Source organism: Euphorbia lathyris, chromosome 10 (genome assembly GCF_963576675.1).
Source record: "Euphorbia lathyris chromosome 10, ddEupLath1.1, whole genome shotgun sequence".
In the NCBI taxonomy this organism is placed as follows: Eukaryota; Viridiplantae; Streptophyta; class Magnoliopsida; order Malpighiales; family Euphorbiaceae; genus Euphorbia; species Euphorbia lathyris.
This window is the reverse complement of record NC_088919.1, coordinates 24,871,489-24,943,577: the sequence shown is the minus strand read 5'-3', so window position 1 is coordinate 24,943,577 and position 72,089 is coordinate 24,871,489. Positions and strand designations below refer to the sequence as shown.

The 72,089-nt window shown below is 36.7% G+C and overlaps 2 protein-coding genes across 3 annotated transcripts; one reads left to right on the top strand and one right to left on the bottom strand.

Moving 5' to 3' along the window:
- The first annotated feature begins 11,593 nt into the window (after positions 1-11,593).
- Positions 11,594-47,419, top strand: LOC136209446 (THO complex subunit 2). 2 transcript variants are annotated; one of them, XM_066000909.1, is made up of 32 exons: positions 11,594-11,946; positions 12,062-12,187; positions 12,290-12,331; positions 13,844-13,903; positions 14,054-14,116; positions 14,820-14,900; positions 15,758-15,829; positions 15,916-15,963; positions 16,070-16,138; positions 16,241-16,374; positions 16,894-16,969; positions 18,407-18,600; positions 19,428-19,508; positions 19,894-20,092; positions 20,247-20,483; positions 20,575-20,655; positions 20,776-20,895; positions 20,987-21,046; positions 22,026-22,153; positions 26,875-26,971; positions 27,065-27,193; positions 28,294-28,397; positions 29,143-29,323; positions 34,531-34,700; positions 34,862-35,468; positions 35,650-35,754; positions 41,766-41,921; positions 42,015-42,095; positions 42,165-42,599; positions 44,079-45,188; positions 46,374-46,690; positions 47,125-47,419. In XM_066000909.1, the coding sequence occupies exons 1-32, from the start codon at positions 11,812-11,814 to the stop codon at positions 47,192-47,194; spliced, it is 5,568 nt and encodes a 1,855-aa protein (XP_065856981.1). In that variant the 5' UTR covers positions 11,594-11,811; the 3' UTR covers positions 47,195-47,419. The 2 variants fall into 2 exon arrangements, with proteins under 2 accessions (XP_065856981.1, XP_065856982.1); XM_066000910.1 differs by lacking the exons at positions 11,594-11,946; positions 12,062-12,187 and having other exon boundaries at positions 14,010-14,116.
- Positions 47,420-66,718: 19,299 nt separating this feature from the next.
- Positions 66,719-67,975, bottom strand: LOC136208054 (putative clathrin assembly protein At2g25430). The gene has a single exon (XM_065998892.1). It carries the CDS (start codon positions 67,973-67,975, stop codon positions 66,719-66,721), a length of 1,257 nt encoding a protein of 418 aa, XP_065854964.1.
- Between the last annotated feature and the right edge of the window lie 4,114 nt (positions 67,976-72,089).

The following is a 72,089-nucleotide window of genomic DNA, read 5'->3' as shown; positions in this document are numbered from 1 at the left end:
GGTTATTTTACACAAGCAAAAGATAAAAGATTACATAATGAAAGGTCTTATTTATAGATACATTTGACCCAAAACCTAATTCGAAGTGTTGTCTAATGCAGGTAGGATCCGAGAGCAAAAAAAGGTGTCATGGGGTCGGGAATTAGCTTAAAAGCTGATTCCCACAGGCCAACTCGCCGAACGACTCCCGGGGGTCCCCGAGACACGAATTTCTACCATATTTATCCTCGTTCAACCTGCACACACACATCAAACTCCAAAAATCATTAGTCCATATGCTAAATTGACCCACCAGTTTCCAGATTTGAGTAAAAACTCATTTTGATGTGACGTTTGGTGGATCAATTAACTGAAATAAATAAGGTGAGGTTCAAGCGTGTGCTATTTTGGCGATATTTTGCCTAGAAACACTTAGAAATGTCTAATAACTAGAAAAAGTAATAAAACAAGTGCGAAAAATAAACAACAAATACATATGCATAAAAGTACGAGAAACACTCGCTTATTTGTGAAAAACTAATTAAAACTACCGTAAAACCGTACCTAAAGTAAAGAGTTTTGACCCATATCAATAGTCGGCACAAGGCATATTGGCTTATTCAGAACTGCAAAGAGCTCATATCTCAAGATTGGGAGATACAGATTGAGTATGTGTATCGCAAGGGCAACCAAACAGCTGATTGGATGACAAACTATGCAGGACGACTTTCTTTGGATTTTCACGAGTGTGTGGAGCCTCCTGCAGGCTTCCAAGAAATAATTTTTGCCGATTTATGTGGCTTGGTCAACTCTAGGATGATCCGAGTTTAGTTTATGTTACTTTAGTGTTTCTTGTTTCTTTGTCTTTCGGGTTTTAATCCGTCCCTCTTATAAAAAATATATATATAACAATTAACTAGTAATAATATTTTTACATGACCTTGTTATATATAATTTACAAGTGTAAATTTCAGGCATGGAGTGAGACAGATAGGAAATCGATGGGCAGATGAAGTAGAATACATAACACAGTGTCCGATTTTTCGGAATTTTAGAAATTCCAGAAAATGAAAAAAAAATAAAAAAAAGAAAAGAAATGTTTTTTTTAGCTTCAAAGTCTTTTTTTTTTTGTAAAAAAAATACGCATTGCCATATTAGCAATCCAAGAGTGTTAGATTATTTGTATTGATTTTGTTAATAGCGTAAATCGTATAGTTTATTTTGGGACAAGAAAAACCACATGTACTCTTTAAAAAAAAGCCACATATACTGATGTGCGAAAACGTGAAATCACGTAATTGTTTTTTAAAATTACCTCTAAAATTTATATTCAATGTCTCAAACTTTTACATATTTAAAAATCTGAATGGAATACTTTATAATTTTAGAAACTTTTAAATTTTTTTAAAATCCTGATGATCCGTGAAACCAAACCGGGCCGAATCATAAACACGGGCCCAACCTATACTTAGGCCCATGGTTCAAGATCAAACGGGCTCCGAATAAAGGAAGCGGGTAAAACGAGTAACCGCCCCGAAATCCTAAACGGAGCATCAAACCTCCCACTCAAAACAAACGAGACCACGTTTGTAGCCACGTAAGGGACGTGGCCTGGAAAGAGTAACCGCCCCCGGCGGTTACCTAGGAACACTTATAAAAAGGACATAGAAGCAAATGGGGAGGTACGTTCACATCTTTTCCCCACAATACCAGTATCAATTTACCAACCTTCCCATAAAACTGACTTGATCATCGGAGAGTTTTCCCGGAGATCCTGTCTCCGGTTCTGTTTTGCAGGTAACCGCGGCGAAGATCATCAAATCGAATCTAGCAAGTTATCATTGGTGCGGTGAACGTGGACCTTTTTTTACCAACATTTGGTTAAAGGTACCCTAAGAACATGTCAGAACCATCACGAACGGCCGGAGTTACAACCAGATCAGCTAGTACGAACTCAAGAGGTCCACGACAGCCTGCGAGTACACAGCCTGTGGTACCCAGCTCGTCGAATCCTTCAGGGCAGTTGAGTCCCTTATTGGAGGTCCAAGTGAAAACTGAGATGGAGATGTCTAATAGCGATTTTGTACAAATGGCAGGACAGGTCTTGGCTTCGAATATGAGCCAAGCGGCTGGGGATCGAATGATTAGTTTGTTAACTGCAATCGCTAAACACAATACCGCCGTAACGGCTGCCCCTCAAGAACCTGTTGTCATCTCCACACAACAACCAACTATTCCTGCCATATCTACGCTTCCACAGCCATCTCGAGAGCCAAATCGGATGAGTCAGAGTAGGCGCATGACACCACATAGCCATCCAGACCACTACTCACACCAAGATCCTATTATGACGATCCATCCGACCTGGCAGTCATCCCAACCAATGCTAGGAATGCAAGGAATTCTTCCGCTACGACAAACGGAACCCTTTGACCACGGACATTCAGGGTTGATGACGTCTGGAGGGAATATGTCTGGGCGGGAGCATACTTGGAACTTTGATCCTATAACTGGACAGCGGTTAGCCCCACGGCGAGAACAAGTGACGACACAGTATGGCGGGTGGACGTCACCCAGAATTCATCAGCAACAGATGGAAGAAGTTCGGTGGGAACCCAATACTGAATTGGAAGATCAACTGCGAAGCATGATGGAGCGGATGGGATACACACCTAGGGCAAGAGCAGCGGTGCAGAGTGATTCGCCTTTTGCCTCATCATTGCGAGAATTTATTCCAGATCACAGAATAAAAGCACCGGCGATACCTAAATATTATGGGGATCCAAATTCTGACCCTGAGGCGCATGTCAGAAACTATAGAGAGTTGATGGATGTTGCAGGAGCAAGCGAAAGCATAATTTGTCGATTGTTCTCGACCACTTTGGGAGGAGCAGCATCCGATTGGTTTCGGTCCCTACCAACTGAATCTATTCACAACTGGAATCAATACAGTCGTGATTTTTGTGCAAAGTTCGTGGGCTGTAAAGCAGCGGATGTGACAGATAGGCAGCTGAAGGAGATCAAACAGAGAAACTATAATTCCCTAAGGGAATTTGTAGTCGCATTCAATGATATTCTGGTGCGGTTACAGAACCCAGATATCGTGAGCATTCGCAACATCATGGCGGATGGAACCACAGATTGGAGCATGCGGGAGGAAATCATCCGCAATAAACCACGCATAGTGGCTGAACTCATGAAGATAGCAAAAGAATTTATGGAAGTGGACGATGTTAACAGGGAGCATAGAGCTCAAACCCGGCGAGAAAGAGATGCGACTAGATCCACCTCGGACAATCGCCGCCATCAAGGCCAAGCATATTCTAAGGGTAATCTGGTTCGAAAAAGCGATCGTTCCTTTAAAGGGGGGGGGGATATCAAACACCATTGAACACGACTCGTCATGAGGTGTTACTTTGGATTGAGAAAAACCCTCTGAAAAAGGATGTGCAGTTTCCTGAGGCGAAAGGTCGAACCAATTTGGGGCGATATCCTAACAAATATTGCAGGTTCCACAGATTGAACGACCATGACACGAACGATTGCTATGAATTGAAGAAGGAGATTGAAAAGCTGATTGAGAGGGGCAAACTGAGTCAATTCATTAGAAAAGAAACGATTGATGAGAAAGCAACGCTCCCGCATGAGGTAGAAGCAAGGCCAGAAAAAAAGCAGAAAAAAGGGGTGATTAACGTGATAGCAGGCGGGATCTATGAGCCTCCAACAAAAAGGGCTCGCCGTGAACAGCGAAAAAGCAACACGCGTAGGGGGGATGCCCTCAATTACTCATTTGCGCGAATCACGGAGCCGCATGCGGATGCTTTGGTGATTACGATGGCCATTGAAGGATGGGACGTTAAGCGGGTCCTTATTGATACAGGCAGTTCTTGCAATGTCATTACTCGAACTGCATTCAACAAGTTGGGAATTAACGACGAGCGAGTGGAACATACGTTCATGGATGTAACTGGTTTTGGAGGTCAATCATCTCAAACAAGTGGACATGTGGTGTTGGAGACAGAAATGGGCGACAAGAATCTAAAATGGCGAGGTGATCTAGAATTTGCAATTGTTGATCTCCCATTGGCCTACAACATAATTCTGGGGCGTCCGTTCCTGTCGGAAACGGAGTCGCTCATCTCAATGAAGCATTTGACATTGCATTTGCCAACACACCAAGGGCGAGTCATTGTTGAAGGGGATCAACTTATATCTCAACAAGCTTATACATTGTCACTTGAACCGAAGCCAGATGGAGAGGATAAAGTTGATGAGAAGTTGCCGGCTGAAGCGTTAGGAGAAACAGAACTATTCGCCATCTCAAATGATAAGAACGTACGGATAGCGATAGGACTTCCAGAGGAAACGAAGAAAGCCATTACCGAGGTGTTGATCCAATGCGAGTCGGCATTCGCCACTCCGAATGAAGTGCTGAAGGGGATAAGTCCAGATATAGCAACCCATCGTTTGAATGTGGACAAAGGTGCAACCCCAGTGCGACAGAAAAAGAGAGGACATGCTCCAGAACGGCAGAAGGCGATTGAAAAAGCAGTGGCGGATTTGCTAGAATCAGATGCAATTCGAGAAGTCACCTATCCGGAGTGGCTAGCCAATGTGGTGCTAGTCAAAAAGCCAAATGGAACGTACAGAATGTGCGTCGACTTCAAAGATCTGAATAAGGCTTGTCCGAAGGATATGTATCCGCTACCTAACATTGATATATTGGTAGATGGGACTGCGGGATTTGAAGCTTTATCGTTCACCGACGTGAAATCCAGTTACCACCAGATACCAATGGAGAAGGCGGATGAGATCAAGACGTCGTTCATAACTCATCAGGCGACTTATTGCTTCAAGGTGATGCCCTTTGGATTGAAAAATGCGGGAGCAACATATCAACGGATGATGAACAAGATATTTTCAGACAAATCAAGCGAGAACTTCTCGATTTATGTAGATGACATGATCATTAAAAGCAAGAAGATGCAAGACCACCCGCAGGATATTAAAGAAATCCTGGAAGTACTGATCAAATATGGCCTCAAATTGAACCCAGAGAAATGCACTTTTGGAGCAAGAGCAGGAAAGTTCCTGGGTTTCATTATTAGCGGCAAAGGAGTTGAGGCGAATCCTGAGAAGGTTAAAGCAGTGATGGAGATGAAGACACCGAGGAACATAAGAGAAGTACAGAGACTGAACGGGCGGTTGGTGGCATTAGGGCGATTCATATCATGCTCAGCTAGGAGATGTCTACCTTTCTACAATGCCATCAAAAAATCTAAGTCCTTTGAATGGACGCCGGATTGTCAAGAAGCATTTGAGGGGATAAAGCGATTACTATGCTATCCGCCCTTAATGAGCAGGCCAGAGGATGGAGAAGATTTATTTCTTTACGTATCCGTCACCAGTATGGCGATATGCACGGTGATGGTGCGGGAAGAAGAGGGGCAACAATATCCAGTGTACTATGTGAGCAAAGTCTTGAAAGACGCAGAACTTCGGTATTCAAGGTTAGACAAAATGGCCCTCGCGGTGATAACCACGGCGGCTAGGTTAAAGCCATACTTTCAGGCGCATACTATCATTGTGAGAACTGGAATTCCAATGCGAAAGGTACTACAGAAACCTGACGCATCCGGCCGATTAATGGAGTGGTCAATTCGGTTGGGAGAGTTCGATATTCGCTACGAAGGAAGACCAGCTCTAAAAAGTCAAGTACTTGCCGATTCCGTGAATGAGTTCACGTGGGATGAAGATGAATGTCCAAAAGCACAAAAAGAAGAATGGAGTATGTTCACAGATGGGGCATTGTCCACAGATGGAGCTGGACTGGGAGTCGTCATTAAGGGACCGGATGTTATTCGCCTGTACTATGCGGCAAAGTTAACATTCGAAACTACCAATAATACCGCGGAGTATAAAGCAATGATATGCGGATTGAAGTTGCTTAATGAACTTACGCCAGAAAGAGTGGTCATCTACAGCGATTCTAAACTCATGATAAATCAGATCACAAAAAATTATCTGGTGAAACAGGAGGATCTGGTCAAGTACCATCAGGTGGTCGGCAAACTGACGCAGGAGTTAACAAACAAGGGAGTCGTCTGGGAAATGGTGCATGTTCCGAGAGGCCAGAACACAAAGGCTGACGAGTTGGCAAAAGCAGCGGCGAGTAGAGAACCATGGAGTCAAAAAGCATGCAGTTTGGAAATAAGGTCAGCACCAGCATTCAAAGTCGATCAGATTATGGTCATCGAAGAGTTGGAAGATGATGAAGATTGGCGGATGCCCATCCGCCAATATCTGGAACATGGAGATTTGCCGGTTGATAAAAGCTTAGCCAGAAAACTAATTGGGCAGTCAGCGAGATACTCAATTCGAGATGGAACTTTATACCGGAAATCATATACATGTCCATGGTTGAAATGTATTAGCCGCAATGAAGGAGACTATGTACTGCGAGAACTCCATGAAGGAATTTGTGGCGCACATGAAGCATCCGCAGCGTTGGCAAGAAAAGTCAAGTTGATGGGATATTATTGGCCAAAGGTGGTGGAGGATTCCCAAAAGATGGTAGCGGAATGTCACAGCTGTCAAATCCATGCGAATGAAAAGCATGTTCCCGGAGCCGAACAAGTCACTATAATGACGGCGTGGCCATTCGCAATATGGGGGATCGATATAGTGGGCCCATTCCCAGAAACGACAAAGAAAAGGAAGTACTTGATAGTCGCAGTCGACCACTTCAGCAAATGGGTAGAAGCGGAGGCAGTAACCGCTCAAACACCTGAGCGAATGATCGAGTTCTTATGAGAGAACATTATCATGCGGTTTGGAATCCCACAAACGCTTATAACTGATAATGGCACCCAGTTCAACTGTGTAAAATTCAAAGCATATTGCGAAAGCATGGGGATCAAAAATCATTTTTCTTCTGTAAATCATCCCCAATCGAATGGTATGACAAAGGTTACCAACAGGGCCATGATTCAGGGAATCAAGAAGCGGCTAGGCGATAAAAAAACATGTTGGGCGGATGAGATACCTCATATGCTATGGGCATACGGAACTTCTGTAAAGGCAGCAACAGGCGAAACACCTTTCTCGCTGGTTTATGGAGCCGAAGCAGTCCTGCCTGTTGAAATCAAGTCGCCTACAGATCGGATAATTTATTATTGTGACACCCAAAATCCTATCAACATTAGAGATGCATTGGATTCTGTAGAAGAACGAAGAGAAAAAGCTTACATGCAAATGGCAGTGTACCGCAATAGAATCAAGAAGTATCATGACAGAAGGGTGCGAAAGGTGATAATCAACGAGAGCGACTTGGTCTTAAAAAAAGCGGATAAAATACAATCCAGAGAAGGCAAAGGCAAATTAGGCGTCAACTGGCTCGGGCCTTACAGGGTATCCAAGAAGCTGGGACCATCAACTTTTGAAATAGAAGAAATGAGCGGAAAAAAGCTCCCGCGCACCTGGAATCTAGAGAATCTACGCCTATATAAACAGGCCGAGTAGTTCAGGGAAATGACGAGTACTCTTTTTCCTTTTATGAGTTTTTCCCACTGGGTTTTCTGATAAAAGGTTTTAATGAGGCTTTGATCCCGCACAGTTTGTATACCCATGTAACAAGAAGTCTTTTTTCTTTATTAATAAAGATATTCAATTGTTGCATCATTCGCAAAACCTTATGTTTAATCTTAAACACACATAAATGTGTTGCCTATTAAAGAAAGGCGGATGCATGATTACGCATCATTCGCAAAACCTTATGATTATTTTTGAAAGAAAAATTATAAGGCATAAAATTAAGCGAATAAACGAGTACTCAAAAAATTGCGAAAAGGGTCTGGCCACCCTAATGAAAACAAAACTAAAAATTACAAGTATGAAGTCGGCAAGAGGCAAGGGTCACATACGAAAATAACCGGCATTAAAGCGACGAAGGATAAAACAACAATTGCACATATATGAAAAGCGGCGGCAAGGTCGCTCGGTTGATATATATACTGGCAGTTTGTTACATACAACAGTTCGGATATAAATAAAATTATATTACAGTTTCTTCTCCTTCGCCTCTATTGCCCCCTTCGCCTTCAGCGGCTCCTTCATCTTCTCCTGTGGGATGATCTGCTTCAAGCGAATCCCCAACAATCAAATCAGTAACCGCATCAGAGCGAGAAACATCTTGTTGAACGTGAGAAACATCTTGTGGTGCCCCTCCTTCTACGTTCTGATTTGGGATCTCACAGCTAATTGGAGAATCATGAAAACTCTGCCAATCCAGGAGAAGTACCTCATCCATATCAGCATCCTTGGCCTCTAACTTGTCCCATTTCTCAGCTAAATCCTTTTCAGGAATGGGAACCTTGGGGCGATTAAGTACATGATCTGGATGTCCATGCTCATAAGCCGCATGAATCCGCTCTCCATACCAATAGATGCGAGCACCATCTTCAGCTGTGATCTCCTCGGCCCTCCTCTTTTGCATCTCCAAGGCTTCCTTGGACGAATTCAGATCATCAATGACTTTCTGAAGCTCATCGGACTTAGCCTGGAGGGATTTGAGAGCTTCCTCCTTCTCGCTCATAGCCTTCTGACAAGCACCTTCAAGGACCTTTACTTTGCCTTGGACATCATCAAAAAGCGACTTCTGAGTCGCCAATTCAGTACCAAGGCTTTCCAACTCTCTAGCTCGTTCAGCATCCCTGCAGAGAGCACCCTCCGCGAAATTGATAATCTGCATATAAGACGATACGCGAATAAAAAGAGCGAATAGAGACATGCGTTTGAAGGATAGAACATAAGTGGAAAACAATATACCTCTATAGCTTGCTTCTCAATCCCCTCCATGGCAGTCGGAAGCGGCACCTGTTCGCGCACACGAGAAGCGGAGGGAAGTCGCCCAAGGACATTGCATATGGAAGAAACAATGTCCCTACAGGAAAAGCTCACGGCTTTACCAAAGGTTCTGGTCCACCATCCGCTGATATTAGGAATCGGCTATGGATACACAAGGAGAAGGGTCAGGAGAACAGCGAAAACTGACAAGAGAAAATAAATAACGCAAGAAGAGCGAATAAATTATGATACCTCATGAAATGGGGGACCGCCCTTGGCTTTGGATGGAGTGGACGTAGATGTACCACCGACAGTCAAGGATACGGAGGTATTCTTCTTCCTAGGGCGAGAAGACTCCACATCCACATTACTCTTCCGCTTCCTATTTAAGGGAAGCTCCTCAGAAACAAAAGCGGGGCCCTGTGAAACGGAAGCAATTGGGGGGGAAGCCGCCTCAACAGAAGGAGTCGCCCCCACAGGAGAATTCGCCCCTGCAACAGAAGTTGTTCCCGCCATCCGCTTCTTCCTTCTCGCCAGGGCTTTCGCTTCCCGATCTGCAGCGAGTTGAGATAAAGGATCACCCCTGCAAAGGGTTAAAAGAAATCATCAACTTGGAAATAAGTTAATAGTACCTTGTACAAAAACGCGATAAGGGATATAGACAACACGATCTCCCTTGCGGTAGGCAATCGCTACTCGGCTTCTTAGCATATGGAATGCCTGATCATATGTCCATACAAAAGGAGGAGTGCTCTTCAAGAACTTTATAATATCGGATTCGTCCTTGCTGGGGTAACCAAAGTTCAAACTCTTTACATTGGGTCGGCCCCAGCAGCGAAGAAAGTTTGGATTCCCTTCATGGAACTTAATGAAGAAATAGGACTTATCCCACTCGCGGATTTTGTTCGACTTCTCATCAAAGCCGTAGTAATCGCTCTGTCGGATGAAAGTAAAGTACTCCCCCGAACTCTTGAAATGATGAAGCTTAGAGAAAATCTTGAGCGAGAGGGGAACCTCTAGACAATCCGCCAAAAATTTATCCAAGGTTAAGTCGGCCCATCCGTTGGGATGCAGTTGTCCGGGTGCGATTCCATAACCACCAAGGATGGAAGCAATCTCATCCACCAGCGGATACGTGAAACCGCAGATAATCTGGGCGACAAAAATGGTGAAATACCCCTTTGGGTAGTCGCCCGGCCCTCTATTCTCCCCGGGAATGATGGTTTCCAGACCTTGGAGCCAAAGATACTGCTCCCGCAAGTCATCAATCGTCTCGCGGCAAACTAGGCTTCCCAACCTGTCCTTTTTTGGTAATAAACGGGGAGTTGGGACAGGTGGTGGAATCAACTTCTTAGGGTCAAAACCTAGACCCTCATCAGTTGTATTCGCCAGATGGAGAAAATCGGCGGGATGGGAATCAGACCAAGGAGAGCTGGTTGAAACTTCATCAACCATCTCATCAACCTCATGAGACACCTCGCGAACGTAATTTTCGTCGAACGGTGCGAAATCGAGGTCAGGGTTCGACATATTAACGAAGAAAGACGAGCAGAAATAAGAAAAGGGTCGAACGAGTTACAAGTTGCGGAAAGGAACACTTACATGTGAAAGATAATACAGAGAAGAACGAACGCTAAAGGGTTGACGCCGGAGAAGAGATGACGGAGAACGAAAGAACCACTTTCGAATTTTGAATATCCAGACGAAGACGAAGAGTCCCCTATAACATATGAAAAGACCCTAAAGGGCTCTTGCCAAACTAAGGGGGAGGCATGTGATGATCCGTGAAACCAAACCGGGCCGAATCATAAACACGGGCCCAACCTATACTTAGGCCCATGGTTCAAGATCAAACGGGCTCCGAATAAAGGAAGCGGGTAAAACGAGTAACCGTCCCGAAATCCTAAACGGAGCATCAAACCTCCCACTCAAAACAAACGAGACCACGTTTGTAGCCACGTAAGGGACGTGGCCTGGAAAGAGTAACCGCCCCCGGCGGTTACCTAGGAATACTTATAAAAAGGACATAGAAGCAAATGGGGAGGTACATTCACATCTTTTCCCCACAATACCATTATCAATTTACCAACCTTCCCATAAAACTGACTTGATCGTCGGAGAGTTTTCCCGGAGATCCTGTCTCCGGTTCTGTTTTGCAGGTAACCGCGGCGAAGATCATCAAATCGAATCTAGCAAGTTATCAAATCCCAATAAGATACAATTGGGTTAGCCTTTGTTTGGGAGTTTGGAGGTTAATGGAGATGAGAGTTAAATGAGGTAATGAAAAGGGAAGAGAAGTGATGGAAAAAAAAGTTAAAAATTAACATTGTTCGGGAGTTTGTAGGATGCAAATGGGATTAAATGTTTAGCTTCATTTGAGAGTTTAAATATGGAGAGGGAATGAAAGTTAAATTTACTCTATAGAGACAATAAATTTTAAAAAACTTTACGTTACTCCTATTAACCCCCAATTTGGAGGTTAGAGGAAGTAAACATTTAACCCCATTAACCTCCATTTACTCTAAAAAAAAAAACTTCCAAATAAGGTTAACTTAATACTTAACATTCCATTACTTCCGTTTACTTCCATTAACCTCCTCCAAAACAAGGGCTTACAGGATTCAAAGTGGAGTATGGAAAAGAAACAGTTGGAAGGAACATAATTCGTTGTTTGGTTCATCCAAACAAAAGGGCAAGGGACTTCTAGTTATACGGTTCCCGATAACGGTTCATTTCGACCCGACCCGAAAACTGCCCTGAACCTGAACAAAACCTCCATGAGATCGTAATGATACTGAGATGCTCCATTCCCCTAGCTGCTTCGCCTGAAACCCAATGGCCACAGTCCTTCTGTCAGTCCCTTATTCCGACAGCTTTCCTTCATCATCGCCTCGACGCCATTAAATCATCTTTACCTTTGTCAACCTAACATTTGGTTTTCATAGCAACTTCTAGGGTTTTGCTATTCTTTTTCCTATCTGAAACAAAATGTCACTCCCTGCCATGGAATGTATATACGTCACTGAAGAATATCTCCGCGAATGGAAAACCGGGAACTCCAGCTTGCGCATCCCTTCCCCCGTGCCTACGCTTCGCTTCCTTTACGAGCTCTGCTGGGCCATGGTACGCTCCTTTTTTGAATTTTCTTTCTCTAGTGCTTATTTTTTTGCCTGTAGGCTGTAGCTGTTCATTTTGTTGTTGGTTTTGAGGCTCTGTTTATATTTGAAATTTGTTTAAGGTTCGGGGAGAATTGCCGTTCCAGAAGTGCAAAACAGTACTAGAATCTATAGACTTTTCGGATAAAGTTTCTGGTGAAGAGTTGGGCTCGACATTTGCCGATATTGTCACCCAAATGGCTCAAGACGTGATCATCTCTTCCTTTGATTTTCTAACTTCACTTTTCCTCAATAAAGATGCTGGAATTAAAGTTTTGATCTTCTGTTCCTTATTTAACTGATTTTTTCAGCTCACGATGCCGGGAGAATACCGTTCTCGCCTCATAAAGCTGGTCAGTATTTTTACTTCCAATGAGCATTGTGTGTTCATGCCTGGGATTCAAATGCCGGTTTGATTGTGTTGTGTTTGTATGTCTGGGATCTATATACACTTGTTTAATTACAGCATTTAGGCATTTCTAATGATTTGGTTTGATGAAGTAGGATATCATTATATCCGTTATCATAGTTGTTAGAATCGTGTTGCGAGTCGACTTGTACTATTCCATCCAATTCTATCTGATTTTGAATCGTATCTATGGTACGACTCGAAATCATACAGATCAGACATGAATAGGCCGAATAGGTGGTGAATTGACCGAGTCCACCAATTCAGTCAATTCATGAACTCCATTAAAAAAACTGTTTTTAATTAAAAAAAAAAAGTAAAAAACGTGTGCAGAACTAAAACTAATTAAAAAGTTATGGAATAAAACGGGTGCGTAATGAAATAATTAGGACAAAAGTAGGGGTTACATCTATTGAGAATAAAATGAGAGAAAACCGACTAAGGTGGTTTGGCCATGTGAGACGTAGAGCGCTTGATGCGCCGGTTAGGAGAACCGAAGAGTGGCAAAGGGATGTAGTGGTGAGGGGTAGGGGAAGACCTAAGCAAACTTGGAGGAGGGTGATCGAGAGTGATATGAGTTTATTGGGAATTGAGGAAAATATGGTAGTGGATAGGACGGAGTGGAGGGAGCGAATCTGTGTCGCTGACACGACTTGATTTTCACGGTTTTATATGATGGTTCATGTTAGCCGACCCCGAATCATTTCGGGACTAAGGCTTTGTTGTTGTTGTTGTTGTTGTTGTTGTATTTAGTTGATAACTTGATATAATTTTTATTTGGATATTTAGTTGATAACTTACTAATAAACACGGTTAATATTTTATTTTTTTATAATATTTTGAATTTGATCTGAATCTTACGATTCGGTTCGATTCACGAGTCCCTATTCACAAAATGAGGATTTCGAGTCACGAGTCGAATCTCAATTTAACAACTATGTCCATTATAACTCTAGTATCTGCTTCTCTTTATTTGTTTTGGTCCTATCCTTAGGATATAGGGTCTGTGCTGTGGGATTTAATATCAAGTTTTTTTTTTTTCATAACTTTGTCTTTGTGATTTTCATTGAATGCAATGTTTTCTTTGAAATATAATGGTAATACATGTCTGGTTCCTTGTATATCTCCTTCATTTTCTGAACAATTTTTTGGTTTTTATGTTGGATTTGGGACTACCTATATAGTGGCTTTACAACCTGAAGATGTGTATATTCTACATATATTTCTTCTGAATTCAACATTTAGGTTGTTCAGTACTGTACTTAAAGGGAGAAACCTTTCACTGCTGAATTCACTTGAAAAGGAGTGCTTAGTGGCCTGGAGGGTGGCACTTTTTCTTGTCATTATCCTATAGCTTTTTGTTGTATTTCAATGCCAGATGGCATGAACCTTTGACATTGTTGTTGTTATTCTTGATCTTTCTGTTTGCTTATTGAAGTACTTTGCTTCTGTACAGGCAAAGTGGCTGGTGGATTCAACATTGGTTCCTTTAAGGCTATTCCAAGAGCGTTGTGAGGTGAGGTCTTGTTTTATGAGAGGATTTAGCTTCTAATGTCGTGTTCATATGTGTTTGCTCTGTTGATCTGGATATGGGTTGTCTTGCCTGCATGCCAAAGGAACAGACAAAAGAATGATAAAGATGCAACAAACCTTTCTTACTTTTCAGGAGGAATTTTTGTGGGAGTCTGAAATGATAAAGATAAAAGCTCAGGATTTGAAGGGAAAAGAGGTACGTGATTTCATATTTATTATTAATCTTTCAATTGATTATTCTAACCTGGATTCATGTGCTGTTTCAAGTTGGCTAACTTCATCCTATTCTGATCTTTATTATATCTTTTCTGAAGTCCAATAATGTTTGCATTTGGTTTAATGGAATGTGGCATGGTCTCAGTTTAGTTTGTTTGGTTTGCAATGCAAACATAAATTTTAAGATGTCTCTCTTTGGTGAATTTTATACTAGTGCCATAAAAGTGTCACCCTTGTGTTAACCAATACAGAAGTTTTTTTCCTGAAATAAAGAATGCATACATGCCTGTGTTTGTGGCAAGTAAGGCCATTTATTATTTTGTTCCAACCTGCAATGTGGTCATTTAAAAAGTGTTTAGGCACTTGCGAATTTTTCACATGCTGGCAATCAACTGCACAAATTGAACTTCAAACTTTTGACTAGAGATTCCTAAAACGTCTGGACTCTCAAAATGTAGCTACTGACCGTTTTGATAAAGCAGCATGTATGGACCTTGTTTAAAAAACGGGTGCGTGGTTCTATCGACTCACAATCAGTGTTTTATGACTTGTGTGGCTCAGAACACATTTTAATTTCCTACTTTTCAGCTTGGTGTCAATAAACATTGATTTTACATGAATTCAGTCAAAATATAATCTCAGATTTGTTGCAACCATATTCTTTCTTTTGATGTTGGCTTCAGGTCAGGGTAAACACTCGACTTCTTTATCAGCAAACAAAATTTAACCTTCTCCGTGAAGAAAGCGAGGGCTACGCAAAATTGGTACAATAATCATTATACTCTTCCAGTTTAATTTTTCCATTTTCATGCTTGGTCATTTTATTATAATTTGCTTTATGCCATTTTGTTTGAAATATTTGAATGCATTTCTTGTTGGAGGTAATTAAGATTTCTCTTCCCTCATGCGAAAGATTGCGGTCTTTTTAGGCAGAAGACCGTTTTCTGATTGGCTAAATTATAGGTAAATTGTTAAAAAAGCATTACAAACAAATGGATTTATTGAATTTGTAGCAGCCCCATATAAGAACTTCATTTGTTTTCATGCTATGTAGCTCATTCGTTTCTATTTGGCTGTATGGATCAATGATCATCAGAACATACTCTCTTTCCACTTCCACTCTCTTCCTCTATTGTTTATTTTATTGATCAAACTCTAGATGCAATATTGAAATTAGTTATACTATATTAGTTTAAAAGTCTTCTTCATAAATTATTTATTTTATTACATTCGTTTTCCTCTACTTGAATCAATGTCAAATTTGACTTTTTTTTTTGTCTGCGTGTGTCTCTGTGCATCAAATGGCCTTAAAGCCTAGTCTACATTATAACCTTTATTATTGAATTGTTCTATGAAAGTTATTTTTTCCTTTGCTATTGTTAAAGTATAACGTGCATTCCTTGACCTCAAAATCTGGTCCACATTATTGGTTTTGTTTTTGAATTATCCTATAGTTTTCTTTTTTGTGATTAACAAGGTAGTTATGGTGTTGAAATTCGTGCAGTATGATACACATAATTTTTGTTTTGATCAACATGTTTTGACAACGAAAAATACTCCATAGGGTTTCAGTAACCTAAACAAAAAATTTCATGGTTTACAACATATATGTTGTCTGCAGATTACCCTGCTATGTCAAGGCTATGAAGATACAAATGAAAGTGCGTCTGCAACAACAATAGGCATCATTAAGGTTTTGAGTTGAACCTGTTTTTCATGCTTGGCTGTCTTCTATCTTATTCTTATCATTTTATTCTCCGACTTATTCAACCTATGCAGTCATTGATTGGACATTTTGATCTGGACCCAAACCGTGTTTTTGATATTGTAAGTTGTCTCTTCTAGACTCTTGTTATGCTGTTATCTTAATGTATTGGCCAGTGATTTGATGATTGAAGCTCAAATGTTGATTGCCTCTGTGTCTAATCATCAGATTTTGGAGTGTTTTGAACTTCAGCCTGACAACAGTATCTTTTTGCAATTAATCCCTATATTTCCCAAGGTATGCTCTATTAAAGACAAAGAGGTTGGCATGTATGTTTAGTTTATATACCGAATTCATAGCTAAACTCTGATTTTTATTATATTCTTATCATGTTTGCAGTCTCATGCTTCACAAATTCTTGGCTTTAAGTTCCAATATTATCAGCGCATGGAAGTAAATAGTCCAGTTCCATTTGGCCTCTATAAACTCACTGCTTTGATGGTGAAGGAAGAGTTCCTAGATCTTGATAGCATGTGAGTGGTGTTCTCAAGCTTTCGTACTGTATTGTAGTGATTTGCAGTCTTGGCAAATTAAGAAATTTTAAATACTATAGTTTAGTTGACTGCACAAGTTATTGGAGTTTTCAGTTGTAATTTAGTTTCTAGGGAAATGAAACATTAACTTGGCATTGCAATATGACCAATTTGCAACAAACACTTTACTAGCTCCACGGGACAGCACCTTTATTTTTATTATGCAATATTGTACAATTGAGCTCAAAAACTTTTGCAATTCTGCTCTAGACAAAGTTGTGATGTTGTCACAATGGATAAAAGCATGATTGTACCCATAATGAAATATATCCACTGATCAACCCCGGTTTTCTCTTTGTATATCTCACTTGACTTGCTCTGATAAGAATTTCAAATGGTTTGTGCATGAATCTCAGAATTACACAAATAGAAAAAGTTTATTTGGTAATTGGTTCTTATTTTTTCTCCTTGTATATTGGTGTTGACTTTCTCTAACCAAACTTTCCTACTTTGTGGCAGATATGCTCATTTGCTTCCTAAGGAGGATGATGCCTTTGAGCATTACAATGTGTTTTCTGCTAAGAGGTTGGATGAGGTATAATTTTGTTACTACTTCCTACAATGTTAGGTCTAAATCAAGATCAAAATCATTTTTTTAATGTGAATCATAATTTTAATCTATCTGTAAAGATTTCATTTGAAATTGAATTCTCAAAAAGCAATGAAAGGCGAATATATCCCCCGAATATATCCCCTTTGTCATTCTGAAAGAGGAGTGATCATTTCATAACCTCAAGTCCTGTCATTTGAAGTAAGAAATGCCGGTCATAAAAGGTGATGGATAATGGGTCGGGGGTAAAATTAAAAAAGGACTAACATCAGAGATGAAGCTAAAAAATGTTTTAGCCAAAAAAAAACCTTGAGAAACTTAGGCTATTACAGGAGAAGAAGATGCATGCACCAATTTTTGTGTTATTCCATTTTGTGAAGGGTTCGGTTTTTTGATTATTAGTTTTTTCTTTCATATTTTTGGGAAGTGTTTATGGAGAACTCATCCTAGACATTGAGACTCAATGTGTTTTTGAGTTTTGAACCTATTCTAGTCAATGTAGACTGTAGTTAAAGGTGGTCGGAAAATAGCCTAGGCGACCTCCATGGCTGCCCCCTTTGCAAACTGGACATGGGAGGCAATTTCTGAGTGCTTTAAATGCTTCATGTTTTTTTTTTTTGCCCTTTTTCTGTGATTTTCTGTGTGGGTGTGAATTTAGTTTCCCATTTCCGTACTTTTGTTCAACTAGTGTTTTAGTTGAATTAAGAGTCCCCTAAAATGAGGGATTTTAAGTTTAGGAAATATGAATTGCAGTAAAATAGTGGTTTGCGAAGACTAAATTAGTAAATTCAGATTCAGGAAGAGTAAATCAGTGAACTCTAATTTGTTAAGAGTAAATCAGTAAGCTATTCTAGGGTTTCTTAAAGTCAACGTTAAAATCATTACCGAACAAAGTCACCTGTGTTAAGACTAATTGTTTAGAAAGGGGAAGACAAGACTAAAGTCTTTTTGTGTAGCTGTAAAATTGTTTTTTTCTCCTACCTATTTAGATTGTTGTATTTTTATTTTCTAACAATATTTTAGAAGGTTTTTGCCTCACTTCGCTCAGGCCATTGCCTATTTTGTGCCTAAGGCCATTCAAGAATCTGTCGCCTTAGGTGCACCTTGCCTGTTTAACTACATTGACTGTAGTTGAACATCCAATAAAGAAAGACTGGTGGCTCAACTGATTCACTCTGTTCTGCCTCAATTGATATGCATGTCTTTCAGTATCCTACATGTATAAGTTTCTAGGTGGGGGATGCAATGCAAGTGATATGATTGGAATCGGGTACCATATAAATTTTAACATTTGGCTAGCATTACATATTGACATCTTACATGTTCTAAAGCTATTGTTTTTAAGTGCTACCTACCTTGCTGCGCTGTCAGAATTTGCTTGTAGATTTTGGCTTTATGGGAGTTTGTGGTAAAATTATGCAGGCTAACAAAATTGGAAAGATTAATTTGGCTGCTACTGGGAAGGATCTCATGGATGATGAGAAGCAAGGAGACGTTACAGTAGATCTTTTTGCTGCTTTAGACATTGAAAGCGAGTCTCTAGTTGAGAGGTCATCGGAACTTGAATCTAGTCAAACATTGGGCTTGCTTAATGGTTTTCTTTCAGTCGATGACTGGTAGGACTTTCATTTAACTATTTCCCCCCCTTCAAGGTGGAAGTAAAATTCTTTTATTTCATGCAGAGACTCAGTATGCGCTTTGTTATATTTGCTTTTCCATATTGATTAATATATTAGTTTTGGCTAGCTTTATTATCATACTATATCTGATCAGGTTTTATGCGGAGTTGGAGAAAATTGTGTTCATAGCTACTGATATTCTCATTATGTGTTTATTAGTCTCCTCTTCCAGTTTCTACAATATTTCCGTTTTTGGTTTGTCTTCAATTTTAGAAGTTACTTATAATACTGTGAACATAGCGAGGTAGTTTTTTAATTGGTGATTTAGAATGTGCATCACATGTCCAATTCTTCTTCTTTGTGGCCGACTAATGCTTTTCAGTTTGGAGTTCTTGTTATTTTTTCTTATTACTATAAAGCTTTATTTTTTCAATCAGTTGATTTAAGCACATTGATGGAGGGTCTGGGGTTGTTTCCAGTGGCTAGGAAAATTTGGGTCATTAATTGATAATCACTATGGAAAGCTATGAAATCAATAAAATATTTGTATGCATAATTTACCCTTTGAATTAGCCACGTTTCCGTTTGTTCAATGCATAAGTTAACTGTGGTCATTGTCAGGCATATATCTACTCATATAATATGATGATTTCCGATTTCATGCATAGTTGGTATTCTTTCCTCTTATTTCTATAGACTTTCTCAAGTTATTTTTGTTGTTTTCTTTCTGATTCTACCTGTATAAACATCAGTTTTGTTACTATTATTGTGGCTGGTTGTTTATTTATATGGTATATTGCTCTATGTACTGTTTCCTTTCTCAGGTATCATGCTTATATGCTGTTTGATCGTTTGTCTCCATTAAATCCAGTGGCACATGTTCAAATATGCAATGAATTGCTTAGGTAAGTTGACTGTTCTTCAGTTATCAATCTACTCTTTTTGTTCATAGCTGCACAAAAGCCCTTTTGAATGCACAGTGGGAGCGTGTTTGGTACATAATGAAATTAAATGCATTGAAGTGACCTTACTTCATTGTTCTAGTGAATTTTTATTTGATTACATTGCATCTTGCCCAACACATTGCACCAGATATGCACTAAGGTCATGATATGCATCAAATACATGAGGGATTCTATGCATTACAATTTATTTGAGCCTATTTTTGGCACTGCTGTAGTACATTCTAATGTTTGATGAAGTGACCAAACGGCATAAGTGTTTTCTAAACGACAATTCCTGTTAGCTTATATTATATGTATTTTATAACACTTCCTTTAATATGGTCAGGCTCATTGAAAAGTCAATCTCAGCAGCTTGTGCTATCATTCATCAAATGCATCTTCAAAATTTTGGGTCTCCTTCTGGATCTGAGGAGATAAGTACTTCTATTGGCCATAAGTCTTTCGTTGATCTTCCTAAAGAGCTGTTTCAGATGCTTGGAACTGTTGGACCCTATCTTTACCGTAACACATTACTGCTGCAGAAGGTTCATTATATTTTTTTTTCAATACAGTTTTTTGTTGTGACAATTATTATTATTATTATTATCATTGTTGTTGTTATTGTTGTTGTCATTATTATTATTTTCATTTCTTATGTGGCTCTTCAGGATTAGTTACATCCAGTTTCTTCATGAACAGGTATGCAGAGTGTTGAGGGGTTACTACTTGTCTGCACTTGGGCTTGTAGGTAAGAGTGATGGAGTTATAAATAACAAACCTGTTATTGCTGGAAATCCTCGCATGCACCTACGAGAAGCTAGGTCAAGAGTAGAGGATGCACTTGGGTCTTGCCTACTACCTTCTCTGCAGTTGATACCTGCAAATCCTGCAGTTGGGCAGGAAATTTGGGAACTTATGAGTCTCCTGCCATATGAGGTTAGTTTTGCATTGTTTTTCGTTGATTCTTTCATTTGGTAACATTGGATTGGCTTGATGATCTTGCTGGGTTTTATGTTGTTTGTTTTAGGTGCGCTATCGTTTATATGGTGAATGGGAGAAAGATGATGAACGCAATCCTATGGTTTTGGTTGCTAGGCAAACAGCCAAAGTACTTAAAATAATACCTCTCTTGTTCTTTTTATATTGGAACTCTTGTGCTTTAGGAGCATCAGATTCTGCTCAGTATTTCATTGGTCCATCTTAACTAGTACTCTACATTATCTTGTAGTTGGACACCAGAAGGATTTTAAAGAGGCTGGCAAAGGAAAACTTGAAGCAGCTGGGTCGGATGGTTGCAAAATTAGCTCATGCAAATCCAATGACTGTACTTCGGACAATTGTTCACCAGGTGATTTATTTGATGCATTGGTGACTTTTTGTTGGCTGATTTGTTTTTCATAGGCCAGGGAAATATATACTCTCTAATTTTGTGTGTGCAGATTGAGGCGTATAGGGACATGATTACCCCTGTTGTGGATGCTTTCAAGTATTTGACACAGGTGAGTATTGTCATCTGCAATTCCTGAGTACATTTTAGTTGAGCCGTGCAAAATATGTTTCTTGTTGGAATGTAATGGTTTTATGTTGGTTTTTGTTGCCTGCCCTTTTTTATGCTTTTATTTTATTTTTCTGATGAAATTCCAACCCATCAACTATGATCATGAGGTTCTTTTGCACAAAAAACAAAATGAGGCATTTAGACTTATCAGATTAGGAGAAAATTCCTGGATTGACAATGGGTTCCATATCCTATGTTTGTATCCTAAATAATCAAATCCCCTTGCTGATGCTTTTGGAAAATCAAGAAACAAATTCTGGAAATGAAGAGTACTAGCCTATTCATTTGTGCTATTATTTTACGGCAACCGTCTGATGCCCTCACACTAAAATTATGCACATATGCAAGTATTGGCGATTCTCATTATATAGAGAATATCTTAAAAGAAAAGATAGCTGGTTTGATGAGCGAATATTTAATTGAATTATTTTAATTTGATGGAAAGAGTATCTTGTTTATTTATATGCTTGCACTCCCATGCTGTTTGTGACTAGGGAAACCTTGTATTTATGAATTTGCTAGGGCATTGTCGTCAGTTTGAGTACATTGAAATTACCTCTTGCTTGAGAAATTTAGCTATGAATGTTTTTGGCTGGATGTCTGAAAAGTTCATTCTAGTAGATATATGAAAGATAACATATTATAGATTTTAAATTGGTATGTATAGTGATAATATTATTTCTGGATGTTTAATTGCTTGATCTACGTATACTTTGAGACCATAATCTGTATGAAGCTGTGCAATTTTAATTGATTTTCTGCATCATGTTTTCTTGTTTTGTCCTGTAATTACAACATAATTTTGGTTGAAATTCTTATTTATTGAAAAATATTTAAGGTATATGTTAGAACTTCTAGAATAATTAGTTTGAGTTCATACATATTTGGTTTTGGAGCTTACAAAATGTGTATTTCTGCAGCTTGAGTATGACATCTTGGAATATGTTGTAATTGAGCGTTTGGCGCAAGGAGGTCGAGATAAGATGAAAGATGATGGTCTTAATTTGTCAGACTGGCTTCAATCATTGGCTTCATTTTGGGGTCATCTGTATGTCTGCTTACTTATATTCAAAACTTTGTGGTGCTTATCATAATTCATAGAAGTATTGATTTCTAGAATTTTTTGTGCTTTAAATGCTTTCAGCAGTGATGTACTCTTATTTGTTGCATGATCATTGTTGGTCAGCATTTCAGCACCAAGGGGTCTCAATCCTGATGGTTCTACATTTTGATGCATACTGTGATGACCTTATCTGAGCAGTGTTTTTTAACTCTGTATTATGTATGTTTGCCATTGCTTTCTAACCTTTACATGATTTAAGTAACTTTTAGGTAGTTTGTCCTAAAAGCATTGACATACAATTTGTTGGAGATATCTTGAGGACTAATTTGATTCTACGAAGACTTAGATATTTTTTGGGATGCGGGGTTGCAGATTTAGTACAGAAAAAGCACAAAGACTGGGGCTGAGGTGTTGTGGGACATTGCTAATCTTTCTGGGTCCTGATTTGTGATGCCTCATCGGTTCAGCATTTTGGGTTGGTTTGAATTTGATTAGGCTTCAAGCTGACAACTTTATGGGATTATATAATGGGAGTAAAAGAAAATATCTTTTGGATGAGACATGATACAACGGTGGGAGGGTCGGTCAGAATTGCATCATTTACTTTGCGGTGACGAAATTCAGTATTCCTTTTTGTGTTTGGTGTGTGATAGGGATGAAAGGTGGGTTAACTTTGTGTCATTCAGGGTGAGATTTATGGGTATGGCAAGCTTTAAGTGAATGGTCATTTCAGAATCAAAAGTAGGATTTCCTCCTGAGTTTAGCCTCTGTGATAAGGGTTGGTTAGGAGGATTGATCTATCCGAACTTAGTTGCTATGCTCTTTATCTCTTTCCCAGTTTGTGATTCTGGGATTGGAGGTGAGAAATGATGTGTTAGATGTTCAGTTGAGATTGACGATGCGTTAGTAGGTGGAAGATCCTTCTGATTGTTAGGGGGCATTTGTGGCAAAGTATTATCTTTTATCATCAGGGTTGGAAGTTTAGTGTCACTGGCACTGAAGGTCTTCTCAACACAATTCGAAAACTGTTATATTTTGAAGCCAACCCAAACAGGAATCCTAAAATTATAGTTGAATGTGGAATTAAGGCGAAATTGTTTGAATTGATCTGAGTTATTGACAATGGTATTATCTATGCTCTTGGCTCTGGAGGTGGGCCTTTCAATGATAGTTTGAGGTAATGATTTAAATTGGTAACCTTACTTTGTTGGTTGCCTGAAGGACCTAGAAAAGTTGCGAGGCTGAAATTGGAAGGCAGTTGGTTATTGGTTTTATGAATTCTTGTTAGCATGCTCTCTTCTGTGGTTCTTTCAGTTTGTGCCTTTCCTGCAATTTGTGGGTGGAATTTTGCAAGAAAGCTTTGCTTTGTCAGCTCTGATGCTTACCATCGAATCTTACAATCAAAAGTTCTGGGGATGTGATCTGAATAGAAGTGAGATGACAGTTCATTGAGCTCTTGATTGATCTGAATTAGATGAGATGGGCATTTGCTTGTTTTCATGATGGCTCTTGGGTTCAAGGTGCATCAGTTTCTTCATATATGGAATTCCTTGGGTAACTATTGTGCAATGACATACATAACTTGCTATCTGCGGAAATAAAATCAAATTCGTTGATGCAAGACCCGCAAAAACTGTCAAAGCTTTCATGGTTGCCAGGGCTGTTCAAATGCATTCATTGGGATAGTTTTTCATTGGAGTCCATAAAAGTTTGGTTGGTGTTTTTATATATATATATATTTTTTTTCTTTTTATTCTTTTTTCCCTCAAAATAATTTAAATGTAGAATGCCAGGGGGACTCAATGTAGAAAATGATAGAGAATGGGCGCCCATTCTCTATCAGAAAACATCTGTATTGTATGATACTATGCCTGATATCATTGCATGCTTTATCTGAATTACTTAGTTGGCAATGTATTATGTTCTATATTTTTGCTTATAAGATCTGGAACTTATTTGATTTTTTTGTTGTGTGTGTGTCTCTAGTATCCGTATCCATTGGGGGAACTTGTTAGAGAGACTCAATAGGTTGGGTTTACCAATGCAGCCTGTTTAGTTCTATATTGATTAGATATGGAAAAGGGAACATGCAAGTTCTAAAAGAAACTGCTGGGCAAATGCATTTCGCATATGAGCTTGGGGAAGATGTTGTGAAGTTGGTCTGGAACAGCATGAATAGGACGTAAAAATACTGAGATAAAGGAGGTGTTCCCAATGTGCTTGGAAGGCTTTGTCAATATGATTTGACATATTTGGTTTCAATTGAAGATGTGTTGTTGCATGCAAGTTAGTGGGTTAGGGGTCCAGAGCCTAGAGGTACTGAAGCGTATGTGGATGGTAGTAAATGATAAGGATATTTTGATTTGTAATGATTTTTGGAGAATTTTCTCTAAACTAACGAAAGTGGAGTATGTTGCCAACCTAAACTAATTGGTGGCTGAGGTATAGTTGAGGGTTGACAGCCTGGGGAAAGGTGGTCACTGCTAGAGCATTTTTTTTCCGGTGTTTAACTTTCTAGAGACTATGAATTGGGAGTTGGCAATGAAAAAGAAACTTATGAGTGGGATTATTGCAGAGCTCTACTCTTTTGACCACTGGTGATGATTTGTGTTTGTTACTCACTTGCTGATCAAGCTTGTCTACCTTTTTGGTGGTTGTTGGCTTCGGTTATATCAAGTGTGAATATGATTCTTCCGTATCTTATTTGTTCAAGTAATCATCTTAGATGGAAGGGAAAGTTTTCATTTAGCATCCGCAGGTTTCCCCTTCATGCAAGACCTTCTTTTGCTTTAGATCAGTATGGTCCATATATTTATGTCTTCAAATTTACAAATGCATCTTTTTTCTCTCTTTCAAGATATTTTCCCCTTCTTCCCCTCCCTTTCATAATTGATTCCTTTCTTTATCTGAACATCTATTACTGTACATCCACATGTTGGCATTCCTATTGCTGACATGTTCCTGGAACAACTATTTGGGAGGCCATATTGCCAAGTTTATCTAGTGGTACTTTTCGTTTTCCATGATGCCATTGCTCTCAGTCAATGGTATTTGCTTTACATCAGTATTGTCAGTATATGTATTTGTGTTCAACTTTATGTATAAGGAATTTCCAAGTATTCGCTTATTTACTATCCAGAATCTCACAAACATTTTCCAGGCATATTGGTCCTGTTTTGAAAGTCTGTTATTGGTTGACTATGATATTTGGTTCCTCAACTTCTAAACCATACACCATTGGTATTTCTGGTCTCGCATTCATCTTTTGTGGTCAGAGAAGTCCTGCTTTTTTGCCATTCCTCATCCTTTGAGTTTACCAAAGCTTTGTTGCGACTTAAGATTATCCTTACAATTTAGATTAGCAAAGCATGCAAGAAGCTAATCATGGCATGCTTGATTCATTTGCTGGGCGCCTTTGTGGTTGGTTCCTATTGAAGTGCAACTTCAAGGCTGTTTTGAAGGAGGATAAATCTGGGTATGTTTAATGGTATGAGATGAGAATTCAGACCCTTGGTAAGAGAAGTTGTATATCAATTGGAGCCAAGGAAGCGTTGTTTAGTTGGTATGCAATGAGAGATCTACAGGTTAGACATAGTCGGAAGAGACCTTGATGCAATGCAGTCATGGACCTAACAGCTTTGAGATGGAGACTGTCAAAGGATGATGTTGACAGATATTGAGGGGATTGGACATTTGAATGCTATGTTGCTGGAATTATATGGGGATTGGGGGGTCTATTTGTTAATATATTGATTTGGTAATCTTCAATTTTAAAGTGGCTGCGTTTTCTTGCCTTTGCCTATTATCTTTTTCCTTCCTTCTTTGTTTTTTTATTTTATTTTCTTCTGGGTTATTCATGAGCTTTTGAGGTCTGTACGGAAGTCTTTTTGAAGATAAAATATAATCTTATTGTGAGTTGCTTTTTCTTCCTTCGACTGATTGTCTATAGTCCTGATTTTCCTATTGAACTTACCAGATTCAGTCAATGATAGCTGTTAGTATGATTGAGCTGTGCGATATACAACTTACTGTTTCTGCATATTCCCATCTCTAATAACTTGATATTGATCTGAACATCCTTTTGGTTCTAGTTAAACCTTAGAAAATTTTCTGCGTCCATGAATGATCCTTTTTTTTTTGTGAAGCATCAGATTTGTGTCAGAAGGCCATTACTAATGTGAGAATTTTCTACTACTATCTGTCAACCAAGTAGCTAGCCCTAAAATATCATAAGAACCAATTCTCATTTTCTGTGTTTTCTATGTGCACTTCGATTCAGGGCTGCTGGGAAATTTCTATGCACAAAATGATAGATGCTAAATCATCCTCAATTCCGTTCAACAATATCAGCTGTTTTAATTAAATGCATTGCCTATCCCTCTGCTTGCTTTTACTGTGTTATGTATCATTTCATGCAAATGCCTAGGTCCTTTTTCCACATTGTGAGTTCATACTTGTGAGTTGTCTACTTAAATGTGAATTTTTCTGTAATTTGGATGACCTTTAAATGGATACTGAGGAAGTTATAATTATTGAAGGTGCTCTAATTTGTTTTCTAATATGACTAAGAAAGACCTTTCTGGTTGTCTGATACATTTTCCCATTTGATTGTTCAGGAAATACACAATTTAGGCGTTCGTTTTTCTTTGCATTATTTTATTTTTTTTTGCTCTGAAATTTTGTGAAGAAAATTTGCTTGCTTCCAGGTGCAAGAAGTATCCATCTATGGAACTGAGGGGCCTTTTTCAGTATCTTGTAAACCAGCTTAAAAAGGGTCTGGGAGTCGAGCTTGTTCTTCTTCAGGTATTATATTGCTCAGATCTGGAAGCTATGCTATTTATTGCTTGTATGAATGTCAGACGTGGGTGTGACAGCTGAAATTCTGTGATTATGCAGGAGCTTATTCAACAAATGGCTAATGTTCAGTACACAGAGAACCTGACAGAGGAACAGTTGGATGCAATGGCAGGGAGTGAGACTCTCCGTTATCAGGCCACTTCTTTCGGAGTAACACGAAATAACAAGGTCCTCATACTTTCTTTGTTTTTCTGTTGTGTTAAGTAAGTATATGCTCTGCAGTAATTGACCTAAATAATTGTTTTCCTTGGGAGAACTTGCTTGCTTAGTTGAATCATAATATTTCAACCGAGTTGGTTGGATTAACTAGTTGTGTTTCTCAGAACCATTTTATTTTTTTACTATTGTGAGCTCTTGATTTATATGATTTACCAGAGTTGGCATATCTTGATTAACAGATGCTAGTGAGGATGAAACTAAAAGATAAAAAAGTATATCTTCCCTAGTTTTGCTGGAAGTTCTGAAATTATGCCATATGTTGCATTGGGAATCTGACATTTAAAAATAGTAGGCATGCTAATCTTTCGGTATTTGATATAATCGATTCTTTGTTCATAAAAAATAAAATAATGCGGCATATTTATGTTTTAACCTGATATTGAACTCTTTTTGCTTACTGATTGTCGATGTTGCCAAATTTAAGCGTGAGTATTCACACTTTTGGGATGGGGGGAGAAATTGGGGAATAAAAATGCAGAGGATTATTTTAATTTATGACTAAGTTACCTACATTGCTTTATTATGTTTCAACTGATATTGATGATTTAGCATCATACATCACACATGCTTGTGTATGTTTACATAACAAGTGTGTTTTTAACTTTTAGGGTAATGTTTGGAGTCAAATTAACTGAGTTTTACATGCTTGATGTTTTCGATTCAGTATCAACAAATAGCTTAATATTACAATCAACAAATCTTTTCCTTCCCTTTCACATTACGTATTTTTTGACTTTTTATGCCTAAGAGGGAATTGTTTTGCATCTTTAGTTTCAGCAGTCACTCCACTCATCTTGGACCCACTGATATACTTGCACTTGGAAAACGTGAGTGCCATCAGATAAGCTAGCAACTTTTGGTTGCTATGCTTATGTGATATATAGGTTATGACAAATGACAAGTGGCTGTGAATAGCAATGATCATAAGGCTATGAAGGAAAATTGTTCTTCATATTTTTTTTTAAATATGAATTCTTAGAATTGAAATTCTCAATACATTTTCTGGTGATTTACTAGTCAAGATCTGAATAGTTGGTCTCTTTTTGCAGGCTTTGATTAAATCTACTAACAGGCTAAGGGACTCGTTGCTTGCAAAGGATGAGCCAAGGCTTGCAGTCCCCATGTTGTTACTTATTGCTCAACATCGTTCTCTGTAAGCTGAAAAGATTTACTATTTTATCATTCATTTAATTATATTTCATGATAAATGATTTTTTTTTCTTTCTAATTTTGGATCTTTGCTTAGAATAATTAAAACTTGTTTATGTGAAATACTTGTCCTTTGTTTCTGTAGATTAAAATTTCCATATTCTAGTGTTTAACTCATAGCATGTTTTGTATTAGGTGTCAGCCAAAATATCAATATTTCTGGTGCTACTGTGATTTTTTTTTTTTTTTTTATATGTAACTTCCATGTTAAGGTGTTGCAGCCCAAGTTTGTTCTAGTGTCTTAGAGTTTGATACACAGAAAATACATATTTTCTTTCTATTTCTACGTTTTCTTTATTCTGTATATGTGGCATTCTGGTATGTGTTTCTTGCACTTTCTTGTTTCTTCTTCCTCCAGTTTATAGGGTTATATTGGGGGATGGTTTGTTTGTTTATTATCATGTTATAACTGATGTATTTCTAACAGAAGTTCTCTTCTGTTGTATATACATAAAAAACATCTTCACTAAGTAGCATCATTAAGAAGAATTATCTCGATATTGTCCAGAACAGAACCTTCATGGTTTAACTTATGGGTGTTACTGTTTTTAGTCTATCTCGAGCGGAATTTTTTTAAGAAGGTTCTTGTTTTAGCCGTTGATCATTCTGAATACTTGGTGTCATTATTGAGTAGTTTTGTGCCCATAGACCTCTTGTAATATTTTTCTAAGAATGTCTTGTTACTGCAGGGTTGTTGTTAACGCAGATGCACCTTACATCAAAATGGTTAGTGAGCAGTTTGATAGATGCCATGGTACTCTTCTTCAGTATGTCGAATTTCTTTGCAGTGCTGTGACACCAGCCTCTTCTTATGCTAAGTTGATTCCATCTCTCAATGATCTAGTCCACCTTTACCACCTTGACCCAGAGGTCTGTGTCTCTTTTTCCCAATGATTTGGTAGTGCATGCGTGCAATAAACTTCCAAAATATATCTACTTGTGCTTTACTTCCGATGCTTATTTACTTCATTATTTCCACTTAACATTAGCTTTCTTTGCTTTTTAACTTGTAGGATTTAACATGGTTTTTTTAAGTAAGAGCTTGAAACGGGATGACAAGTGTCTAGACTCATCCTAGCTAGGTTGGCACCAGTCGTAGCCACTCAACACCCCATCCCAGAAATTTTACTAATAAGTGAAGAAAGAAAGAACAACAATGAATGAGAGAATAAAGAATGAAAATAGCAGTGGACAACATGTCCCAAACCCATCTCAGCTATAAATAACGTGTATAATAAGTCCTATTAAAGTCATAGAACACGAGCCGCGCAAAAGCTAGGATAGCTTGGCCACCATTGTTCCCCGGTCATATTTGCCCCTGTGCGAGATAGACAGTCTGCAACAGTATTTCCTTGACGGAAAATATGCGAGATGTGAACCTGATTAAGGCGAAGAATGTCAAGGCAAAAGAGCCAATCTCCCATGAGCTGCCAGGGAACTTCTCGCTGACGATTACGCGATAACTGTACGGTGCTCAGCGAATCAGATTCAATCCATAGAGGGAACCACCCCCGAATATCAGCCTGTCGGATTGCATATATTACCGTCGAAATTTCTGCCAATACCGGGTTGTCTGTGTGGAGCCTAGCAGCAAAGCAACCTCTCGGGAAACCACGTGAGGTGCGAAAAATACCACCCATACCAGCAGACGTTGCAGAGGCCGAACCATCCGTATTGACTTTTGTCCACCCTTGTGGAGGAGCTCGCTATTGCAGGAATCGATGAGTTGAAGAAGGGGCTGATCTACCTTTAGTTCCAAATTTAGTTAAAATCAAAGAATCATGGGCCGAGGCAGATGTCCCGTGTTTAAAGAAATCAGCATCTCAAATCCCTTTCCATATTAAACGGAGTGTACATGAGATATTCGTTGGAATAGAATTGAAGATATAGTCATTACGAGACTTCCAAATAGCCCAAATTGCGTGTAGAACTGCACTCTGCCAAAGACGCTTGATTTGGGAGCTAAAGTGTAGAGCTGCAGCCTGATGAAATAAATCTGAGACTGATTGTGGCATTCCAATGTAAGTTAGAAAGACATCTTCAAGTGCTTTCTAAACACACTTCGCAAACCGACAAATGACTAGTAAGTGGTTCTGTGATTCCGATGCAGCCGCACAAAGACTACATCTCGATGCTAACGACCAACCACGCTTAGAAAGCACGTCTTCCGTTGCAAATTTGCCGTGTAAAGCTTTCCAGCTGATAAGAGAACGGGATGGTGGAATAAAGTCACCCCAAATGAAAGAAACCCAGTCCTGACGATGACTCTTATCTCTGAAGAAATCGTAGGCATTTTTCACCGAAGGAGTGAAGCAACGAGCTACAGGTTACATCCGAATTAGAGTGAGTCTCGTGGCCAACGATAGACGGAGAAGGAGTGAAGCAACGAGCTACAGATTACTCTCCGAATTAGAGTGAGTCTGCTCGCCATTGATAGTGAGTCTCCCTTCCATGTCGTTAGCTTCCCATATATTCTGTCCGCCAACCGTTGTAGCCATCTTCTCTTAAGTGCACCCAAAAATAACAGAACCCCAAGATAGTTGAATGGCATCGCTCCAAGTTTCACATCGAGAAGAGAGCTGAGGTCCATCACACGTCTAGCAGAACAATGTTTGGTAACATAGAGATCCGATTTTTGCTTGTTGACCACCTGTCCCGAAAGGAGACTGTACCGATCCAGAATCCGATTCAGTTCACGAAGGTTCCGAGCCGTAGCCTTGACGAAAAATAGTGCATCATCCGTATATAGAAAATGAGTGGGGAAAGCTATATTGTTCGCATATTGACACGGAACAAGCGCACCCGAAGCAACCTGCATATGGATTAGTCTGCTGAGAAAATCTTCGGCCAGACAAAAGAGAAGTGGCGACAGAGGATCTCCCTGGCGGACACCTCTGGAGCAAGGAAAATATCCATGATCATCACCGTTAATGGCAATGGAGATCCTGGCAGTGGAGAAGATGGTTAATATACATTCACAGAATTTGGCATTGAAGCCAAAGCATCGAAGAACTTCCGCAAGAAAACCCCATTCTAGGGTATTAAAAGCTTTCCGAATATCAATTTTCACTGCACAATTACCCCCAAAACACTTCTTCTGCAGGAGATTAACACCCTCTGAAGCCCCAACAATACAATCTGAGATACTTATATCCTTTGTGAAGCCAAACTGATTATGAGAGAGGATTCTGTATGATATGCCAACCAGCCGGGATGTCATAATCTTTGTAATTATCTTGAAGCAAAAATTGTTAAGAACAATAGGACGGTACTGATCAACCATGATTGCATTCGGTGATTTTGGGATGAGGATCATAATACTAGAATTCCAGCCTGTAGAAATCGACCCGTTGGTGAAAAAGTTCCCAATTGCTCTACATAAATCAGCCCCAACCACATCCCAGAAAGTTTTAAAGAAAATTCCTGTATACCCGTCAGGGCCAGGTGCGCTGTCGGGGTCCATCTGGAAAACCGTATCACGAAGTCCTTGAAAGTCTGGCTGCCGTGTCATGGCTGCATTTTGGTCCTCCGTCACCATGGATGGAATGATGTCCGCAATATCAGACAGATCCCTGTTCGGATCTGCCGTGGATGTGAAAACTGAGCTGAAGTGATCCACGATGTGTTGTTGAATCAGAATGCTGTTATCAGTAATCTCCCTGTTAATTTGGAGATACCGAATGCCATGTCTAGATTTTTTCCGGGCAAATTGCTGATGGAAGAACCGCGAATTTCTATCCCCAGCCGCCAGCCACTTAACTCGACTACCTTCTCGGAGAAAACTCTCTTGTTGCTTCAACGCGGTCTCTTAAGTTTCGTGTGCCTGAAGTTCTGCATAGTGTAAGTCATCAGAAACACCCTCTCTCGAGATACTGTTCAGTACTTCTTGAAGATGTGATGAAGCCGAAGCAATGTTCACAGCAAGATGACCGAAAGTTTCTTTATTCCAGCTTTTAAGCACCCCTTTTAAATGCTTTAGTTTAGCACTCATAATGTACATGGGGTGTGATGATAGTACCAGCTGATTCCAGGAATGAGTGATTGTGGTACGAAGATCAGGGTGCAGAATCCACATGGATTGGAAACGAAATCGAACTTTACCTGGAGCTCTAGCAGTGCAAGACAGAACCACTGGGGTGTGGTCAGATGTGTGTCTAGGCAGTGTGACCCCATTAATCGAACTCCAGAAATCATAGAAAGCAATATTACATGTAGCTCTGTCAAGTTTACATTCGACTCTGTAATACCCCGCCGACCATTACTGCAGGTGTAGATAGAGCCCCTCATTTCCACATCAGACATGTCACAACTGTCTAAACAAGTTATAAATTCCCTACAGGCAATACTGGTGGGTGGAGCTTCAGATTTCTCATGTGCACCACTCCCAGAATTAAAGTCCCCAATCCATAACCAAGGAACCGAACATTGTAAAGATATCCTTCTCAAATCATCCCGTAGATCACGACGGTGAAGATATGAAGTATGACCATAAACAAAAGAGATTCGGTGTGCAGTATTATTTACCAAAAAGTTAAACGTAATATGTTGGGAATGACACCATACGTCAGTCACTTGTGTATAACCAGTCCGTTCTAACACCCAAATAGAAGAAGTAGTATTAACCGCAACGAAATCCATCTGCAGTCGTTGCCAAAACCGTGAAGGGACAGAGGCAAAAGTAACCATCGGTTCTGCCAAGCATACAAAGTCCGGACGATGCTGTTGACAAAGCTTCCCCAGGCGACGCTGAGTTTCAGCGTTACCTACCCCACGACAATTCCTGAACAGTACATTCATTGGTAACGGGCTGGCGGACGGACTTCTCTTTTGTAAGTCAGTATGTCTGGAGCCTTAGCTAATAATTTGTTTTTGCCCTTGCTTTTCTTCTTTCTGTTGGCCATTAAATGCCATTCGGATTCCGACTCACATTGATCAGCTCAAGAGCAAATTGGAGAAACTGTATTGGTTGCCACCCTCGTATCAGTGACATCCGTTTGCGTTTGAGTCTTTGAAACTGTTGCTGCTAGCTTCGACGAAACAGCCACTGGTACAGAATGTTCCTCATAAATTACTAGTTGTAACTTAGACGCTTTCGGCGAAGGTTCCTCCATGTTAATTGTTCATCAATGTCTTCAGATGAAGCAGCTTCCTCCGTGCCGCGTTCTCTGACCACAGGAATTGAATCAGGCAGGTTCGTATGGGTCATCTGAGGTGGTTTGCGATGCCAAACCTTATTTTGCACTGGTTCAGGCACCGTCATGCTCCTGATGTCCATGTCTAGTTCCATTATTCAGATTGCGTCTACAATTAACTGTAATATGCCCTACCGAATTGCATTCGGAGCAGAAGGCAGGAAGATTCTCATATTCAATATTTACCCAGATCATCAGGTTGTATAGGTTTGGATAGGTCCAGATCAACTAAAACCCTCGCATAATGCCCAAATTCCCCCTCCACAGTTTTTTTTGTCAAAACGCAAAGGAATGCCGATAACTCTAGCGATGTCTGCAATGATCTGCCTATCCCGAAATTCCCAAGGAAGGTTGAAGATTCTGACCCATAGTTGAGCAGTGGTGGATTTATGTTTCATGGGGTCCAATCTGGGGACCCATGGCTGAAGGCGCAGAATGCCACGCTTCAAAGCAAGCGGTCCTCTGCTCCATACATCCTTCAAAGCCTCATCATCAGGCATAATGATAGTGTAGAAACCTCTGCCAATTGAGATTAATTTCCAATCTAAGGAACAACCCCAAATATTGTTTAATTTCTGCTTAAGTTCCTGGTGCTTCCAAGGGGTATCACCCTTTGTCATTGTTAAACGGCCGATTACTGCAAACTTACACGCCTCAACCCGGGAATTGTAAACCGTCTGCGAAACCTTGATCGCTTTATACCCCCCCACATCGAAGATTGCAGGCTTTGCCGTCTTAAGTGACCTTGGTTGAAATTACCTCTCTTGTTACCGCTTCCTTGAATGAAGTCGGCGCTGTGCCGTAGGATTTATCATGGTTGTCCCGATTAATGTTATGAATTTGCTTGTGCGTAACTTATGTTCTATTCTCCGCTTTATGTTGTAGGTTGCATTTCTAATTTATCGCCCTGTAATGAGGCTTTTCAAGTGTGAGGGTAATTCTGATGTGTTCTGGCCTTTGGATGACAATGAAGCTGTAAGCACTATGGACTCCGAGCAAACTCAATATTCTGGCAAAGTCATATTGGATCTTGGATCTCCACAGAAGCCTATAATGTAATTGTTTATTCTGTAGCAGTTCACTTTTCATTGGTAGCTTCTTTTGCCCATATTTTCCGCTCCCATATATGGTTGGGAGGAATAGATGGAAGAGCAATAGTTCTGTATGCATTGTTATAAAATGTTTAATGCGAAGACTATACATTGTTTCTATGCAGATGGTCAGATCTTCTTGAGACTGTGAGAACAATGTTGCCTTCCAAAGCCTGGAATAGCCTCTCACCTGATCTCTATGCAACTTTTTGGGGCCTCACATTGTATGATTTGTACGTTCCAAGACATCGTTATGAATCTGAAATTGCAAAGCAGCATGCAGCTCTTAAAGCTTTAGAAGAAATTTCTGATAATTCGAGTTCAGCAATCAGCAAAAGGAAGAAAGACAAGGAGAGGATTCAAGAATCTCTAGATCGGCTGACTAGTGAACTCCACAAGCATGAAGAAAATGTTGCTTCAGTCCGTAGGCGACTTTCTCGTGAAAAGGATAAATGGTTGAGTTCCTGTCCTGATACATTGAAAATCAACATGGAGTTCCTTCAGCGGTGTATTTTTCCACGTTGTACTTTCAGCATGCCTGATGCTGTCTATTGTGCTATGTTTGTGCATACCCTTCACTCCCTTGGAACACCTTTCTTCAACACAGTAAACCACATTGATGTTCTGATATGCAAAACATTGCAACCTATGATTTGCTGTTGCACTGAATATGAAGCAGGTAGACTTGGGAAGTTCCTTCATGAGACACTAAAGATTGCTTACTACTGGAAGGTAATGGATCTACTTGATATTCTGTCTTTTTTGCTTTTCCTTTTTCCCTTTTGGGTTTTATTTTTTATGTACAAAATGGCAGTTTCAACAAATTATTTGTTGACAATGTACTGCCTTTATTGCTGACATGCGTCATCAATTTTTATTATTAAAGTTTATAAATGCTTTGCTTTGTCTGCAGAGTGATGAATCAATATATGAACGTGAGTGTGGAAACATGCCTGGCTTTGCTGTGTATTATAGATTTCCAAATAGCCAACGTGTTACATATGGCCAATTCATTAAGGTCAGTTCAACTACTGTAAATTTTGTTTCTCTTAATTCCTAGTTCCTTAAGGTTACAAGTTGATTTTAAGGGTGCCAGCTTTAATCTCTTCCTGCATTCTTATCTGCATTTATTGTTTTATTCTTTTATTCCATTGCCTATGTTGCTTGCAAGATCTACATTTTGAAACTTGGTTAGCGTTTATTTTCTTAGTCATTTATTAGCGTTAAATGGCTGTTACTTTTATGTATGGATTTCTTTTTAATTCTTGTTGAAGTCCCAAACTTGATAGAGTATAGATATGTGCTTCAAAATTCTAGGGCTTTAAGCTATTCATTTTGTCCGTTATTTTATTAGGCAAAGATTGAAAACCTGAAATTATTTAAGCTTGAGATTGGGTTTCCTGATATTCTCAAATGCAAGCATGAAAAGTAAACAAGATAATTCCACTTGTTTGATTAAAAAACTGAACCGAACAAGTAGAATTATCTATAAAATGAAACCAAACCAAAGAGAAATATTCGGTGGTTTTTAGGCTGATAAACCCTAAAACCACCGAATAACACTCATAAGTTATGGACTGAAATCAGTAAATCAAACTTAACCTCAGTAACCCGGTTATGCCACAAACCCCCTAAAAAGAACATAATTTTGTTTTTCGGACAAACATTAAGACTATAAGAAACTCATGGAAGGGCAAGGAATTTAAGGGTGCTTTTTTTGTAGAACAAATTGGATGCACGATCAAAGTTAACTAACAGTAAATCAAAGTTTACAAATTTTAATGAAGCACCCTTGATCAAATGGGTTAAGAATAACCAGCAGATGAAGGGGAAAAATAAAATCAGACTTCTAACTAGCATGGTGGAAGCAGTTCAAGGACTGCAATGGACTGAGGGATGTGATGTAAACCCAATACGAGTATATTGCACATTTGAGGGATAAGATCATAGAGACATGTCTCGCCTCATCTGAACTGGAACGAGTTTGATGATTTTGAACTGAAACTTAAGAGGATGAGATCAAGAAGAATCTGAAGAGCGGGCCTGAATTTGATTTTGACAGAAGCAAGAGTGGGAAAGGTGTGGTAAGAGAGAGAGAGATTAGAATTTGGCTTAGTGGTAAAGCATCTTCACCTGCACCCTGATAATTACAAGGGACGTGGGTTCGAGATTCAAGGAGGGGAACTGGGGAACCAATATTGGTCCTCCTTTTAATTATCAACTATGGTTCCATTTTTAATATACATATACATATTTGCATCAAATTGGTTCATGATTTATAAGTTTACCGTTGATAAGGAAGTCGTTCCCACCAAGTTTACACTACACATTTCTACCTAGATTAGGACTCTGTATAGCTTCGGTCTCCTAGGTAGAGTTAGTTTAGGTTTGGTTTCCTTTTATGTGTTGGTTTTAGGTTTCAGGCTCTCTAACCAAAACTCTGTTGTATTTATATTAGTTTACTTCTGTATAAGACAAGTTAGATTTACCACACAAATCAATATCTCACATGGTATAAGAGCCCTAGTTGTTTAAAAACCAAAATTTTCTAACCAGTGATATTAGTTCTGATCACATGTTCTTCCTTTGATCGCATTTCTAAGTTTTGCGATCATGATTTCAAGTTTCTCTGTTTGCGATTGTGTTTCTATGTTTCCAAATCTCAAACCCAGTTTCCGATCAACGATTACAATAATAAATTCTTTTTCTTGTGCTGGTACGTTATTTTGATCAATGGTTACAATAATAAATTCTTTTTCATCTGGAGTTCACTCATCAGGGGTTATTGGTAGCTCTGGTTTTTCTCAATCACAAACTGCCTGTTTAACACAATGTTGAACCACTCTAATTTTGTGTGATGGAAAAGCCACCTGATAAATATTCTAAAAGCTATTTTGGCCTCTGCTCCAACAGACATTAATATTGATGATTGGGAAGCTCAGAATTCCCAGGTTCTTGTAATCATATATGGATTTGTCTCTGATAATATGCTCCCACAATTAGTAGTGGGGTCTGAAACTGCCAAAGAAGCCTAGGACAAGCTTCATACAACCGTTGCTGCAATCGCTCGTCCTCAAAATACGGAATGAGCATCTCACCTTTCAAACAAAATAATGATTCAGTTTCTGTCTATATGCAAAAGGCTAAACTTTTGTTTGATAAGTTAGCAACTTTACAAAATCCTATGGGCATGGATGATTTTGTTGACTGCATCATGGCCGGATTTGATTCTATGTATTAACTGTTTTGTTGTTCACTAGAAGCTCGGCTCGAGCCTATTTTTTAAGATAATTTGCTTGGATTATTGATCAGTTAAAAGATCCAACTTGCTCGTGATACGACTATGGATTTATATACATCCCCATCTGTACGTTTTTCGTGGGGATGAGGGTGCGAACGTGGACGACAATCCCAGGGTGGACGGTCCAACGGCCAAACTGCCTGTAGTGGATATGGACAACAATTTCAGCCTGGCCGTGGTACATCGAATTCAACAAACACTCATTATTCCACAATGATATGCTGTGACATTATTCTCGTTCTTGTTCTTCACCAAGTTTTTGTCAGAATCAACGACAAAATAAACAATCTTACATTATCTTGCAAACACAAATCGAAATCAACCTTGGGTCATGGATACTGGTGCTACTCATCACCAACAAAGCAAATCATCCTCAAGGAATAGAGTAAAGATGACTTATATTATCTTTCTGTTCCAGTCTCAATAAACTTTGTTGCTTTATCAACGTGGCATGCTCATCTCGGCCACACAACAATTCCAGTTGTTAGAAAACTAGTTTCTTCAAATTTTATTTTAGATTCAGATAATGAAACGCATTCCCTTTGTGAACCATGTTCTTTAACCAAAATTTATGAACTTCCGTTTGTTAAATCCACTTATATTGCTAAACAACCTATGGAGTAATTTGTTTAGATGTTTGGGGTCCTGTTCGTATTAAATCTCATGATGGTTATTCATGTTATGTTCTCTTTTTTTGATCCTTACACAAAATATTCATTGATCTATTTCCTCAGAAAGAAATCTTACGTGTATGACACCTTTATTAAATTCCGCCTACTTCCAATCAAGACAGACGTTCCAGTTAGATTTCACAAAATATTTTTCGGCTAATGGGATAGTTCATCGATTCTTATGTCCTTATACTCCTGAACAAAATGGTTGTGCGGAAAGAAAATACCATCATATCGTTGAAACTGGTTTAGCAATGTTACATCATGCTTGTTTACCACCTACTTTCGTCTTATGCCTTTAATACTGCTGTTTACTTTATTAATAGATTTCCTACTTCATCTGTTAATTTTGCCATTCCATATAAATGATTTTTTGGAAATCGTGTTGATTATGCTCACTCCGTATTTTGAATGTCTTTGTTACCCTTAGCTAAGACCGTATAGTCCTCATACACTGGCTCCTCGTTCCACTAAATCTGTTTTCTTGGGATATAGTCGTCTTCACAAAGGTTATCGTTGATATGATTCATTTCTAGTAAAATCTATGCCTCATGCCATGTACTTTTTGATGAACAGGATTTTCCATACAAAATTGTCATAAAACAAGCTAATGGTATCCATGACTCTCGGCCCCCCATCCTCGACAGCCATGTTGTTACAATTCCATTGTTATTGAATATATTACCAGCTACAAGACAGGTAACAATATACAAGATTGTCATAAAACAAGCTAATGGTATCCATGACTCTCGGCCCCCATCCTCGATAGCCATGTTGTTACAATGCAATTGTTATTGAATACATTACCTGCTACAAATCAAACACTCCATTTGACATGTAACAATAAGACAAATCAGTCCAGTCCAACATCATCTCGGACTACCAGTCCATCTATCCGAAGTCCCCACCAATCTAGGCCAGCATCTCGGCCTTCTAGTCCTTCTAGTCCAGCATCTCAGACTACCAGTCCACCCCATTATATGCAAGCATTGCAAAGTTCATCGCCTGATAAGTCCATTTGCCGTCGACAATCCAGATTGCTAGAGTTATCTGCTGATACACAAAAAACAATGCGTCTTCACTTATGATTCAAGCTCTTCAAGAAACTCCTCGCATTCATCGGATTTCACTAGATCCCAAGTCGGTACATTAAAACCAAGGATTCTCATTGCCACGATATAGAAAGAACCTACTACCTTTTTGCAAGCTTTGAAATCACAAGAATGGTGGGAGCCTATGAGTACAATGCCTTAATAATGAATGGCATATGGAGCTTAGTTCCACTACCTCCAAATGCTAATCAAATTGGTGTAGATGGATTTTTAAGATTAAAACGATGGCCCATGGCGAGATTGAGAGATACAAAGCACGATTAATGGTAAGGGCTATCATCAACGCCCAGGAATATACTACTTCGACACCTTCAATCCTGTGGTTAAACCTACTATTATTCGCCTCATTTGGATCGCAAATCACTCAGCTAGATGTTTCAAATGCCTTCTTACACAGTGATTTATAGAAGGGAGTTTGTATGATACAACCACCTGGGTTTGTGGATCCTATGTGCCCTACACGTCTGTAAGTTGCACAAATCTCTACGCATGTGGCATGAAAAGTTAACATCTAAACTTCTTTTGATTGGCTTTGGGGGATCTAAGACAAACACTTCCTTGTATTATTTTCATCGTGGTACTGTTCGACTATTTTGTTTAATCTATGTCGAGGATTTACTAGTCATTGGGGATGATCCAAGTATGATTGCTAAGCTCGTTCAATTTTTGGAGTCCCAATTTTCCATTTGGAACTTGGGACTATTACATTATTTTTTAGGTGTGGAAGTTGACTTGAGCTCCAACAGATTTTTGTTTTTCATCAAACCAAGTATTTTAAAGCCAATCCTTGAGAAATCTAAGATTCAAAGCATTAAAGCTGTTTCGAGTCCGGTAAATCCAACTGAGAAATTAAGCACCGAGAATGGGGTTTTCTTACCCGATCTAGGCATTTACAAAAGTATAGTGAACAATCTTCAATATCTCACCTTCACCCGCCAGTATATGCACGCATGTTGTGAATCACACTGGTTGGTTGTCAAATACATTTTGCATTATCTAAATGGGATTTGTTGACACTGCATCGAGGCGGCTTGCTTTGCTAATTATATTGTTTTTCAGATGCTGATTGGGGTGGGGAGATCAAGACGATTGAAAATCCACGGAATGCCATTTTTCTAGGCAGATGCCTTCTGTCTTGGTCATCACGTAAGCAATGTATAGTTTCAAGTTCCTCCACCAAGGCAGAATGTTACTCCGCGAAGATGGTTTTCGTGTAGCTTCTCCTCCTATCTTATGGTGTGATAATTTGAGTGCAGTTTATTTAACTGCGAATCTGGTGTTCCATAATAACAGCAAACATTTGTTCGGGATAAAGTTCGTTCAAAAGCTCTTGTCGTACGATACATCTCTACGGTTGATCAGACAACAAATGTTTTTACCAAACCACTGCATGAGGGGGGATAAGAAAGTCGGTCCCACCAAGTTTATACTACACATTTCTACCTAGATTAGGACTCTGTATAGCTTCGGTCTCCTATGTAGAGTTAGTTTAGGTTTGGTTTAGGGTTCGGACTCTGTTGTATTTATATTGGTTTACTTCTATTGTTTAAGACAAGTCAGATTTACCACAGAAATCAATATCTCACAACTGTAAGCTATTTATTTATTAATTTCATTGTCGATCGTGTACTAGATTTGAATAAAATCTGATTATGTTACTATAATGGATCATGTTTGATTACTGTGAATTATATATTGTTTGCTCAGCTGCTGATGCTTTTTTTTTATATCTTTTTCTCAAGCATACTCTGTTAATCTCCGTTTTATTAGCTGCGCAAGCAATCATTTTGCATTTATTTAAATGTATAAGCATCATCATGAAGTAAACAACATGCTTGCCTATTGACATGTCCATATATTCTACTTTATATTACCTGTTTGTCTTGTATGTTCTACTTGTTCCCCCTGGGCTTAACGTCATTATTCATGTGCCACTTTATGATAGGTTCACTGGAAGTGGAGTCAAAGAATCTCGCGGTTATTGATTCAGTGCTTGGAATCAACTGAATATATGGAAATTCGAAATGCTCTTATTTTGCTGACGAAAATTTCCGGTGTTTTTCCAGTTACTAAGAGAAGTGGGATTAACCTTGAAAAACGGGTAACAGAAATTAAAGATTGTTTGCTTTTATGTTAACTTGTTTGTTATGATGGCATAATGGCTGCATTTGTAATCTTCTCTTCCTCCATTCAGGTAGCTAGAATCAAAAGTGATGAAAGGGAGGACCTTAAGGTGTTGGCAACTGGCGTTGCAGCTGCTTTGGCTGCTAGAAAGGTGAATTGTAACTTAAACAGGATGCAATTACTTTTAGGGTATACATTAATATTTTCTTCTTGCATGCAGCCTTCTTGGGTCACAGATGAAGAATTTGGCATGGGATATCTTGATATAAAGCCCCCGGCTGTTACAAAGTCTCTGTCTGGTGTAGCAGCTGGTCAAAGCAGTTCATCCACTATTGTTCCTCCAAACGAATTAGCTGGTGGAAGAGCAGTCGCTGCTGTTAGTCAACACGGAGATTCTGGAAATTCATCCAGAGAGCAGTCTAGAGTTAAATCCGAGAGGACAGACACACATGTGAAATCCGACACTGCCCATCAAAAAGTAAAAGTTGGTTCATTGGCAAATGGGTCAGATAGTCAATTGCCTGCTTCCTCTGCTGCTGGACAGGTTGGAACCTCAAGGGTGGCTGAGAATCAAAAGCAAGTAGATGAGTCAACAAATAGAATACTCGATGAGGGCGCAGCCAGAACATCGCAAAAGAACTCTGCAGAATTTGAGGTATTTTTTGGCCTTTTTTTTTGGCAATATGCATGAATATGCTTTTTAAAACATTACAAGCTAATGTTTGTTTAGATGGAATCACTTAATTTAGACGAACATTAATAATAGGGAGCCTTCTCATCACCAAGTGGTCACCATTGATTACCAAGCGAACGCTAGGAAATCTTATAAATACTTAAATATTGATGGTAGGGGGAGCCATCTGCTTTATGCTTTAGCCTACACATTTGTTTCAGATCCGTTGCACATGCTTTTTTTAATAACTGCATTCTTTTCGAGGTATAGTTTATTTGTTTATTGATTCATTTATTTTTACTTCAAGTGCCGGCATTCAACCGTCTTCTCATATATTCCAGTTTAAGTGAAAACGGCACTTCATAGAAAGACTCGGCGGACGGGTGGGGTCTGTAACTAGTTGAGCAGTGTTGCATTGCAATATAAATTTATTTTGAAATTTTAAAACTAAAACAAGTTATTTCCTTCCTGAAGCTATCCCTATGTTTTTTGTTTGTTTTTTGTTTGGGGATTTTTGTTCTGTTAATTCTTTGTGGGCTTTTTGTACTGGTCGGTTACCTTGAATTTCCCCCCTGCAGCGGTGCCTGGATGTAATTAGGCATGTAGGGTTTTGAAATTGAATGAGAATTTCTGCTGATGAAACTATCAATCGTTTCTCTATTTTGTTTCATCAAAACTCAGTTGTCATGTTCTTAACTCCGGCGCTGAAGATATCTTCTCTTGTTCACTTTTATGGCTAATTCCTTGTGGTGAAGACACTGCTGACTGTACACAAAATTAGAGGGGTTGAGTTAGTCGGGGCTTATTTTACTTTATAACGTTAAAATCGTGGTCAATGAAGAATAGGAACATGCATTCAGGCCTTCAATGTGGCACACTATGTATTTGATCTTGGGAATTATGTAGATTACCCAACAAGCTGTAATGACAGTTTTCCCTATAGATACCAACTGTATCCTGGGAGTTTTTAGGATTATGATTTTTAGTTGTTAGTAACTTTTTTTTTTTCTAATCACACCCTTCCAAAGCAAAGAACATCTAGCTTATTCATTATTGTTAGTAATATTTAAATGTAGGCAAATATAAGAAGTTACTCCTGAAGTTTTAAAATATAACAATTGCTATTCTATTGACCATTATGAATAAACAATTTTCCAGCTTATTAGTTACTGTAAATAATATTGAATGCAATTAGTATCAATCTTTATAGGATTCTGAAAATAAGTTGTACTCTCTTCTTTTAAGTAGTTGACCACTATACTTTTTGAAAAAGTCCGTGATTAGATAAATTATAATTTTCAATTATGATTTGTATTGAGTGGAAAACATAGTATTTGGTGTACCAATCAATTCTTTCATTTGTTTAAATTTTAACAAAGCATCACTGCTTGCTGCTTCTTTCATTAGTCATTATCATTGTTAGCAAATGGATCATTATTTTGATGGACACTTGATTTGCAGTCAAAAGCCTCAGTGAAACGGTCAGTCTCTGGAGTATCAGTTAAAACACCTAAGCAAGAACTTGCAAAAGAGGACAGCAAACTTGGAAAAGCAGGTGGCAGAGTTCCTGGCACTTCTTCCAGTGATAAAGACGTCCCTTCTCATCAGTCTGAAAACAGACAGGGAAGTGCTACTACCAATGCTTCTTCAGCAGTTACATCTAATGGTAATGCAGTTTCAGCATCAGCAAAAGGCTCAACTTCAGCCGCAAGAACTGATGGTGGAACTGCCAAATCTTCTGTGAAGGATGACGCCACTGAAGTTGGTGATGCTCACAAGCCTCCTCGACTTGTTCATTCTCCTAGGCATGATAGCTCTTTTGCATCATCTTCAAAGTCAAGTGATAAGTTGCAGAAGAGAACAAGCCCTGGTGAAGATCCTGACAGAATAAGCAAACGCCGGAAAAGTGATAACGATTTGAGAGATTTAGAGGGTGAAATTAGGTTCTCTGACAGAGAGAAGTCTGCAGATACTCATATTGAGAAAACAGCAACAGATGAACAAAGTACACATAGGAGCGCAGATAAACCTTTGGATAGGTCAAAGGACAAAGGCAATGAAAGACATGACAGAGAATATAGGGAAAGATCGGAGCGCCCTGAAAAGTCTCGTGGAGATGATACATTAGCTGAAAGACCAAGGGATCGGTCAATGGAAAGATATGGAAGAGAGCGTTCCATTGAGAGAGGCATGGATAGGAGTTTTGACAGACCCTCTGACAAAGCCAAAGAAGAACGAAACAAAGATGATCGAAGTAAACTGCGATATTGTGATACATCCGGAGAAAAATCTCATGCTGATGACCGTTTTTATGGGCAAAACCTCCCTCCACCACCACCTTTGCCTCCTCATGTGGTTCCGCAGTCTGTTAGTGCTGGTAGGAGGGATGAAGATGCTGATAGACGATTTGGAACTACAAGGCATGGTCAGAGGCTTTCACCTAGGCATGAAGAGAAAGAAAGAAGACGCTCAGAGGAAAATTCTTTGGTCTCACAAGATGATGCAAAACGCAGAAGGGAAGATGATTTTCGAGAAAGAAAGAGAGATGAGCGAGAGGGGCTGTCAATAAAGGTATGAATTAGCCCTTGGCGGCTTTGTTCAAATTTCATTTTGACTTTATTATGTTGTTTTACATGATATAAGCGTTTGGTGATTTGCAAAATGATCTTCTGAACCTCTTCCTTCCTCATAGTGGTTTGTGGAGTATAATCTGATTCCAGTCTTTTATTGTTTGTGCTATATTGACTTTGTTTCTTTATTCTGTCATGTCTATTAGAGGATGCAAATGCCACTTTTTTCATTTAGCTTGTTGGAGTGTCAGTTTTTCTCCGCAGTTGGCATTCATAGTTAGCTTGATCTTTTTCTTTCTGGCATTTGTGGCAAAACACCATGATTGTGTACTTGCAATCCAAATTTTATGCATGTTCTGATCAAGGACATTTATTTTGGAACTTATTGCTTATGGGTCTTTGAGGCAGCACTCTGAATTCCGTCGTGTGTTTTGAATGAAAAATAGTAGGAAATGGTCTGGGATTACACCAGAATTTTTCCGACAAGCATCAGAAAATACTTGAAGCAATTCTTGGTTACTTTTAATCAAAGCTTTCATACGGTGCTTTCCCCAATGCAAAGCGAAGTAGTTATTTTGTTAACACCATGCAAAAAAGGATGAGAGATCTTCCATACCTGTTGAGCTACTGAAAAAGTCCCAAGTGTCCATTCCATTACAGATTATCACTACAGTTTAGTACCTGATAGGGCATCTGATTTAGTACCTGCTGGCTTAAACTTTTTCTCATTGTATTCCTTATCAAGGGATTTACTACCATGATTATTTAGAGATTATAAATATCTTAACATAGATCAGGTTGTGATACGTAGATATTAAATTGGTGAAATTTCATTAAAGATGTTATACTTTATTTTCATTTATTTTTTCTTTTTAGAGTTTATGGAGTACAAATACGGAACAGGCAGTGGTTTATGGCATCTTTTTTCTGGTAGCACATTTGTCTAAAGCTTTGCATTTTCTTCCTGGATAATTTCAGCTTTTTTTTTTTTTTTTTTTTCTGGTGATATTTTATCTGTGTTGTTTGTTCAGAAACATCCTAGGATTGGTGGTTTATAGACATTTTATAGTTGCTTTATTTGCTTGTAGAGCCGCCATCTTTTTTCCTGAATGTTACTTTTTCTTCATTGGTCTCACGCTGTATGGAAAACTTAAGGTTTTTTCTATCTTTGAAATGGAATGAATAGGTGGATGAGAGGGAAAGAGAAAGAGAAAGGGAGCGAGAAAAAGCAAACATTTTGAAGGAGGAAATGGATGGTAATGCAGCCTCTAAAAGACGAAAACTTAAAAGAGAGCATTTGTCATCAGGGGAAGCTGGTGAATTGTCTCCAGTTGCTCCACCGCCTCCATCTCTTTCTATTGGTGTGTCACAACCATACGAGGGAAGAGAAAGGGGGGATAGGAAGGGAGCCATGATCCAACGTCCAGGTTATCTGGAGGAACCTCCTATGCGAATTCATGGTAAAGAAGTAGCCAGCAAGTTGCCTCGTCGTGATGCAGATCCGTATCCTCAAACCAATCCTTAAGAATGCATTCATGAGCTAGGCACATGCACTATATTTATGCACAAATACATATTCTTTGAAACCACATGTTTTTGCCAGGTATTTCTCCAATTTTTCTACCCCGAGGTAGAAACTTTTTGTGGATAATTATCTCATCTGTAATAATTGGTGGCCGTGTCCATTCCAGTGAAGGCGTGTCTTAGTAAGAAAAATCTATTAAGGCCTCCTGAAATATGTCAGTAATACCTGAATACTTGTTGGCTGTGTATATTTGTTTTTCTGGTCGAACAAAGAAACTATAAAGTTGAGTGCGGAGATTGATCTTGATGCACGTAGCCAGGTGAAACACATACTATTGCATATGGTAGGAATGGTTTCTGCATTTTTGAAGCTATTATTTGTCAGAAATTGTGAGTCCTTAATCAGGTTGTAGGATGTATGACCGAGAATGGGAGGATGACAAGAGACAACGAGCAGAACAGAAGCGGAGGCACAGGAAATAAAGAGTTGGCTGAACTGAAGATTGGCTAGGGTGTCCATCCTAAGTACCTGCTGAACTGTAATAGATTATTAAACACATGGTGTTGGTGGTTTTTATATTTCAACTTTAGTTAAATTGAAGCCGAGATTTATGTATTATATTTGTATATACTGTACCATGCTACTTATTAAGTACCTCATCCTCATCATCATTTGACATTAAATGTAAATAGAAATTTTGAAATGCATTATCTGTTAGACACCTTTTTTAAACTTCCGGGCGTTGTATGTAATATTATAGATACAATATGAAGGAGAATATACTAGTGTAGTGTAATATGGATTCAACAATGTATTTTCTACTTTTGTATTTATTTTAGGAGGCTAATACTTATGTTTCTAGCTTGTTTTTCTTTTTGGGGCTGTTTAGTTATTTGTTATAATAAATTTTGATGTTTGAGAATATATTTTATTCCTTAGTACCCTTGTGACAATCAGCCTCTGAGGATATATTTTGCTAATTAACAGTTCACATTTTGATACTTGAGGTCTATTTTACATTCAGCTAATTTAAAAATACAATATTACTTTTTCCATGCAAACTCTCTCACCAACATAAGGAAAACGACTAAAGAAATGTACTATTACTACTTTCATTTTTCAATCTAAAAAACCAACTACAAACCCAGATTACAATTCCAATCTTTTATGCACTAAGAACAGCAACGTTTACAGTAGGTGAGCAAGCCAAAAATATAAATGCCAATTGGGAGCAACAGAAGCAACCGCCGGCAGAACAATGCTGCCAGGAGAAGAATACTAAGAGCAACTCTATTGATTTAACCAAATTAATTTCGACTAAACATAAAATTTCGACTAAACATAAAACAAAATGAGTGAGCAGACTCTTATTGAAATACTAAGAGTGACTCTATTGATTTAACCAAAAATTGTTTTGACTAAACATATAACAGAATGAGTGCGCAGACTGTTATTGACAGAATTGTCACGTTCCTCCAGAGTGATAAGAAGTCAGGTTGATTCAGATGGTTACCTTTTCGTATTAAGTCCAGTATAATTCGATCATTCATTAGTTCTATCCTTAAATGAACCAGTAACTATTGAATTTATCAAGTTACATATAATGAGACGTTTGTTTTACTTGTCTAGGTAGAATAACTTCGAATAGATAGGTTAAGTGAAATCTCAATTTCTACTCTTAACTTTATGATCTTACAAGGATTTCAAGTTAATTCTCCATTTATTAGGAGTGATAGATGCTAAATCTAACATTAACTACCCTACAATTACTTTATGTGATACCCATCGCCTGCCCTCACACACTCCACAGTCCTCTCTGTTATGGATCGTGTTCGGACAAAGTATCACACTCTATAATCCAGAATCACTAATTAACGATTGTTTGAGTGTGAGGATTACTTTAACTATGAGACGAAATATGTGACACTAGATAAATCCATTCATCTTGTTATCTCAATTGGGTCGTCAATCTTAATGAAATCCTTCACTGGATCCATGTAACTGCCTAGATATCTGAATATCTAAAACTTGTGAGATCAACTTTCTGTTCTCAAAAGTATTATGTTAATCCCTAAACAAGATACTTGACTTGGAGTTGTTTAAGTTTACCAGTTTAGAATAATGAGGTATAATTTCATTTCATGCTTGTATAAACATTTTAATGATTATTTAAATAAATTTGGGATTTACTTTTATTTAACTTGCTTAGTTGTGATAAAAGATCAATGTCTTTATATAATTGAACTTACTGTATCTTATAAAACAAATGATAAATGAACAATTTATTTACAAAGATTTGTATCCAGAGTGTTCGTTCTTTAATCCATAGTGTGCTAAAACCTAATTTTGTTTAATAAGTCTTTATATACTTCTATCTTCCTTCCTAATTTGAGTAAGCCCTTGGGTTATCACGAGTGTGATATGCCTCCTGCAGGCGTCCATGATCTACTACTTGCTGATTTGAGAGGTACTACTTGCTGATTTGAGAGGTTGCACCTCTCAAAGAGTTATTTGGTCTTAGGTGTTGTTTTGGCCGGATCTTTTTTCTTTCTTTGCTCTGTTCCCGGGGTTTAGCCCCTCATCAGTAAAAAAAAAAAAAATTAATCAAATCTAATTAAACCTTAAACATAATCTAAAATAAACTTTTTATATATATATATATATATATATATATATATAATTGGTATATAAATATATAATTAATTATAAACTAATAAATATATATTATATCCAATAAAATATAATTTCTGATTATGTTATATCTTCATTGACTAGGCTTATCACAAGTCTGATTTTAATCTAATTAAATCAGCCTCTAGCCTATCGTCCACTGTAATCAATAGCTCTAGAATTTATATAACCATTACATTTATTTCAAACTTACTCTATTTTATGATTTGGTCAAACTTTCTATGCGTATGATCCTTTAGGTTCATCCAGACTTGACAGTGAGACCGATTCCATCATTCGACTCACAAATCATAAGTATTACTCTAGCAAAACACTATGATAAACCAGACCGAATTAATTTCTCATAAGAACATAACAAGAACCTAATAGTAATTTTATGTGTTCCCTTGCTAATAGATATCGATGTTTAGCATGACGCACAATCTTATCACCCTGATTTGTTGCTAAAACATTTCTTGATTCTTCGGTGAAATAATAAGCTCCAAATGAGTAGTAATCATACTACCTCATTTGGGTACGACCGTACACTTCTCAAATTCACCAATCAAATGTCCAAGGTAATATCGTCTCTCATATCGGAGAGTAGCAATTAAATCATTTTAACACAGAAAACATCATGATCTAGAATGTAAATAAATAGAAGGGCTGAAATGTGAATCCTCTTTACTATCACACGCCCGTAAGATCAACTGGTTGAATTAGTTGTGCCCTAGCAATTTGAAATCCTGAAAGGAATTCAGCCACCTTACTCCATTATGGGGGGATGACTAAGGTTTTCTCCAGAGAGAAAATCATGAATCAAGTTTCTTCTAAAAAGGCTTAATGAAAAATCTCATTATTTTCCTTTTTATACTTTATGGAATTAAATCCAATTTAATTCATATTAATATTTTCATTTCATAATAAAATATCCCAATCCTTATTAAGGTTGGGTGGGGGCGATTTTAGAAGGAGGAAAAGAGATAAATTAATTATCTCATCTCTCCTTATTTATTTAAATTAAACACTTATCTTCTCCTTAACCGACAAGGTAATCATTGATTTCCTTAACAAATATAATATCAATTTCCTTATAGATATTATTGTTGGATTTTCCATAATTTACATCAAGTTAGAATATGGTCCTAGTATATTATATACTTAATGTTTGATAAAATAAAACAATAAATCCTATTGGTCAGTTCATATAAGGGTATGATCAATCATATTGATTGATTAATGAAAAGGTACATTGAATCCTATTGGTTCATTAACGAAAAGGTACCTTATGAATGAAGAGATACCTTGATGGAAGGTATATTTATTGAACACAAATCAGAATTGGTCCTCTCTCTAATCTATCTAAAAGTGATTTTCTGTCCATCTAGAAAATCTGTAAAGTCAAAGGGTTAAGTGAGAGAAACACAATTCTTGTGATTCCAGAAGAACTCGATTGTAATCGTCATGGATCAAGGTACGCTCTTCTGACTGTTATTAAGTGTTTGTGAAAATCATCTTATTCAAACATCTGGACAATTAGTGTTTATCTAATATTATGATGAAATCTAAGATTTCTAACAATTATCTCTTACCTGATCAGTTTAAATAAGATATTATCTCTTTTGGAAAAAAAATCTATTGTCCCCATTTTAGTATCCTCTTCCATGTCTCTCTCATAGAAAATATCCATTTCCAACGTATGAGTGCTTCTAGTTCACAAAATATATTATTTTAATTAAATGAAGATCCATTTTGATGAGAGAGATATAAAAGGGATACTAAAATGGAAACAACAGATTTTCTTCTATCTTTTTCATTATTTGAAAGAATAATACACAATAAAATTATAATATCTAATAATATAATCATATATATAATTATAATATGTAACATCACAATTATATATACACACCTTTATCCAATTTATATCTCAATATATTTCCTATCAGATAATTCTCCTTTTATTGTTTACTAGACATTGGCTGAATTAGATTTTAATCTAATTAATATTTCAATTCGCTTAAGTCCTGTTTTATTGATCCATATTTGCTTGAATCTATATAATTATTCTATACATTCTAATATACATTGAATGTGCTTGAAGGAAAATAGGCAAACGTTTGGCAGCGAAAATGTAATTTTTTTTAACTTATTTCATTTTCCCAAGATCCGTTATTCGTTATTTCATACAAAGAAGGATAGAAGGAAATACCTTTTAAAAGAACTATCTACTGTTGCTAGCGAAGTGTCCTCAACTCTAGTTCCGAGTTCACGAGCACAAACCAAAAGACAAGATCAAACAAGTTAGAATCTCAACTGATGAATAACAATCAAAATAGATTGCCTCTAATAAATCAACACAAGATCAAGAATAAAGAGAAAGAGATAAAATCAATTGAATGAAAGCAAGCGGTGGAAAATCGATCCTCTATGGTAGGGGTCGAATTTCTCTCTCCTCGGGATGGTGTTGGCTTGGTCGAAATATGCAAGGGGGAGTTATGACCTCTTGTATCTAAAACCTAGTTAGATAGAATTAGGTTATTAATTAAGAGTTGTATCCGGAATAAAACTCTTATTTATTATTATCTATAATTATATCCAACTATTAATTATAAGATAATATTAACTTATTCAATAGGATAATAATTAGAAGTAATATAATCACAATAAACCTTCTAATTAAATTATCCTATAATTAATTTAATCCATAATTATAATCTAATTAAAATTTTCAAAATTAAATTAATTCCACATGTGTCTAATACACGTGGATTTTCGCCCCCCTATATTTGGGCCTTAGTGGACTTAGTTGAGCTTCCATAATTAATATCCATTCATCTTTTTGGTTCCAAGTCTTATGTGTGACCCATTAGGTTTTTATTACTACTAGCCGTATACAACCATTAAATTATTTCCCAAAATTACATTTAATCTTTGTATAACGGAATGAGTGCGAGGACTGTGATAGGCAGAACCGTAAACATTCCCCCAGAGTTATAAGAAGACAGGTTGATTCCGTCGTTGATCTTTCCGTATTAGTTACAGTATAATTTGATCCTTTATCAACTACATCCTTGAACGAAATCTTATGATTATGGATTATGTCAAGTCACATATAGCGAGACGTTTGTTTTACTTGTACAGGCCGAGTTAACTCCGAATAGATAGGTTAAGTGAAATCTCTATTTCAAGTCTTAAGCTATCACCTTGCAAGGATTTAGACAAACCAAAAGACAAGATCAAACAAGTTAGAATCTCAAACGATGAATAGCAACCAAAATAGATTACCTCTAATAAATCAACACAAGATCAAGGATAAAGAGAAAGAGATAAAATCAATTGAATGGAAGCAAGCGGTGGAAAATCGATCCTCTATGGTAAGGGTCGAATTTCTCTCTCCTCGGGATGGTGTTGGCTTGGTCGAAATATGCAAGGGGGAGGAGTATTTGTAGCCTCTTGTATCTAAATCCTAGTTAGATAGAATTAGGTTATTAATTAAGAGTTGTATCCGGAATAAAACTCTTATTTATTATTATCTATAATTATATCCAACTATTAATTATAAGATAATATTAACTTATTTAATAGGATAATAATTAGAAGTAATATAATCACAATAAACATTCTAATTAAATTATCCTATAATTAATTTAATCCATAATTATAATTTAATTAAAATTGTCAAAATTAAATTAATCCTACATGTGTCTAATACACATGGATTTTCGCCCCCCTTATATTTGGGCCTAAGTGGACTTAGTTGGACTTCCATCAATTAATTAATATCCATTCCTCTTTTTGGTTCCAAGTCTTATGTGTGACCCATTAGGTTCTTATTACTACTAGCCGTATACAACCATTAAATTAATTTTCCAAAATTACATTTAATCTTTGTATAACGGAATGAGTGCGAGGATTGTGATAGGCAGAACCGTAAACATTCTCCCAGAGTTATAAGAAGACAGGTTGATTCCGTCGTTGACCTTTCCATATTAGTTACAGTATAATTCGATCCTTTATCAACTACATCCTTGAATAGAATCTTATGACTATGGATCATGTCAAGTCACATATAGCGAGACGTTCATTTTTGTAATATCCCGTATTTTATATTTAAGAGATATATTTGTACAAAAAAAACAAAAAAAAAGAGATTATTTGAGTTATTATATATATATATATATATATATATATAATGGTGGTAATTGTCAACATTTGTATTTTTATTAGTTTATAAATATTGGTTGTTTATGAAAATTGTAGATAATTACGAAAGTGAAAAAAATAGTTTGTAAAGCTATTTTTCTATTTATTTTATTATATTCTATTTTAAAAAAATCCATCAAATCTTAATTATCTCCTATGTTTAAGCAGCAGTTTTCTTTTATAATTCTCTTACGAAAATCTTTTTCAATTTTGAGGTTTTAATTTTGTAAAAACTAGGTTTCATTTTGTACTCTTTTCCATAAATCATATTTGACAGCCATCACCTCCTGGAAAGAGCTTTCACAGATGGCATTGAGCTTTCTCACAAATGAAAAAAAAGGGTAATTTACTTATTAATTATTGTTCATACATATATATATATATATATTCATGGTGTTAGAAAATTATATTTTCTCTATATATCATAGTTTTCATTAAACTCGTATTTTAATACCATTTAAATTCATTTATTTCGATTCCCCAATAGTTTAGTTTGACTCAATTTTATTTGGGTTGTAGATTTTATTAAGTATGATAGAAAATTTTGGAGTAATTTTAGTTGGATTGATTGAATAGGAAATTTGACGGTGTTCAGATGGATTGGAAAAAGATTGATAGCTAAGATTTGGATTTGGCTATTATTTGGAGTTCGAGGTGAGTGGTAATTATGGTTCATGACACTATTTGTTTGATTTTGAAATCTCTGGCATGAAATCCGTTTGATAAAATTATTTGGTTTAAAATATATTTCGGTCCTTTGGTAATTAATATTAAAAAGTTTGATAAAAATAGTTCGATTCGATTTTTAAATTTATCTCCTATTTTCGTTCCTTTAAGACAGTTCTAATGAACTTTTCTAAAAATGTTATTTGTTCAAAATAGTGCTTAGTTAGATGATAAAACATTTCTTTTGAGCTTAAATTTATTTGTCAAATATTCTCTGCATTAGAGCATAGGCTTCTGGGAACAGGCCCTTGGTATATTAGTTTGTCTGATATCATTTATCTTATTTGGAAGTAAAAAGTCTTTGAGATTGTACTTAATTCTGTTAATCGATTGATTTATCTGTTACCGTTCGTATTGAAAATCTGAAATTTTATTCGAATTCTGTCATCTGGATATTTAAGTTATTTGAAAAATATTATGAGATATAAATTACACACTTGAAAACCGGTATATGTGCTCAGTACTATCTGTATCTGTTTCATGTCTCACCGATCCTCATATTAGGCTTGCATTATTTGTGGTTGTTTTATCTGTGGATGTGTTTATCTTTGTGTCAGTTGTATTAGAATCATGCATACGGTCGGTGAAGACATTCTGTATCTGAATCTAGTAGCGCTACCATCTGTGTCTGTTATCTGGCCTTTGGTGATGTGGATTATCATCACTCTGATGTTACTGTATCGTGGTTTTTGATAATTTCTGTGATTTATTATTATTATTCGATTTACTTGATTTTAGTAAAAATCGTAATATTATTTGATTTCTCTACACCATCATATTTTGATAAATTCTGAAAACAAAATTTGAAACTTATCTGCATATCTGCCTGTTCCCCGTCTGTTGTGCTATGATTATCACTCACTGAGATTTTCGCTCGCATAGACGGAAATCTCATACCACGTTGATTTTATATTTTTCAGATTAAGATCTCTATAGGTGCGCAGACATTTGGGTTCGATGTTGAAGGATGATATTATTAGTTAGATATTGCTATTGTACTGATTTGGAGACTTTTGGATAAATTTATGGTATATACTTCTTCACAGTTTAAGTTGTATCATCAGGCTAGAAGACTTTATTAGTTAAACAAGTATTAATTTGCACTTTGAATTTGAGGCTAGCATAGGTTAAGGTAGTCTTAATTTATGCGCCGGTCATGGCCAGGTTCGGGTCGTGACAAAGGTGGTATCAGAGCGCTAGGTTACCTCTTAGGCCAAAGGTGTGGCTAAAGCTATATTTTGGAGTTTTATCAATGATTTTAAGGTCAGCTATTTTATGGATTGTTGGGTCTGGTGCATTTGATAAAAGATGATTTGGAGTTATGGCCCAGTAGAGTACATTGAATGATTAGAATATTTTGGTGTTTGTATATGTAACATTAATTTTTAGTTTAGTGAATCAAAAGTTTAGTTATTGTAAGGTTCTTAGTATAGTTATAGATTTTAGAAGTTTTTAATGTGGATATTTCGACTTCCAGTTTGTCTATCAAAGTTTAAAGTGGATATCATAATCAAGGCATTTTGAAGATCTTTATTTTATTATATGGGTTAGTGATTAAGTGGAAGTATATTCGAAGTAGTTAAGTTCAATACAGGAAAATTGAATACTTATAGAATTTTTAGGCTAGTGTATAGCTTAAGTTATTATTTGGAGTTTTGGTCAACGATTTTAAATATCATTATTAAGGCTTGCTGTTTATACGGGTTGGCTGGTGCATTAGCTTAAAGATGAGTTGGAATTATTGGTTCATAAAGGTACAATGGTTAGAAAAATTTAGTTGTTTATATGGCTGATCTTAATTTTGGGTTTCTTGAATCAAAGATTTAGTTATTATAAGGTCCTTGATAGTTGTAGATTTACATGCCCTTAATATTGATATTATAATTTGGAGTTGGTTTGTTAAAGCTTTAAGTTCAAACTATTATTTGGAGATCTTGTTATACGATTTGGAGAATTAAGTGGAAGTTCATTTGAGGTTCTCAATGCTCTATTGATTGAGTATGTAAAATTGAGTATGTAAAATTGAATAGTAATAAATATATAAGCTTTGAGAGTGGAGTTATTCCATTGAGTTTGTCTTATTAAGGTTTGAGATATTGATTTTTTTTAGGCCCTCAAATTTCGATCAAGGTAATTAGGAGTTAAAAAAAAATAAATTCATAGTTGAGTTTTTGAACATCAGGTAGTCTACTCATGAATTTGAGATGTGAAATTGAAATATGTTTAATGTTTAGTGAATATTTTTTTTGGAGAGAATAAATATTATTGGTTCATAAAGGTATAATGGTTAGAAAAATTTAGTTGTTTATATGGCTGATCTTAATTTTGGGTTTCTTGAATCAAAGATTTAGTTATTATAAGGTCCTTGATAGTTGTAGATTTACATGCCCTTAATATTGATATTATAATTTGGAGTTGGTTTGTTAAAGCTTTAAGTTCAAACTATTATTTGGAGATCTTGTTATACGATTTGGAGAATTAAGTGGAAGTTCATTTGAGGTTCTCAATGCTCTATTGATTGAGTATGTAAAATTGAGTATGTAAAATTGAATAGTAATAAATATATAAGCTTTGAGAGTGGAGTTATTCCATTGAGTTTGTCTTATTAAGGTTTGAGATATTGCTTTTTTTAGGCCCTCAAATTTCGATCAAGGTAATTAGGAGTTAAAAAAAAAATAAATTCATAGTTGAGTTTTTGAACATCAGGTAGTCTACTCATGAATTTGAGATGTGAAATTGAAATATGTTTGATGTTTAGTGAATATTTTTTTTGGAGAGAATAAATAAGTTTGGTGTTAGTTTAGGATACTTACAAAGCCTTTGTATATATCCGGTATTGGTGGAGAAAGTATCTCATTGGAGTTTGTGTGATAAAAAAAAAAACCATTATGACCATTATAGGAATAGAGTTACTGCTTTCTATATGTTGCACAGGTCCAAGGACCTGAATGGGTATAGAATTTTTTGTTTAGCCTTAGTGTGGTCTTAGAAATAATTAGGAGTTGGTATGATTAAAGTTTTAGTTATCATAAATATTTTGTGTATTGAGTTTATGGCTTGGAAAAATAAATTGAATTGATGTTTATCGGGTGTTATAGTGCTCCACAGAGTCTTCATTATTTAGTAAGGGTTTATATGCTTAAGGTTTATAGTGACCGCGCTTAGAGATATTTAGAGAACCGAATTAGCTTATAGATATTCGGAGAGCCGAATTGAAAGGGTTTTATAAATTAAAGGCGAAAATTAATAAGGCTATAATTTTCTAAGCTAATAGTATATGATTAGTTATCTCATAGAGTTGTTTGTGGAAAGCTTGGGGTTATAAGGAGTATAATATGCATTGCTTACCCATCAAAAAAAAATAATATGCATTGTTTATATTTGTCATTGATCTTTAGAATAGTTTAATTTAAGTATAGTTGGAATATTTACGGTTTTCAATAGATTGAAATAGCAAATAGAAGGACATTAAGTTGGATGCGATTCTCCTATACTGCAACTGCAACTTGTTATTTTTCTCCGAATGACAAGTACATTCTATATGTAGGTTTCCAAAGAAGTGTTATTAGAGTAAGACTGATGCATATAATTTCGATGGTATATCGTTTGAGAACAACACAGTGAACTATGTTGTAAGATAGTTGACGTTTAGTTTTTGGTAATATATAGGTTAAATTCAAGGGAAGTGTGATATGGTATTGAATGATTCAGGTTCATTAATCTAGGCTTTTCGATAGAAAACTGATAATATTTTAAATTTCGAGGACGAAATTTAATTAAGGGGGAGAGAATGTAATATCCCGTATTTTATATTTAAGAGATATATTTGTACAAAAAAACAAAAAAAAAAGATTATTTGAGTTATTATATATATATATATATATATATATATATATATATATATAGTGGTGGTAATTGTCAACATTTGTATTTTTATTAGTTTATAAATATTGGTTGTTTATGAAAATTGTAGATAATTACGAAAGTGAAAAAAATAGTTTGTAAAGCTATTTTTCTATTTATTTTATTATATTCTATTTTAAAAAAATCCATCAAATCTTAATTATCTCCTATGTTTAAGCATCAGTTTTCTTTTATAATTCTCTTACGAAAATCTTTTTCAATTTTGAGGTTTTAATTTTGTAAAAACTAGGTTTCATTTTGTACTTTTTTCCATAAATCATATTTGACAGCCATCACCTCCTGGAAAGAGCTTTCACAGATGGCATTGAGCTTTCTCACAAATGAAAAAAAAGGGTAATTTACTTATTAATTATTGTTCATACATATATATATATATATATATTCATGGTGTTAGAAAATTATATTTTCTCTATATATCATAGTTTTCATTAAACTCGTATTTTAATACCATTTAAATTCATTTATTTCGATTCCCCAATAGTTTAGCTTGACTCAATTTTATTTGGGTTGTAGATTTTATTAAGTATGATAGAAAATTTTGGAGTAATTTTAGTTGGATTGATTGAATAGGAAATTTGACGGTGTTCAGATGGATTGGAAAAAGATTGATAGCTAAGATTTGGATTTGGCTATTATTTGGAGTTCGAGGTGAGTGGTAATTATGGTTCATGACACTATTTGTTTGATTTTGAAATCTCTGGCATGAAATCCGTTTGATAAAATTATTTGGTTTAAAATATATTTCGGTCCTTTGGTAATTAATATTAAAAAGTTTGATAAAAATAGTTCGATTCGATTTTTAAATTTATCTCCTATTTTCGTTCCTTTAAGACAGTTCTAATGAACTTTTCTAAAAATGTTATTTGTTCAAAATAGTGCTTAGTTAGATGATAAAACATTTCTTTTGAGCTTAAATTTATTTGTCAAATATTCTCTGCATTAGAGCATAGGCTTCTGGGAACAGGCCCTTGGTATATTAGTTTGTCTGATATCATTTATCTTATTTGGAAGTAAAAAGTCTTTGAGATTGTACTTAATTCTGTTAATCGATTGATTTATCTGTTACCGTTCGTATTGAAAATCTGAAATTTTATTCGAATTCTGTCATCTGGATATTTAAGTTATTTGAAAAATATTATGAGATATAAATTACACACTTGAAAACCGGTATATGTGCTCAGTACTATCTGTATCTGTTTCATGTCTCACCGATCCTCATATTAGGCTTGCATTATTTGTGGTTGTTTTATCTGTGGATGTGTTTGTCTTTGTGTCAGTTGTATTAGAATCATGCATACGGTCGGTGAAGACATTCTGTATCTGAATCTAGTAGCGCTACCATCTGTGTCTGTTATCTGGCCTTTGGTGATGTGGATTATCATCACTCTGATGTTACTGTATCGTGGTTTTTGATAATTTCTATGATTTATTATTATTATTCGATTTCCTTGATCTTATTAAAACAAATGACATAAAGAACAATTCATTTACAGCTGGTTTATATCCCAGAACAATTGACTATAGGATACTAAACCCCAACACCTTCCAACTAGACTCTCGTAGCAGGCGATCCTATAGGCCTACCAGATACTAGTATGGGTCCGGAAGATGTTTTCGGCCCATAATTCATAAGAGGACTCTAACAAGTCATTATGACTCTCCATATCAGATAGAAATCTCAAATCAGAATATTGAGAACCTAATAATGTATTCAGTAGATCCTTTGCTCTTTCAATATCCATGTCTTTGTATGAGGCACGAGAGTGTCACCCTTATCTAGTGCTCAGACATTTCTTGATTTCTTAGTAAAATAATAAGTTCGAATAAGCATAAGCCTCATTCAGGTGTGGTCACACGCTTCTCAGCTTTACTAATCAACTGTCGAGGGATATATTCTCTTCTATTGAAGAGTAGCAATCCATTTACTACTGCTCATGGTTTCTAAGCATAATTCACAACATACCCAATCAAACTCATACTTGGCACTCAGTCACGAGCCCATTAAGCGGATGGTCAAAGCATACTGTGTCTCTATAGAGGTTCTGGGTCTAAGGACTCATCAAGATTATCACATAAGGTACACTCATGATACGATGTGGTGCTCTCATAATAAATCGATCTAGCATCCAATGACTATGACATGTGAAACACCATCACAACCAAGACGCATACTAAACTTTTATTCATTACCATTCCTATAGTAACGATAGATCAGGGACATTCAAATTAGTATTTTATTGCCTCACAGTTTCACTCTCCCAAGTCCTCAACCCATCAAAGGTGAGCATATCACTAATTCTCAATACTTTGTATGATTGATTCACACAAGTAAATGATCATTACAGATTGTTGTCTCATAATTAAGGCACCGTCTAGACTATAATATCTCGAGACTAGGGCATACATCAACAATCTCCCACTTGCACTAGTTCCGACTAAGGAAGAGCATATTCTATGTTAGCTTAACATGATCCTCATTTTAAGCTGATCCAATGAGTCCTCCATTGGATCCTGAAAATTATTATCTGACTCAACTTTAGTGGTCTTTACATCTTTATTGACTACTTTATAATCAAAGTAAAATCCCTAAATACGCCTTGTGATCGAGGTTACCTAGCAAGTGCTTTTCCCATTTCCATCACTGAAGCTTGCCTATTGTGACTAGGATGAAAAACCACAAATGGCAGTTTTTAAAAATCCCAACCCAACAACTTACTTCTGGATATTGCATGTAATTTAACTCATTTTGTTATTGCATGTAATTCTTTTGTGCTCCCACTAACTTTTTTGCAATTGCAGTAATTAAGAATTATATCTTTAGACAGTCACCATGACTATTGATTACTAAAATTCAACTATATTCACATCTTTTAAATTAGTTCCATTATGTAAAACCTTCAGGATTAATTGTGAAATGAAACATCTAATGTTCATTTTATGCTCTCAATGTCTTTCTTGAAATGCAAGCCTTTCCAAGAATTTATAGTTGGATTAGAGCAATATAACCATTTTCTCTCACTTGGGCAACTGATTCGATACCTCAATTTCCTTTGAGATATCACACAATTTGATGTATGTTTGAACATATCGTTTGATATTAAGTCTAGTGGTTAATTTTCTTTTAAGGACTTGGAAGAGTAATCTTGACTTATCATTGGCTAGTGTATTCGTCATCCTGATCCAATCAGATGACTTTTGATAATTTTATGTTCAGTGGCCCTTATACATTCAATGTATTTGGTCCATTTGCGCTTTATCTTAATAACATACTTGTAATATATTTCTGTCTGATCTAAATTTTATAAACAGATATCACATTTCCTTTTCGTTTCTAAAACAAAAGGAACTGGGCACTCCATCCTCAGAGTCTTAGGGTGTGCTACGAGTTTATGTATTCTAGATGACATGTAAATCTATCTTTGTAAATATATTTCACACATCTCACTTGTTTCTCAAACAAGGGAGCTGAGCACTCTATCCTTTAAGCCTTAGGTGGTTTTTATCTACATGTCTAGATGACATATGCCAATATAAGTTTGGTTTAAATCCTGATTGATTTATAACCAATTGGTACTTATGATATAGCTCAGATTGTTTAAACAAAGAAGACAATTGTTTAATAGTATCATACTATAAAAGAATGTTTCTGTGACGTTCAAGACGTTGTTTTAAACAATTTCATGAACCCATGACTTTATGTCCAATATGAACTACAAAAAATGCCCTACCCTATTTTGGGAACATTAATACAACTTGAATGCAAAAGAGCTGGTAATGATATTGTCCTTCCAAAGGACGACATCTAATGCTCTTGTCCCATCTATTAGGCCCATCTCTCTATTCCATTGAATTTCTTCTATTTTCATGTCCCTGTACATTGCAAAAATGTGATCACAATATCTAGTATCTAATACTAAGATGTAGAAATAGATGGGTTTCTTTCTATAATTAAGATTCCTGAAGTGGAAACTTTCCATTCTTTCTTACTTCTTCCATATAGACAAGACAATCTCTCTTTCAATACCTTCCTAGATGGTAATGAAGAGTGTACATTATCCCTTTAGGCTTGGGCTTTGGAGTGGCCTTGGTATCATTCCCCTTGGGCTCTAAGCCCTTTCCATTTGGGGTTAACCCTTGATTTTCCTTTTCCCAAGTTGTACTATCAACACCAGACTGGTCTCTTTTGATTTATTGTTCCATATCACTAAGCATCCAATGCTACTTGGCAACAATTTCATTCTTCCCACATATCTAATCATTTGGGATGAACTTGATCAAAATTATCTAGGAGATGTTTAATCATCCATTAACTTTGTCCTTCTAAAGGACAAATCTTAATGAAAATGAGTGGCCATATTGATCTACAAAGAATTTAATATAAAAGTTGATTAACCAAATGACTTTGTTATTTCTCCACTAAATGAATTAATATCCCATGTAAATGATTCATGTTAGTATATGCATTTCTTAGTAGGCCAAGATCCATAGATGACTTCGACTTAGTCAAACGTTGGCATGTACACCTAAGTCTAGGTTGGTTAGCAAACCCGCTTCCGATTAAAACCATGTGCAACTCTCGCTTTAGAGGGATTAATCTTTAGTATTATAGCACATCCCATCATATCCTTAGGGCTAGGGTCTTCCTGGGGTTCCTAAATCAAATAACAAATAGTCAGGGAGGGGCCGGAATCTGGCGTCCCCTCTCTGATGCTTAAGTCAGTAAGATACTTTGGATAAAGTATAAACTTGAAAGTAATCTATAAGTGAAAGAATGATTAGTAATGTCCATTGTCTCCTATTTCTGAAGCTATTTATAGATAATCATATACCTAAAGTGTTTCACACTTTCCACGTGTAAGCTTCTGGTTGGATTCGATAATGCACCTTTCTACGTGTAGGTCACTAATTGGCTTCAGACTCCTTTCCTTTTATCATTCTAAGAAACATTTTATTCCAACTAGTCTCTTCCGTAAGTGATCGTGATAGGTATATCCAGAGATGGTGGTTAAATCGAACATCTATTTTGTCTTACCTGATATAAATAGGCTTTAGCTGACCTTTGTGACTGTGCAACTCAGATAGTAATCTTATTTGTGACTTTCGAGAACCTAATAATAACCTCTTAAGTAATCATTGCTATACGATATCGAGTCCAGTACGAGGCACGATTAAGTCACCCTCATCTGTTACTCGAACATTTCTTGATCTCTAATGAACTGATAAGTTCGAATGAATAATTACACATTGCCCCATTCAAGTGTGTCCACATGCTTCTCAGTCCCATTAGTCTAGTGGCCAATGATATCTAATATCTATGTGAGATTCAGCGATCCCCCGCTTCACTCGTAGTTTCTAAGAATGACACAATGCACCTGACTGAATCCATACTTAGGACCTTGTTATATGCCTGTTAGGTGATCGGTCAAAGTATTACAAGCCGCCTAGGCCATATAGTGAACTTGGTCTAAGGATTCAACTTAGAGTTACATGAGAACCACCTATGATTGTTCTAACCATGTGGTGTTCTCATAGCGCATTAATCTAAAGTTTACTGTTTCATAAACCCTAATGCCTCCAATTTGACATCCAATATCTATTGTTGAAACACCTTTCCACAAGATTTTGATTTGACAAAATCATTTAAGTTTAATCCATGATTAAGAGACAATTAAATTTAAGTGCTTTGATTTAATTGTACTAATCCGTTTGTTCAATATTGAGTATAAATATAAATGCAAAAGGAAATAAAAATTAAGACAGGTCAAAGTCAGTATGAAAAACACAACACAAGCTGAGTGAAGAGCAACTCAGCATAAGAGAAGATAAGTCATCTTCAAAACAACAACTCAAGAAAAAAAGCTAATCAAAGAAGCTGAGTGGAACGGAACTCAGCATAAAAGAAGTCCGCTTCAGAAACTAGATCTTGCAGAACGAAGCTGACCATGGAAGCTGAGTGAAAAAGAACTCAGTATGAGAATTGGTGACAATCAAAGACAATGACTATCGAAGTGAAGCTGAGTGATCTTCAGGACAGTATGAATGATCCGTTAGCTAAAAGACAAATTCGGCAACTGTCTGCACCAATAATAGAAGCCTTGGAATTACACAAAAGCCAAATTCCAAGATGCATGGGTCAACTGTTCGACGCTATAAGACAAAATGCCGCAAGAAGACAAAGTCTGTAGGAAGAAGACAAGCCTGACATCTGAAGAAATAAGAAAACATGATTGGCTTGCACATCTGAAGCTGACCAGAAGGTTGTCCCCCAAAAGAGCCGTTTTGGATTCAACGGACAAATCAAATTCAAATAATTTGATCCTCAGAGTACAACTATAAAAGGGACAAAGATATCACTTGGACAATTGTCGAATTACAGAACATACAAGAGAGAAAAATACAAGTTCAAAGCACTCAAAAACAAGAAAGAAATCTTACACCCACTTTCTATTCCTTGTGTAAATGCTAGATTGATTGTTTTGTAATCATCTAAAGTGTTCTTTATCTTAAAAAGAGCAAGTTGTATCAATTGTAAATTGAGAGTGTTGTGCTGAGTATTTGGTTGTAAATACTCAATGGTAGAGAAATCTAGGTGCTGGGTTGTAGCACTTAGTAGGAGTTGAGTAGACGAATAGAGGAAGGTACTCTTGCATATTCAACTGCCTTGTAACCGGTTTGTGCTCTACCCTTAAAGAGCTCAGTATTGGATTCTAAAAGCCTGGAGGAGTATGGGGACTGGACGTAGGCAGAGAGGCCGAACCAGGATAAGTCATACTGAGTAACTTCTAACTCTCTCAATATAGATATATATGTGCATGTGTTGTTTGTCATATTTACTCAGCATATAAACTGTTTAAAGCTGATACTGAGTAAATTAATGTGCTGAGTTGGAAGCTGACCACAAAAGTCTCAACTCCCAACTCGCAAGTGAAACAGTCTTAGTCAACATCCGACCAAAGCTGTTTTACACTAAGATCGGCCAAGCTGACCAAAAGCTGAGTTAATAAACTCGTTAAAATTATCAAGTCAGCAAGATTAATTAACGAAAAAGTTACATTAGTTCCTAACCCCCCCCTTTGGAACTAATCACATGGGACCAACATCTGTAACCAGTGAAACACCATTACAATCAAGGAACATACTAGTCTTTAGTTAGTTATCGTTCCCACGGTAGTAATATACCAGAGATATTCAGATTAGCATATTGTTGCCTCACGACTTCACTTAACCAAGTCATCAACTTGCTAAACGTGAGCAAATCACTAACCTTGGATACTCTGTTAATCAGTTTGCACAAGTAAGCCGATTTAACAGATTATTATCTTACAGTTAATAGTTTCGTCAAATAACGTCTTGGAACTAAGGCATACTCCAATATTAAACACTTAGCCCACTAAAAATTTTATGATAAAGAGAAATCCCTATTTGGTGAGTCAACTGCGTTGATAGACTCAATTTTGTTTGAGGAGCGTCTGAGCTCGACGTGCGAGATTTATCACCTACCTCAACACGATGTTTCTCGATTTGTATCTCAAGTACGACTATGCATCTAGCTGACTCGACGTGCCTAGACGTTCAACACGTCGAGCCTAATTAAATTGCATAGATAATAGTGAATCAATGTGTGGGAATAACGAGCCCAAACTCAAGACATTGAACCTATATCTTGGTCAACGTCTCTCATTTCAACTCAACAAGATGGATCGACATGTCCAATATTGTCATGTCAACTGTGATTCTTGCGAAACGTTTTCCAACTTTATTTTATTTCATCTTATTTATACTTTCGCCCCTATAGCTTGTGTTCTTCTATTTAAACCCGTTTAGTCGACGAACAGATCATTAGAGATTTCAAAAACGTGGATCAATCTCAACAACCATGAATTTGAAAAGAAAATGGCTAATCTATGCGCCTTTGATGGGATGCCCGAGGCTCACGATTACTGAAGATTTTACTTCACGATCTCACTATCTGAAGTTTCAATGAACACTGCTATGTGTTTGCTCTGGATTTACAGAAGAGTGGGCCAAATAGGATTTGAGCCCATGAGGCTATGTATAATTGTTGGACACTTTGGACTTTTTTAAATTGAGTCCATAAGACAATTTATAAAAATGTTGCTATAAAAGTGTTGTTAAAGTCCAATGTTTTCTTTAGTGATCGGATAACTTACAAGTATTAATTGGTACTTTTTTTTTTTTGAAAAAAGGAGGGAGACGGTTGGTACATTTAACATATTTTCTTTATAGCACGTTGCAAACACGAACATATCCAATACCAAAATAATCGAAACAATACAATTTTTTAAGGTAACAATTGAAATGAATTTGAATTAATAATAATAGTACACTTGTATCTTTTATACAAAATTAAAAAGAGCATAGAAAACACCAATATGGGCATCTTTTTATTGATCTTGAATAATAATTCTGCTGCTGTTATGCATAGAAGAAAACCAATTACAATGAACAAATTTGAGTATTTATCCTAATTTTTGATGAAGGGGATAAAAGGGATTGAATGGATTAGGATTATATAGTTGCATAATGTGGCATTGCTCCATATCTTGATTTGTAGGAGCAAGATCAATTGAAGTATCAAGCAAAATCTCCCAGTTTTCATCATCATCATCGTCATCTTCAAATTGAATCAATGCTTTCATCTCTTCCTCTCCCCACAAGTTTCTTCCACTTTCTTCAAATTTCACCCACTTAGTACTAATTAGAAACCCCCTTCTTTGCTTATCATTATTATTATGTTCATAATCAGCATCATCATCATCTTCTCCAATTGAATTGGAAGATGGAGATGTAGCAGAAGAAGATGACTCAGTTAACTGCCACATCCCATTAAGGAAAGTCTCGAGAGCTCGTATTTGAATGTCTGGAATTTTTTCTATAAATGGATACTCATAAGAACCACAGAATCCTTTCACCTTACACCATTCATAAAACTCGCAAAGCTCCTCTGCTTGCTTAGCAGCTTTCTTGTAAATTCCAAAGGACAAGATACAACTCCTGTATGGCATTTGGATTAGATTATCCAAAACATGAACAATTTCTTTTCTGAATGTGGTGTAACATTTGAAACTATCCCGAATTATATGCTTCATAGCCGATTCAACAATGAAGCTTCTTGCTGCTGCTCCTCTTGGCCTACACTCCATTACTCTATCTATTAGGCTTTGAAGCTGCGGCAGAATTTCTAGCATTTCACTCATTTTATCTTGCAATCTCTCACCCATATCTTCTTCTTCATCTACTTCTTCCAAGGTGAAGCAATCGAGTAGTTCGTTTAGTAACTGAGCATATGATCTAATGAAAATGGTGTAATCCTCAGGATTGGAGGAGGAATCATCGCGGAAACGACAGGGGTAGAGAGAGAGCAAACCGTTTGATCTAATCCATAAAAGTTCAGCCCGGAAAGGGCTATGTTGAGGCAAGGACCTGAGCAAGCGGTGGAGGAGAAGGAGACACTTAAGGGCCACTTTCCAGCTGCGGGTTCGTCCGAAACGACTAGTGAAACTGAGTGAAAAGGAGTGAAAGGAAGAAGGGCAGATAGAAAAAATGTTTAAGAGTTCATTAATGTATCTTTGAGGCAATGGGAAATCATTAGGAGCAGTAGCTTTGATAATAATGAGATTAAGATCGCAAAAACCACCAAATGTTGCTACTTTTGCATACCTAACTGAGCTGTGCTCTTTCAGGGCACAAATTACTTTCCTGAATCGCTTATGCATAGCTGAAAACATAGAGGCCACACAAAGGAAAACACAATTAATGGAGGAGGAGGAACAAGGATGATTATGTATTTGAAGACTCCACCTAGTATTTTGTTTTATTATTATATATAATATAAAATTATAACTTGTTTATCAATCACATTGTTTTTTGCGTTAACAATTATCTTTGGAATGCTCGCATTTTACAATTTCTATGAAACTACAAAAAGGAATAAGATGAAACCAAACCGGCAAACCTCCAAAGTTTATGTTCTACTGTGTTTGTGGAGTAACCATTGTGGAGTTCTCCACATAATGCACAGCCCTCGTTCATGTATATTCAAGTCACACGAGAAGACATTTAATCAGTTTATGGTATTCAGTTTATGTGTATACTTAAGTCAAACCAGAAGACATCTAATCAATTTATTGTCTAACTTGTTTGCTCATCAGTCATATCGTTTTCAACTCATAACAAAACATACAAGTTGTTTTAGAAAATAATCAATTTGTAACATGAAACATCTTCTTCATTTAATACATGTTTCATATACACATTTATATTCATACACATAGAAGATCTTCCAATGTTATACTCTTCAATCAATCTTTCCATGTACATAAGCATTCTTAATATCCATGCAAATATTATTTTCAAATAAAAAAAAAACTCAGATCAGTTCATAATTCCTATTTTTAATAATATTTGCAAACAAAAGAACAAGATCTACCATTCTCAGCATGCATATAGCTTCACGAAATAATATGCCAATAGCAAGGAATTCGAGTGTATCTAAAAGAAAGACTCACCTCTAACATGAATTTAAAATGCGAAATTAGTTCATACCTATGATAAAAGACTCATCCTTTTCATTAGTAAATCTGATTATTATTACAGTTATAGAAGAGTGAAACCTAACATTTTCATTGGTAATTAATACATCCTTATTCCAGTAGCTGCTACCACAAGAATAAATCTGATGATTATTACAAGTTCGATCATGAAAGCTAGATTAAGGAACAACAAAACTCTAATACATCGAGGAAGAGAACAAAATGAACTTACCATTTCTATGTCCAGAAACAGAGATTTGCATGGAGAAAACTTCCATAGATTTAGCTAAAGAGAGGGATGGGAGACCTAAACCCCCGAACCATCGAGTAGAAGATATGAGCTACAGACATTGAGCTGAAGAAACCTAATTTACCATGTAACCTTCGGTTTATATATGAGCTGAAATTGTAATTAAAACATTTGAGCACGTTAAATTTAGGAGATGTAAAGGTTGGCCGCGAAACTCATTTTCAATTACCTTTTTTTTTGTTTTCAAACAACAACAACACTTATATATAAGTCGTGTCATCTGATGGTTAAATACTTTTTCACTCAAAATTACATTTTCTTTAGATGACAGACGCATGTCATCGTAACGCCACATGTGGTTTGAGGTTGTTTGTACTTAAGCTTTCAGATGACACAAATTTAATATGGTGTTGCGAAAAACATTCAGATGACACGAAAAAAATATCTGACATATAACTTATGTCATGTGAAAGGAAAAATGGCGTAGTGAATCTTTGGATATGGGAGACCGGACCTTAGTGATTTTAGTGGAAGAAACCCCGAACCATCAAACTTAACAACATTTTTATATGATTAGAGATATAATATAATGCAACCACTTGTTATAAATATGGGGTAAATTTCATCGATGGTGTACAATCTTTGACACATTTCACACTTTGGTGTACAACCTCCAATTTGTCTCACTAATATATACGAACTTATAGGTGACCTCCCACTATGGTGTACAGCAGGTAAAAATGATCGGTCAATGCTCAGTCAACGCGCCACCTCACCATTGACCGGTCAAAAAGTAAAAAAAAAACAATCATTTAATATAAAATACTTCTATACCCATATCTCTCTTATTATTCATCTTCTTCCCTCCATTTCTTTCTCTCTCTAACCCCTCTCTCTCTAATCTCTTTCTCTCTCTTCCATCAAACTCTCATCAATTCTATATCGAAAACAATATTTATTCCATATCAAACTCTCTCTCTCTAACCTTTTGAACTTAATTGACTACTGAAGTTATTCCTTCTAACGGAAAATTAAGATTTATTGTAATTTGCATTGTATAGGATTATGTAATTAAGATTTTCATATAACTCTTACTAATTTTAGTTAACTCTTAAACCAGTCAACTTGATAGCAAGATTGATAATCACATGACCTCTTGTTCCATCTATATCCTGTAACCGGTAATTAAGGAACCTAAGAGAATCCACCGGAAAACCAATATCAGTAACCGAAATTTGACACCAGCCCAATAAAAGCTTACCCATTATGAGCCTTTTAGTGTAGAGTTAAAGACATATAAGGGGAAGCTGGGAGAAGAGTATCTGTTAGAATTTATCACCCGATGTAGACATGTGGCCATTCTTACCACCAGTTTCGGATGTAATTTTGGCTAACTTGCCATTTACGGATTTTATTCACCCACTCATGTTATATATTATGATTTTGTTCTATCTGTAACATTTGCTATATATATATATATTTTTTGATAAAGTATGTTATATATTTTAATAAGCCTGTGTATGTTGAGTCATTGTTCTTGAACTCATTCATTCACAATTTATGCCTGGATATATATATTTTCTTCAGCTCATTCAATAGGAAAATGAAAATGGCGGTTGAAATAATTTTCCGAGGGATGCATAAAACCTTCTATTCCACTGCTCTTTTCATTCCCGATTCCTAATCTCCCAAAGATACACTTGATAAGAGTTTGATGGAAGAGAGAGAAAGAGGTTAAAGAGAGGAGTTAGAGAGAGAAATTTGAAGATAGAGAAAGAAAAGGAGGGAAGAAGATGAATAGATGGAGAAATAAGGGTATAGAAGTAATTTTATATTAAGTGGTTAATTTTTTTTTACTTTTTGACCGGTCAAAGCTGAGGTGACATATTGACTGAGCGTTGATCGGTCATTTTTACCTGCTGTACACCATAGTGGGAGGTCACCTATAAGTTCGTACATATTAGTGAGACAAATTGAAGGTTGTACACCAAAGTGTGAAATGTGTCAAAGGTTGTACACCATCGATGAAATTTACCCTATAAATATGTGTAGCACTTGTGCATTTAACAATTTGAATTCAACCAATTGTTTCTTATTTGTGTAGCGTATGAAAAGTCAACACACCCTTTTCACGATAATCTGACTCTTTAAACTAGATGTTTAAGCTAATTTTTCATTTAGCTTTAGTCTCAATCCATGAGGAAACGATACTTGGATTTACCCCTACTTCATACGATATAGTACACTTGTTAGAGTCACTATTCCATACACCAAGGGTCCCAATTTTTTTTAAACATACACACACACACACACACACACATAGTGTTTTTTTAATGATAAATGTATTATTATCATTCAAGCTTAAAAAGTGGTCCAAATAATATGAAATTTCAAGCTTAAAATTTGTTATCATTTATTGGAATATACTAGTCGAAGACTTGAACTATATAATATATTATTTGACTAATCTTTCTTTATTTTTATCAGCTGTAACAATCTAATGGTGAACCTAAACTGTGGTTTGCTAGACCGTAAGGCTAAGTTCATCCTTCAACTGAACATTTATACACGTAAGAAGTTTCTGATTACCTCACTGTAAAATATAATCCAACGTTTATTTTGTAGTCTCTAAGAAACTTCTTAATAACCCATCACATTTTGTTTTAATGCCTCCAGTTTTTGTATTATTGGTGTTTAAATTATTATATTGTTGAAACTCAAATGAGTCCTTTCTCATCTTCCTTTTATGTACGTATGTCCATTCCATTCCATCTTAATAGTGATTGAGCTAGGAGTTATAAGGTACAAATTTGGACGGCTAGATTGGTGATTGACGACTCGACGATATTGAAGGAGTGTAAAAAGGAAAAACCAGTGTCATTTTGGTATGTTTTTCAATTATGTTTAATTAAAATAATAGGTGATATCACATCAAATAAGAAGCCAAAATAAACTGGACATTTAGACCAATGAGAAGCCTTATGCGAAAAGCATAACCGCCAGGGACTTTTATCCTAATCATGTGGGTGGATTTGAAACATACGCTTC

What these genes read in the sequence shown, in the direction of transcription:
- LOC136209446 (XM_066000909.1), top strand. Translation starts at nt 11,812, where the DNA reads ATGTCACTCCCTGCCATGGAATGTATATACGTCACTGAAGAATATCTC. An exon ending in GCGAGGGCTACGCAAAATTG is followed by an intron (nt 14,901 to 15,757) that starts GTACAATAATCA and finishes TGTTGTCTGCAG; the next exon opens with ATTACCCTGCTATGTCAAGG. An exon ending in GCTTCATTTTGGGGTCATCT is followed by an intron (nt 22,154 to 26,874) that starts GTATGTCTGCTT and finishes GCTTGCTTCCAG; the next exon opens with GTGCAAGAAGTATCCATCTA.
- LOC136208054 (XM_065998892.1), bottom strand. Translation starts at nt 67,975, where the DNA reads ATGCATAAGCGATTCAGGAAAGTAATTTGTGCCCTGAAAGAGCACAGC.